Here is a 72089-nt window from a genome sequence, read left to right on the forward strand (position 1 = left end):
TCTGGTCCATGGCGTCAAAGTCCATGCCCACTTGTCTGAAACCCAAATCTATCAATGCTTAACAATATCTGCCAGCACTAAATTCTTGCTGTAAAAAATATATATCCATTGCGGAGTTTACTAGTGAAGATGCCATCACACAGCCTACCGCCGTGGCCGCTTCTCCTCTCTCCTCTCTCTCTCTTCACACCACACACACACCACACACATCACACACCTAAAGCCGCTCGAAATGAAAGACTTGTTTTCGGATACTATAGGATTGTTTATTCGCAATACTGAGTAGGGGAAAATAATTAAGCACAATCACCCCAAGCTAGGTGAGCTCAGCAAACACTATCCCAAAAGCGAAGGTTCTTGAGCTGGTACGATCCAGTGGATAAAATTAACCATCCCAATCATAATAAAAAAACCCTAAATGTTATTAATAATAATTTATAATCTCTAACAGGCTGATTCTAGAACATGGTTCATGTTTTCACTCACAAAACCACCACATTGCCTCCCCTTTCCCCTCCGATTGTGAAACCAATAATAAAATGGTCAAATTTGCTTCCTCTGCGCACATGCAAACTGCCTACCAGAGTTTATTGGGCACTCAGAGTCCTGACTGGTGGCAGCCTATCAGATCTAAGCTGGTAATTAAGCTTAGAGGATTCATGCTGGTACCCATATTTCGGACGCTAAGGTTCAAATTTGGGAATTATACCATGACAACTCCCTCCCTCTATTGCAAATTGCTGGAGAAATAATAAAGTATTTGATTTTGCTGCACCCAAACAAAAAGCGAGAACTGATTTTTTCTCCGACATAACTCTCAAGCCACCTGGTACTATGGTACACAAGAAGCTGGTACAGTTACGCTAGCACGTCAAGCAAACTTCCTTTAATAAAAAAAGAAGAAGAAAATTTGACAATATGAACATTTATTTACAAAAAGGAAGGGGATCATGTTAAAATTGTGTTGTTTCTGCTGTGTGTGTAAAGCTGGTGCATGGCACTAGGATAGACTAGTAAAGAAGCAGGTACAAAACAATCCCACTGGCACTAGAAAGGACAGACCAATCTGAACTGGCTGAATCAGGAGTCCAGCAGGGTGAAGGAGGGAGGAGTCGAGGGTCAGATCCAGGAGATGGTGTTCTCAACAGCCGGACTGCACAGATGGCTGACCCCGGGTGAGATCCTGGCAAACCTGCAGCAGCCTAACAGAGGAGAATCCAGTTGTGATAGGCACCTCTGGGTTTCACGACATCTGAGCATGTAACTTTAAATGCACTACTCTGGTCAGGATGTACGCAACATCCAGTTCTCTTCCCCTGAAGCTCAGGCCATTGAGGAGTTAGTCTCAAAACTGCTGGTGCGTACGAGCTAGCTGCATTTCTCTAGGATTACTCAGTTCTGAAAAGGGTCCTTCCCTCCACAGAGCACGCTGAAGTCAGAGGCCTGATGGCAACAGTTCCAGCTTAGGTTTGTAGAGATTCATTTTCCTAAACCGAATGCCGCTGGTGTCAGACTGTACCAGCTTCGCACTAGTCAACTGGCCATGTTACGGAGATACACAGTGAAGGGAGAAAGGCATCTTCCTCGTTTCCTTGGTACACACACACATACACACACCACGTGATCTTCCCTCACTCAGGGACTTTACGGTGTCTTGAATATTGTGCCGTATTTGACAAGGTACTTGTTAATGCTCACAAAGTGCAGGGTCTCTGTATCACAGGTAGTGGTACAGGGCACCAAACCCTCCAACCCTTCTCCCATTAGCCACTTGTTTGTCTCAGCTGACATTTCACGGGTCACATGCTCCTTGGTCCATTTGTCCACCCAGGCTTGGAACCGCTGGTGCAGCCGCTTACTCACTCTTTCATGGGACTACAGAAACGAGAGACACAAAAAATAAAAGACTACATTCAGAATCACAAAACACTTAAAAAGCGAAAACAAATCCACTTCCCTAGGCCAACAGATTTGGGATGTTTAGCTCTGCTGGGGAACTGGCAATACAAACACTGACCTTGCCGACTGACCAAAGGAAAGCCTCAGTAAATTGGAGGCAGTGTCTGAACAAGCAGGCACACCCATCCTTATTCCCCAACTGAGAATCCCCAAAAGCCTAGTTTTAATGAAAATTAAGTCTGTGAAATCAAGTGCTCAGAAGTCATCAACAAACTTGATGATTTTTGAATTTGGACTCTGAACTATAACGTTAACTCTGCCACAGTGTCTATCCTGTATATTTTATTACATGGATTCAACACTGTGTTAATCATCAGAACAGGGACACACAAAAATACATGTGCATCAGAACAGAATTAAATACTCAATAAAAGTAACTTCCAGGCGTTTCTGACATGACTGCTTGATTATAACCCTAACGCTGCAATAATGCTAAGCTTCTCCTATCTTTTCCCCGATTAATGGCAGTGTCAGTTGATGCAAGACTGTAGTCAGCCTTCAATGCAGGTGTTTATTAAAAAACTATACAGAAACAGTCTCACATGCATGCAAGAATTCCAGCTGGATTAGAAGAGAGGGATGCTGAGATGGGGTATATTTGTTCCCAACCTCTCACAGCACATGCGTGCATGCACATGGCACCCCACTAAAATAAAGTTATTTTGGGATTGAAACAGAGCCTAAGAAATTGCAAACCAAAAAGGAATCTGAGTAAAGTTATGAGTAATTTATAAAGGGTTAGTTGAAGTTTAACACTGACTTAATTACAGTGGTAAGTCCCAGTAACTACTATACATATTCCCATAGCTGTGCTATTCTGTTAGAACCAGAACTTTTGAGTCCTGGGAAAATATGCATTGTGACATTTCCAGGGTGGACTGATTTAAATCAGCTTTTCCATTTGTATTTCAGCTATTTTTTAAAGTAAGATGCACTCACTAGTTGATATAACCATTAAAACTCTTTGACTTACAACTAAATAGACACTTTATGGTAGATTCGGTACATTTGTTTGCTACCTAGAAGTGTACACCATAACTGTATACATTTAAGCAATTATATAGCTTAATATTTTCAGATTCTTATTAACCAAACACTTTTAGAAAATAGTGACTGATATATTGCTTATTTACTAGATATTAACTTTTTGCTCAGATTTTGTGTCAATCTGCTTTAGAATAGTAACCGGAATTTAAACAAACAAGACAGTATATAAAATGTATTTGTATTAGACAAGACAACCTTAAAATGTTTTAGACACAAACTTCTCTAAAAAGATGCTTCACACTGACAAATAATTTATTAAACAGAGGGATTAATTGTAGTCAGTGAATTAAACATTTCGGGTTGGTCTGGGAAAATTTTCAAAATATACCTAAGTGAAAGTAACTGGGGCTTAAATTTCCAGTCTCGCCTATGTCTCTTGAAAAGATGACAATCTCCGAAATTACCTAGGTTAACCAACTGTACCATATTTTTGAAACTTGACCTCAAAAGTTAGATGCTTTTCCTGACTCTTTCTTTATATAGAAAAGAAGCCTTTAATTCAAAGTGGTTTTTCTGTTGTTGTTGGTTTTTTTTTTAAGAGAGGGTCATGGATTCAGCATATTTATTTGTTATTTAAATGTCTTATTATAATCTTCTAAGTTTAGGCCTCAACATATTTTGTATTAAATTCTGATTTCATTTTAAACTAGCTCATTTTTAAAAAGAAAAAATTATAATTAACAAACAATTTTAAAAAGGAATTTTATTTAATTAAAAAAGAAGGGTCTTCCAATTTTGATCCACCCTGGACCTTTCTGTAATTATGACATCACTGTGGCTATCCTAGTCACAGACCCAGTGCTTTCAAGCAGCTGGTACGTTCGTTTGCAGAGCTCCGCTGCCCAGGAGCAACCCTAGACTCCCGCTCTCAGTGACTGCAGGGACAAGGCACAGCTCCTCGATGAGATGAGCTTGGAGGACAACATCAGAACATGTGTCAGCTTTTCAGTACTTTGCTATCTTCCTTTTTAGGCCAACCCTGACAAGGGGGTTAGCAACAAATGTGAGGTGCCCCTAGGCAAGAAATCAACGAGTAAAAGGATACTAACAGCTGCCTACTCTAACAGGAGCGTTTGGGAAATGGAGGAGGAGGAAAGGAAGGGTTACATCTCAGGAGCATTCAGAGGAAGTTTACAGAGTCCAGTGGACGAAACCATGTCGTGTCCCATCCTCAAAGCAATAGGAAGAGTGTTAAATGTTACAGGACAACAACGCCCCTCCCACCCCAGAAACGTTATCTGACTCTCCCCAGACGCCCTTTGGGAGCAAGAGGTTCAGGGAACACCAGCTGCTCATCCCATTCCCTTCACTCAACTCCTACCTGCTGAGCACGCAGCAGAGCCGTCCTCCTGTACATGTAATCCTCCGATTTGATCACGTATACCATCTTATAGGAGTTCAGTTTGAATTTACACTCCAGCTTGTCCAAGCTCTCCACATTCTCCATGGACTTCTTACTGTTTCCCTCCTTCCCTTCCTTCTCCTGCTGCTCCCGACCACGCTGACACTTACGGATCCGCCTCAGGTTCCTGTAAACCAGAGAATCCCTGCTGGGATTAATGCTCATCCTCTGCCCACTAGGCTGGACGTATCTGGTGGCTCCAGGCCAGCCCTTCGGAACCCAAAGTGTTGCGCAGAGTGCAATGGTCACAAATTAAAGTCGTTTAGGCTCATGTGCCTACCATAAGTCCACCCACTGATCTTAGCTGTTTACAGAGAGTGGTTGCTATTTTGCAACCAACTCCCTGCTAGTGAAAAGCACTAGACTCAGCATCTTCCGCAAGCAGCTAGTGGGCTTCTGTAAGCAAAGGCAGAACTGCCAAAAAACTGGGGCTGGTGACTCCCCAAACCTCTGACCTCCCTGCTGCCTGTGGCCTACGCCCTCTCTCAGTCACTGGAGAGCAGGAGCCCAGGGTGGGCTCTTGGAATAAACAGCAGCACATGTACTACTCCCAGGTTAAAGTCTTCTAAAGTGGCAGAGTACTAAAAACAAGAGACTGGAACAGCCAACACTGTGTCGGAGTAAGATCTTTCTCCCTCTGCTAACGTGCACTTCTGGCCTGTGTGTCACTTTTCACAGCCACAGCTTGTTCACTCACCTTGGCAGGAAAACTGGCTTCTGGGCCAGGTGTTCCCGAAGTTCGGGAGAGGTAGAATCAGAGTTGACGTACCGCTCTACGTAGTCTGACCAACGCTGAAATTGGGCACAGAACACAAGGGGTTAACCGACATCTGGCAAATCAAACAATTCAAACCCAACTCTGAAGGGGTTTGGTTGGAAGTGGATGAAAGAAAAGCAATTTTTGGAGACTCCATATATTTCACACAGGTCCCACTCACTCCCCCCCATGGGCAGACATGCACCTGTACTGTCTGGTTTTTGAAATTGTTAATAAGAGATGCCAGCAAGGCTTGTTCAACCCAATTCACGGAGTGCACTGTGTCACATAATGAATGTGCCCTGTAGGACTAGAAGCAGCTCATAAACTATAGCATCTGAAACACTGACAGCTCTGCCATCTTCATCCAGTTATACCCCCATTTAAACTTTACATGCTTAATAGCTGCAGCTGAACTCCGAGGACGACTGGCTCTTACCTCTGCCTCTACAGGGTCATCCGAGTTCTCCTCTTCAGTGTCCAGCAGCTCGATGGTTAATTGGACCTGGGCTCTGCTCTGAATAAACATCAGCTACAAAGCAGAATGCGGAAGGGGACTTAGTAACAAATTATTCAGAAAAATAAATCCCTTTCCACCAGGGAAAAGGGGAGAATCCAATGAACTTCATGCAACTATCCAGCATAATCCTGTGCCTTCCACTTTGTTGGGAACAACAGGGGGACACTAGCCCCAGTTACATAATCTGAACACAGAAGGAGTTTTGACAATGAGTGGAAAGTTCTGGATCACTAAGGAGCTAATCTAACAGAGGGTAAAAGGATAAAGAAATTATTCTATTTAGATGGGCAGAAGAGAATTCCTGGATAGAGAACCATGACATACTTAAAGAGAGGTGGAAGAGAAAAGCATGAACTGCTGCAGTGAACAACTGGTATTTTATTAACAATCAGACAAAATCTCTCTGTTACCCACAAAGTTTGCTCAAAATTGGAATATTTATAAAGGCAAAGCAAGGAGCTGGACACCTTTTAGCAGCATGCTGTTTTCTGATCAATTTGTGCAGTTTCAGTTCTTTGCTTCCCTGCTTATTTTGAGACTCTCAATGGGAACACAGAGATACCCTATAAATATCAAAGCCATTATCAATGAATTTCGCTAGTTAAAGATGGGCCTGGCCGCTTCTGATTTCACAGTGATGAGAAGCATGAATTTGATTTGAACTGAGAGTCAGGTTTATTTAATGCACAGGTGATAAATATTAGTAAGAGACCGTTACAGTCTACAATGGATGAGATAGAGAAAAAGGTGGAAAGCTCGTGACCCACCCCAGGGGAGGGAGGGAGGGAGAGAGATTAAAAGCCTAATGATGGCAATCAATCAATACAGTATTACTCTGGCTTTGGGACATTGAGAAACACAGGGAGAAATTTCAGCTTTACTTCAGGATACGTATTTTTCCATCTTCCTTGCAAATGTCCCATTTCCGAGGAGCTCTTTTTAGAAATATTTATCTGTTTTTTCTGTACATTCTACAGTTCCTGTCTGGATTTATGCCAGCCCCGCCAAGGGCTATATTAAGACCGACAGTCACACAGCAGGTCCTCAGCAGCTCCGCCAGGCTAGAAAGGACAATCAGGTCATCCTGTCAAGCTCTAGGACAGCTGCAGAGTGCACAGGTGTCCAGAGGTCCTTGACATATTTGGATAGTTACATGAAATGAAAAGCTGAGCCCATTCTTTCTCTGCGAGCCTTCGTACTTCCCCTCCTCACTCTGCAAGCTCCTCCACAAGTCCTCCTCCAAGCATCTGTGCAGGCTGATATGGTTCTTACCTTGAAACAGTTCTCGTCTGACATGAGCTGCTCAGCTTTGCGCTGGTATGTGGCCTCCCCAAGGACCCGAGATGACTGTGAGGACAGCAAGCCTCCGGTAGCTCCGTTGCTATTCTCCGACAGGTAAAGGTCGGTCACCTGCACGCAGATCTCATCGCTCACTATGTGCTGAAGCTGGGAGCAGGAAGGACATGGAGGAGAGAACTTAGGGAAGAGGGTTTTAAATGCCTCTGGACTCAGTGTACTGTATACTGCAGTAGCCCCCTTTCCCCAACCCAAGTCAGTCAGAGGACTTTGCACTAGTGTGCAGTACGGACAACCTGCCTTCTGCAGTCAGGACGCAGACAAAACAGAACACTAAGAAAATCTCCAAAATAAACTTCTCCATATGGCATCAAGCAGAGTTTGACATTAATCAAAACAAGCAAGGCTGAGCCTTCATCATTTGCCTACACTTCTAGACTTGCATGTTTGCATGCAAACACTTATGTCAAAACCTATAATTGATGAGAGAGAAACTACTTATCTCCCCTGCATATATACACACTGTGGCAGAATTGGTCAGATTTCCAGTTCTTCTCCACTATGCACCATGCAAATCTTGGAACCAGCTAAAGAATATGTCCATCAATGCAGATTAGAAATGAACATACCCTTAAAAATTTATCCTTCAAACCTCTATCTGGTCAAACCATAGGGGGAAAAAAAAAATTCTAGCCATCTAACTAAAAAAACCAATTATTTAGGTTACGAACATAGTAGCCTCTTCTATTGTGAATTACTACTACATCCGTTGCAAAACATCGTGTCCTTTAAAATAAATAACGATGTTGGCAAAGTACAGTTACACATACAAAGTAACTACGGATTAATAACCATTACGTGAGCATTATGAAGGAAACGCCTGACAGCTGGCAAAGATTTAGACCATCGAAGTACGTGGGAAGGGCTTGTTAGGCAGTTCTCTTGCCATGAAATCACTACACCAAATCCAAAGGTTGATTAGTTGTTTGTTGGTGGAGGGGAAATTAAAAATAATTAAATCCAATTCTAATTATTAATTATATTCCCAAATTTAAATAATGAGCCAGTTGACTGCCAATTTCCTGTCAAAACTAAAGCTAAGAACTTGATTTTAGCCCTGTCTTTAGACTCTAATTTGTGCTTAATAATTCTCCATAGAAATGGGATCATCAAGGTAGCCAGCATATAAGAGTTGACGCTCGGGCTTAGAGAGTTCAAGTGACAACTAGCAGCTGAAATCACCCAATATACCAGCTTCAAGAGCCAGCCAGCGGGTGAGAAATCCTGAAGGAAGTTATTCAAAAGAAATACAGAATCTTTTCCAGGAGTCCTGACAGTTTGGGTTCTTGTGTTTACAGATGCTTCAGGTTTTCGAAGAGCAAGAGAACACTTCAAATGTGGGCCCATCTGATACTAGGCACCTCTTGGATAGCTGAGGTCAGTTTGCACTTGGCCGTCTTTTCATGTGCTGTATATTTACACCTGCTTATTGTATTTTCCAATTCATGCATCTGATGAAATGGGTTATAGCCCACGAAAGCTTATGCCCAAATAAATTGGTTTGTCTCTAAGATGCCACAAGGACTCCAAAGACTTTACTGATACAAACTAACACTGATACTCCTCTGAAACCTGCCTTAAGAATGAGGCTTGAACATACCTGAGGAATGTATTACAGTCACACTCTAGGTGGACCACTTATTACAATACACTGCGAGCGGCACTATCTTTCTGAATGAGGAGCTTTACTATAATCCCCGATTACTGGATCACTTGATGAGGACCTGGTTCTGTTCATTCCCTCTGAAGCACCTGGCATTGGCCACTGTCGGAAGACAGGATAATGGGATCAATGGACCTTTGGTCTGACCCAGTATGGCCATTCTTATGTTCTTATGATTTCAGGCACATGCTACAGTCTGAAAAAAATCCTCTGGGCTCATGTTATTCCTGCCCTCAAGACAGACATGTATTTTAAACAAAATTTGCTCTCTCTCTCTCTCTCTCTCTGAATATTCCATTTTTTTGCTTTTTATAGGTTTACAAATCTTCAAAAACGGGCATTTTAAATAGTGTTAAGCACACTTAATGTAGTAATTTCTTTGTTAAAGCAACATTACTTGGGAAGTGTTGTTATGGCAGATACATGTACCTTTGAAGAAGCTGAAGAGGGAAGACAAAGCACCACAGGTAGCTGGGTAACCTCAATATCTGTACACTCCTTGTTGAGCCTCATCACTTAAATACACTAACACTTATCCTCCCCCATCTCCAGAAATATGTTAGACACACAGGAGGAAACCTCTGCTGTTCTCTCCTCCACTCTGAAATACATCATGCAAATACATTCAATATTCCCAAGCTTCCTTTAAACCTTGGGGAGAGCTCTTTTGTGGGAAAGCATCAGCTACTTCCTCTTTATCATCTGGACACCACCCTTCCCTTCCCCTGGCAGTATGCTGCAAGTTACCTGTCTAACAATGCTCTGGATCAGCTTGTCCATGGTAAAGGCGATGTAGGCATGAATGGTGAACATCTCACGCAGAGAGTCCTCATACTGGGATGAATCCATGTTGCCATCTAGCAGGTTCCGCACCATATCCAGGAAAGCTGGGTAGTAATCCTCCACCTCAATATCCACTAGAGGAAGAGAAGGTGCAACATGAACTACATTGTAGCACCCCTCAAAGGCAGTTCCTACGGGCCCATTATGAGTTCTGGGAGCAAAAGGGCCACATGTTGAAGGTCTCAGACAAACTGATGAATTACCAGAATGGTCTATAAAATGAGAGACAACGCTGTAAGACTTTAAGTGAGAGCTTTTCAAATTAATGCCAGGTCTGTAACCTGTCAGAGACCTCACGGAGGAGGGCAGAGGTGGTAAAATGCTCAGAACTAAAGAGGTTCTTGCTACCAACACACCATTATGCACACCATTACAGTAGAGACCTCACCAAAAAGATATGAATGTAGATATGTCCTATAGGCTCTTAGAAATATACCCATTGCACATTATTCTTAACTTGTATTTCAGTAGCACCCAGAGGTCCCAAACTATATTTGGAACCCCTCTGTGCTTGGCACCATTCAGACACATAACCAATGAGTCCCCGCCTTGAAGAATGTAAAAGAGAGACCAACGGGGTTGGGGGAAGCAACTTGCCCGAGGTCACATAGTAACTAAGTAGCGGAGCTTGGACTAGAACCCAGGTCTCCTGTTTCTCCCGCATCTTATCCAGCAAGCTACATGGGTAGTTACTGCCTTTCCAAACTGAATGTGCCAATGTAGCTTCTAACAGGTTTTGTGGGCTGTAGCAGAAACACAGCAAAATGGGAAGGAAAATAAAAAAGCCATTTAGGGTACACCCAGTTTTGAACTAACACTCATCACTGTGGCACAGGCATCAATAGAAGATGAAAATAAAGTTTTTGAAAATACTGGTTAAGGAACAATGCCATTTTAAAGGGAATTTGAGAAGTTCTGTGTGTTTTCTGGTCTTTGTTTTGTTTTTTAATTGTTATAGGTTCAAACACCTCTACGTTCCTCAAGGCCAACAGAGACTGTCCACACGTCGTCCTTTGCTTTAATCCAAATTAGCTACTTTACTCCGGTTTTAGCTGGCAGGAAACAGGCAGGATAGGCAGTTTAGTACTGTAGCATTATCACCACTAAGGAAACCATCCCTTGGAGAATTCTAAATACATACGTTTCCTGAAACCACTCAGATCACACTAACATTGTAACAGAAAATGGAAGATCAAGGAGGCTCTTTTACTGGTCTACATAGGACTGCCTAGACTTGGGTTTGCCCTGCCCTGCTTTCTTTAGTCAGTAAATCATTTGAACACCATTTTAAGAGGACCCACACTTTTAATACCAGAGCCAAAACTGACTGACTGTCAATTGCCAGGGGCTGACTCCTCCACTGAGACATTTTATAACAAGCTTGAGGCCAGAGAAGATTTTTATCCAACATGTAAATTCATGAGGTAGAAAAAAAGCACAATCCAAAATTAAGAAATTCAGCTGGCAAGGAGTGGTAAAGCAAGACAAAATACCTCGCCTCTCCCCCACAGCCCCATGAAGTAGGATGCTCCAAGTCCCAGGATCAGATCTAGAGATCTCCTCCTGGATAACATGCTGGGCTACATTCAGTGCCCACCAGCAGCCTTACGTTTTGCATTTTGGAAACGACCAAAATGCAGGTACCGGATTTTACAGAGACAAGACCTAAAGGCAGGTGAGGGGGAGGAACACAGATTCCTCAAGACACCAGGAAACAGATCAAGTACCAAATCCACACACTGCAAATTTAAGCACCTGTCACAAATGCCCTCCCCTACTAAGACCAATGTAAGAGAACACTCACTAGGCTCTTTCAGTCGCAGCTGAATTGCTGGGCTGTCACTCTTGTCTCGTTTTATGCCTAGCACTTCCCTCTCCCACTCCCTTTCCCGGTTCTCCTCTTCGATTTGCCGCTCGGCCTGGGTGCAAATCTTCAGCAGCCGCAAGCATAGGATCTGGTGAAGACGCATGAAGATGTACCAGTTGTTGTTGACATAGAAGAGGTTATACACTTCATCCACCCCCCGTAGCTTCTGGGCCGCTGTGTTGCTGAACAGCAGCTTGGCTTTAGGGGGGCTGCCCCCAACTCCGTTGTGCTTTTTTGCAGCCCCAGTGGCTTCATCCACATCCATTTCCTCCTCTTCTTCCTCCTCCACGTCTGAGAGCTCGCCCCGCTGAGCAAACAGCAGGTCCGGAATGAAATGGTACATGATCTGCTTGATTTTGTACTTGTCCTCTTTCTGAATTCCTGTCTGCCGTTTCACGTGGTGAATGATAAGAGAAGCAGCATCCTCCAGGATTTGCTTGTCCTCATAGGCTAGTGACAGGTGTGGGCCTATGGGAACTCCAGCATTATCTTCTGATGCCTGCTCTTGCCTCTGAGGGAGGAAGAACAAATACATAGAGCATGGGTGAGTCTCACATATGCAGCTTACCACGTCTTTAAGACCCTTGTACAAAGCACTGGCAGTGAACTGGATTTCCTCTCTCATTACAACCCCAAGCCCTATGGGGGAAGGACCAGAGTTCACATTATCCATCACAACAACCCAAGTTCTGATGTTAAGGGCCTACACATATTACATACGTGCACTCCACATCTCCTTCTGTCATATCTCTTCCCTTCCTAAACCAGCAGCTCTTACCACAGCAGGATCTCTTTTGCCAAAAGGTAAGTTATCAGTTCCCTCAAGTGCTAACTCAGTCACTCTGTAGCAGCAGCCACCACTACCTACCATGAGTAGGCAAGAAGCCTCCATTCTCTCCTTCCCCCTGAAACTGGTGACCATGAATGGCCTAGAGGGATACAAATGCTACACTATTAATATAGCCCGGCAAACAAGGAGAGGTGGCGGTGAAGAGGAGGTGACAACACATGCTCAGAGCCAGACAGCTGATAAAATGACACTATCAGTGACCACCTTACCTCATCATAGATGCTCTCAATCTCATTGAGGAGGCTCTTTGACCTAAGGACCTTGGTGTCATTCTGTTTGAAGTTGATGCCCTGGTGATCCAGGGATTTCAGGTAATATTTCTCATTCTGCTCCCTCCAGACTTTGTTGAATCCTCTCTGGGCTTCTCGCCATTCTTCCTCTTTCATTTTTAATCTTATCAGCAACAAAAAACAGAAGAGGCACTAAGAGATGCTAAGATACCACACTGATAGGTGTAGGATAAAAACCTAGACCAGGGGTCAGCAACCTTTCAGAAGTGGTGTGCCGAGTCTTCATTTTTCACTCTGATTTAAGGTTTCACGTGCCAGTAATACGTTTTAATGTTTTTAGAAGGTCTCTTTCTGTAAGTCTATAATATATAACTAAACTATTGTTGTATGTAAAGTAAATAAGGTTTTTTAAATGTTTAAGAAGCTTCATTTAAAATTAAAATTAAAATGCAGAGCCCCCTGGACAGGTAGCCAGGACCTAGGCACTGCGAGTGCCACTGAAAATAAGCTGGCGTGCCGCATTCGGCATGTGTGCCATAGGTTGCCTACTCCTGACCTAGACCAGACAAGCTGGAGGCAGTGCCCATCGCCCACTGAAACAGCAGAAAGTTTCAGAAGGAGTTCAAATGAGGTACAACGTGCATAGCAAAATTCTCCAGAAATGGCCATGAATCTTTAGATTGGTTTTGAGGCGATGTTATTTTACAGAAGGTTAAATAGGCCACAAATGCATGGCTATACCCCACCAACCAGGGTGATGAGGGCATTCAACAGAACATAAGCCAAATTTCTGTTTTTCCCCCTCTATACCTCTTACAGAGTCCCAGGACTGGGTCTGGGTTCACTGTCAATATCCCAGAATTCTGCTTGGTAAGGAGATACAAATAACAGAAATCTTAGCTGTTGTAACCAGTTGACCCAAAGAGTCCCTGGTACTTGTGACATCCCATAATTTATTTAATACATGGATTTAACCACTTGCCAGACATTTCAGAGCTCTCTGATACTTGTTAGGGTCCTGTAACTAGATATTCTTTTCACCCCATGCAACACAGGCATACACAAAACTCCGAACCTCTCAGACAGCTTATACCTGGCCTAGAAGAAAGAAGTTGATTCTGTCACTTCACAAAGAGTGCACTGTAACCAACTTGATCATCCCTCCACCTCTCACATCTTGACATAATGGAAAAGCCAGCTCTCTCTCCACTGAGGATTAAGGAATCACAATTTACATCTAGGCAGCCTAGTACTTTTGATGAGACATGGGAACTTTGCAGAGATAAAATTGCTGAACATTCCAGGAGCCTAGAAGCACACAGATCCCAGAAGTACCTCTTACTTGGCAATCCCTTCTCAAAACCGTATCCCTCCTCTAATCTAGTTTTTATACCATGTCCATACCTGGTGTCTAAGACCACATCCTCACAGTCTTACCCCTCTCCTTTCATCTCGTTTCTTTACGTCTAGTTCTCACATTATGTCCTGCCTCAGTAGGGAACCTGCTGGAGACTGCAGAGGTCCTCACCGTGATGCAACATAAAAGCAAGCCCTTCCAGACAGGAATTCTCTTTCTGCATTTGTATAACAGGGCCCCAGTTCTGCCAGGGACATTAGGGAGCCACCATAATAAAGATCTGTGTCATAAATAGATAGCTAAGGGTTAATGTTTCTTTCACCTGTAAAGGGTTAACAAAGAGAACCAAGACCAGAGGACCAGAGGACCAATCAGGAAACTGGATTTTTTCAAAACTCAGGGAGGGAATGTTGGGTCTGTGTCTTTTGTCTGGCTCTCAGCTATGAGAGGGGTCTTTTTATTTTCAAGCTTCTAATTTTCAGTTTCAAAGTTGTGAGTACAAAGGTAGAAATACAATAGGCTGTTATTGTTTTTGTTGTATTTACATGTGTGTAGTTTGCTGGAATGTTTAAATTGTATCTCTTTTTGAATAAGGCTGTTTATTCATTTTTTTTTTAAGCAATTGATTCTGTATTATTGTCATCTTGATACAAAGAATATTTTGATGTCTTTTTTCTTTCTTTTTTTTATATAAACCTTTCTTTTTAAAACCTGTGAGTTTTTCTCTGGTTAAGGCTAAGGAAGAAGGAGGGGGAAATCTCTTTGTGTTAGCTTGACTAGGTTTGAATCTGCATAGCCTCAGGGGGGAAGGTAAATTGCCGTCTCTGTTTTGCATTCAAGGAGTTAAGTACAGTATCGCCAGGATAACCCAGGGAGGGGGAGCTGGGGATGAGATAAAGAGGAGACAAGGGGAGGGGGTTTACTTCCCTTTGTGGTAAGACTCAGGGCTTCTGAGTCTTGGGGTCTCCCAGAGAAGGTTTAGGGAGACCAAAGAGGGAGCCAAGTCCTGGAAATCACTTGGCTGGTGGCAGCGAGATCAGATCTAAGCTGGCAATTAAGCTTAGAAGGGTTCATGCTAGCTTCTCAGTTTATGAACGCTAAGGTTCAAATCTGAGTAAGAAGTTATGACAATCTGACAATCCACAACTACAATGCTAAAGGGAATTACTTTTATTTCTAATTATCCTTTGGTCTACATTGTTAGAGATGTATCTGGAAAGTGGAAATGTATGATGACATGGTTCCATCAAAACACTGTTGTAGCCTCTTGCCAGCCAGGAGGACAGAGAAGTTATAAAGAACACAAAGGTTAGTTTCCATTCATTTATGGACTGTCCCCTTCAGCCAGTTTAGTAGGGGCACATTCTTTGAATAGTTCAATTTCCACCTTCTCTTTACAGCTCATCTGTCCAGCTCACTGGCCATGCTCAACAAGGAACTGGGTGGAAGACAGCACTTAAACTCAGGAGTGACACGTGGTGACCACTAGGGGGCTTGGCTCTTACTCCGCTCTACCATTGCTGCCCTCAAGGGGTAAAAAAAGGAAGAGACAGGGAAGTTGTGAAAGCCTTCTGCTAAGTGTCTAAGGCCTGGTCTACACTACACTGTTAAACCGATTTTAACAGCGTTAAATCGATTTAACGCTGCACGCATCCACACTACACTGCTCTTTATATCGATTTAAAGGGCTCTTTAAATCGATTTCTGTACTCCTACAAAATGAGAGGAGTAACGCTAAAATCAGTATTACTTTATCGGATTAGGGTTAGTGTGGATGCAAATTGATGTTATTGGCCTCATTATTTTACAGTAGCTACCTACAGTGCACCGCTCCAGAAATCGACACTAGCCTCGGACCATGGACGCACACCACCGAATTAATGTGCTTAGTGTGGACGTGCACAATCGACTTTATAATATCTGTTTTATAAAATCGGTTTAAGCTAATTTGAATTTATCCTGTAGTGTAGACGTAGCCTCTGACACAAGAGAAAAAGCCCTACACAGATGGTACTAGGGAAGAGCTCTTCCTTTCATCCATTTCACATTTTTTGCCTTTCATTTTCACATTTCCATATCCCCTTGTCTGTATATGAAAAGGTAAATAGCAGCAGCAAGCAGATTTTGTACGCCTCTGCAAAAACGCCTCTGATACCATCATCTCTCAAATAATCTCATTACCAGCAATCACTTCTCACAATCTTCCCCCCCATGCTCGTTTCCGAGCCCTTTATTACTGAGATATCGTTCTTGGGATAGGTGACCACAACACAGAACTCCAGCTAGGTGGGGGATTTGTTAGTTTTTTCAATATACAGTAATGGCATATTTGCTTCAGTTCATAGCAGAGACTGAGGATGTAGAAGAAGATTCTGTCAACCACCTCTCTTTCTATTCAAGACCACATTGATGACCTGTAGTCTATAGATCAGGAACCTATGCTTTAAAGATTGTAAAACTGTCCAACTTCTCACATAGCTTCCACTTTCCTCAGTCTCATTGCACAGTGCTAATTTCTGGTATAATCCCTTCCACCAAGGATGCTGGACTGTTCTATATTGTGATCGCTACCACTCAATGGTTTGACCATAGTTATTTCTTGATTCAGTATCTGAGTGTTATTCAGGGCTAAGTCAATAACCTCTCCTCTTGGGTAGCTACAGACTAGCTCTTACAAGAAGCAATCATTTAAAATACTGAAAAACTCGTTCTCCTCACCTTCTCCAGAGGTTGACATTTTATATGTGGGGAGTTGAAACTGCCCATTATAACTATTATTCAAGAGAGCAGTCTCTGACCCCCCTCAATGATGTGCACTCACTTCCTTTTTCTGATCAGGAGGCTGGCAGTAGAACGCAGTATTCTTTGAGTTGGAACCCGAATCCAACACAGACTCTATACTTCAAAGCCTTGTCCACTTTCACAGATGGGATTTATAATTGGATCAAACTCAGTTGTGTTCAAAACTGACAGTACAGAACCAACCCCAGCTTGATTTTTGAACTCAAGACTGCCCTATCTTGGGTAGGAAACACAAAAAATCCATACCCTGCCAGCAGGGCAAGTGATGTTTTGGCTTTAATAGACACACTAGTAGCTGGGTACTATGAAACGCAACAACTTATTATAACAAAAGCATCTGCATTTCTCAGACTGTATGCTTTTCTGAACTGAAGCCTTTATGTGTATTATATGTTTGAATAGTGCCTAGCGTACAATGAGTTTTACCCAAACACAATAATGCTGAAACCTGGAAAGTACCTTTTCAGTACAATAGGAACTGCAACAGATGGATTTTTCCTCAGACCGTCTATGATGTCGGCCGCTTTGTCAGCATATATCCTCTGCAGTGCCTTGCGGTGGATCACCTCCGACGTGCCACCCAGAGTGTTGTCCAGCCGGAATTTGGCTTGCTCCTCAGCAGACAAGCGGGAGAGTTTCTTTTGGATTGCCTCTAAGACTCTGATTGTTGCCAGGTTAGTCTCCAAGACCACATCCAGCTGAAAGGGAAGATGCATTATCCATGGTACAATATTACTTTCTGGAAATAAAGGTCGGGACTACACTACAGACCTATATTGGTGTAACTATGTTGCTCAGGGGTGTGAAAAATCCACACTAAGCAATGCAGTTACATCGACCTAATCCCCTGTGTGGACAGTGTCATGTCAACAGGAGAGCTTCTCCCATCGACACAGCTATCATGTCTTGGGGAGGTGGATTAACTAAACTGATGGGAGAAGCTCTCCCATTGGTATAGGAGTTTCTTCACTTAAGCACTGCATCAGCACAGCTGCAGTGTTTTAAGTGTAGACTTCCCCTAATGTTTAAGTGAACCAACACAAGAACTTAACACTTCTGTAATGCTGTACATGTAAAACAGGAGGCACTTGAGAAATGGTTTAATATTTCTACATTTGGTTCTTCTAATCTACCTATATTTCATCTGCTTCGTATACAGTATTGCATCTTTCCACAAGAAGTTACAGGCTACCAAAATGCTTCCTTCAGGAAATAAGAAGATTTTCCATGGGTGGGCAGTACACAATTGACAGCATTACTACAAAAGGAAGTGATAAATCTTAGCATAGGCAAATAATTGCTGTGCTGACTTCCATTTGGAATGTCAATCATTTAACACTCTGTGAATGTCATTTTTCAGACTTTTAACACAGAAATATATTTCACCCTCTATGTACCACTTGGCTAATAAAAGGAAGCATCACTTATGCACCTGCCATTGAACAGTTTCATTTGGAATAACCTAAACATAAGAGAAAGAAAGCTGTGCCAAAGCTACCGACCACGATAAAGTCAGTGGGTTGGAGGGGAAGGAGCTGGTGATCAGAAGCAGTTACTTGGATTTTGCTTCTTGTATTCACAGAGGCTAAACAGTCCTTAGTTAGACACATAACCATGTCCAACAAAGGCAGGACAACTAGTAATGGACTTAATCTGCAGCAAGGGAGATTTAGGTTAGATATTAGGAAAACTTTCTAATTATAAGGGTAGTTAAGCACTGGAATAGGCTTCCAAGGAAGACTGAACTCCCCATCATTGGAGGTTTTTAAGAACAGGTTGGACAAACTTCTGTCAGGGATGGTCTACGTTTACTTGGTCCACTCGATGCAGGGGGCTAGACTTGATGTCATTTCCAGCCCTACATTTTTATTACTATGATCCTATAACCATGTGAGACATGGGTCACCCAGAAAAAAACGATTCTGGGCATCAGTATTTAAGCAGTAGTATACCATGTAGGTAATCAGTTCACAGATTCCCAGGCTTTCTAAGAAATGATATTGGAAGTATTCTACCTCAAAACGCTCGTCCTCACATCTGTAGATGTGTTCTTCGTATTGTGTCTTCTTGGAGCTAACGAAGGTAGAATCCTCAGACCAGGAAGGGAAGGAGACCCAAGTATCATTCAAAACCTTAGGTGAAGGAGAAAAGCAGAAGACTGATGCATCTTTTCTCTAAGCCATCAGAGAAGCGGACACCCAAATTATATCATCATGTGATCCTCTGACAAGGAATCTCAGATTCCCTACATCCATTGCCTCTTTTCCTTGGTGAACATTCTCTCCTGTACGTACCACAGGACCCCTTATAGCCAAAACTCGACCTTTTGGGCATGCTGCAAAAGCCACTGATTTGACATTGTCTGGGGGAAAGCTAGAGGTTTTTCTCCTAGGAAAGTCAAAGGGAAAAGTGAAAGCAGTTTTTCTGCTGCTTTGGATTTATTGGCTGGCTGAGTTAAATCTGTTCTGTGAACATGATTGTTTAATGATGCTGGGTGGTCTCACTGGGTTACTGTAAGCATAAGGTGCCTATGGCTTTTTGTAGGGACTTTATATTGAAATATGGATATAAGCCTAGTCAGGTGCTTAAATCCATTCGCTGGCACCTTGGCCTCATTCTCAAAGGTCCTGAGCAACTGAACTTCGACCGACTTCAGCGGGAACTGGGGTTTCTCAGAACCTCTGAAAAAAGAGGTCAAGGTGCCAAAATACAAATTGGGAGACCAATTTCAGCTAAGCAAGTTTGAAAACTTTGGCCCATTTTCACAGACCCTGAAGTGTGAGAGGCTGAATCACTGAACACCTGCAAGGCAGGGTTTGTTATGGTACCACATAAGGCATCCTTTAGAGACTTGTTACAGTAAGATTTTCAGATGATGCAATTGGTTTTCACCATGTTATTTTAAGCTAGCCTACCATCAGTCCAACTAAATGCTTATCACCGACAACAAAAAAGCACTTCCATTTGCAGGTCACTGGTCAGCTACATCCTGCCTTTTTTTCCTCCATGGCATCATAAGCAAAGCCCTGCCTATCCCCTCAAATGGAATCTTGTGGCAACGATAATGGTGACAAAGACTTTCACAGTCATCTAGGCAAGACATTTAGCTGTGCTCTGGGGCTTCCCTCTTCTCCAGAGAATCCTCTTAATCCCTCTTATAAACCACTGGGAACTTAGCTGACCTCCTGTAGAAGTCCCTGTCCCACCCACATCAGAACCACTAGCCTTCCTCAGCTGATAGGTACACAGTAGTAGCCAGCACCATTTCTGCATTGATCTAAAAAGGGTCACTATAGAGCACAACAAGGACTGGGCACACTCCCTGACTCTGAAGCACCTCCTGCCAGGAGACAGAAAATGAAACTTTAGTTTATAGAGACTTCACAGATCAACAAACAAACAGATTCTTTTTATGTATTCTGAAACTCCCATAAAGTTTTTCTGATGTACATACACACCACAACTGAAACTAAGGAAAACTTCATGGAATTCTCAATTTATGAGGAATCTGTTCACACACACACACACACACAGCTGGTAGTGGCACTACTACTGAATGAGGAGGGGTTCTGCAGAAAAAATAGTATGTGATGACGAAATTAAAGACTGTATCATAACGCATATGCACACAGGGGCAAATTTAAGGTTACACTGGCAAGCTTTAGCATTTCCTAACTTCTGAGTGCATGACTTTACAACTCTTCAGCATACCAGAGTTATGCAGTCAACTCCCCTTATTGCTCCTTTCTACCCCTACCACTCAAGTCCTAGCAGACTGGAAAGGGGCTTCCTCCAGCATGCAATTCCTCTGGCGAGAGTGCCTTACCTCTTTACATAGCGGAGTCCGCCCGGTGCATTTGGGCTGCTGATAACTCTTGGGCAAGGCTCGGTAGCTGGAGCCCAGTCTCTTACAAGAAGCATAGTCTATCTCCATGGCAATCCCCTCTGTAGCCCGTTCTTTTGGAAAGGTCTCCATGTGAACAGACTCTTTGTAACCCAGAAAGTTTTTAAACCAAGTGAACAGTTCTGGGAATTTCCTAAGGGAAAAGAAACATACAAGAAAGCCCTGAAAACTGTAGTACTTAGAAATCAAATACCAGTCTCCAACGTATTGGGGTCAGAGCTGCCACTTGAGAGAGACAGTCCAAGACGGCCCTTGGAAGTCATATCTGGGGACAGAAGACTCTTGGCCACTCAATTCCAGTTTGAGGTGGCCTGGTAAGTGGACGCCAGTGCAGAAAGTCAGTCTGCTTTTCTTTGGATCGCTCCTGCCTCTATTCATCTTGAAGGCTAATTTTTTTGGTGGCAAATGCCTTCCTACCTGGGACCCTGTTGCCATGATGTCCGAGATCAAACCCTTTTCTTCTGCCTCATCCTCACTCATCTCAAAGGCCTTGTTCATATGAGGAACTGGGTCTGCAGCTTCTCCCACAGCAGGCAAGACTTGCCAGGAGCACTCTGACAACATATTCAAACTGAAATCTCTGACCATATAGGTTAGATATGAAAGCCAGTTGGCTGGTTTCTCACCCACCTGGGCACTCAGCCTTAAAATAGATCATTACTGTCCTGATTGGAAAGGGGTAAAGAAGTTGAACATGGATTCTCAGACTCCACTGAAGAAAAATTCCACCTTTGAAGAGTGAGCCTCACACAACCAAAGCTTCAGTTGGTGTTGCATGATTAGGTGGAAGATTTAGAAAATACAAGCTGACATGCAAGCAGATAGATGTTGGTAACTGAAGAGAATTCTGCTTGTGAAAATAATCTTACTCTCTGAAGACTTTATTAGAATCTAAAACCAATACAGGAAGAACTAGAAATACTAGTGAATAATCACAGTTACGACATAACTGGCATCACAGAACCTTGGTGGGATAATTCACATGACTGGACCATTCGTATAGAAAGATAAGCTTGTTCAGAAAGGACAAGCAGGGGAAAAAAACAGAGAACGCCTTGCCTTGTATATTAAAGATGTATGCACTTGCACTGAGGATGAGATAGAAGTGGGAGGCAAACCTGTTCAAAGTCTCTGGGTAAGGATAAAAGGGGTAAGAAAAACAAGGGTGATGTCATGGCAGGTGTCCACTATAGACCATCAAACCAGGAAGAATAGATGGATAAGCCCTTTTTTTTAAAAAGAAAAAAACAGCTAATAAAATTATCCAAAACACAAGACTTGGTAGTGATGGAGGACTTCAACTACCCAACCATCTGTTGAGAAAATAATGAAGCAGGGCACAGATTATCCAGCAAGTTCTTGGAATGCACTGGAGACACCTTTTTATTACAGATGGTGAAGAAAGTGACTAAAGGACAGACTACTCTAGATTTGAGTATAAGAGAGGAACTGATTGAGAATTTGAAGGTGGAATGCAGCTTGTATGCAAGTGATAATGAAACAAGAGTTTATGACAATAGACTTCAATCAGGCAGACTTTAGAAAACTCACAGCATTAGTAGGTAAGATTCTGTTGGAAACAAGTCTCAGGGAGTTCAGGAGAACTGACAGTTTTTTTTAAAGAGATCTTATAAGGGTACAAGAGCAAACTATATCGATGCATAGGAAAGGATGGATGGATAGATGGTAAGAGACCACCCTGGCTTAACCAGGAGATCTTCAACATACTGAAACTCAAAACAAAGCACGCAGAAAGTGAAAACTAAGTCAGATTACAAAGGATAAACATAAAAAAAAAAAAAAAAAAACACAAGTACATAGGGACAAAATTAGAAAGGCCGAGGCACAAAACAAGATTAAACTAGTGAGAGGCATGAAGAGTAACTAGAAAACATTTTACAAAATGCATTAGAAGCAAGAGGAAGACCAAGGACAGGCCCATTAATGAGGAGGGAAATACACTAACAGAAAACACAGCAATGGCCAAAGTGTTAAATGCCTTTTTCATTTTAGTTATCACCGAAAAAGTTGGCAGTGCTTGGACAACTAACACAATGAACATCAGTATAAATGGGCTAGGATCTGAGGCTAAAATAGGAAAAGAAAAGTTTAGAATTACTTAAACAAGTTAGAGGTCTTCAAGTGACCAGGGCCTGATGAAATACTTCCTAGAATACTTAGTCATCTTAACGTCTGTCCCCAGCAAGATAATGGAGCAAATCAAACAATCAATTTGTAAGTATCTAGAAGAAAAGAAGGTAATAAGTAACAGTCAGCATGGGATATGTCAAGAACAAATCATGTCAAACATACCCTGTCAAAGAAGGATATTAAGTAACAAGCCTTGTGGAAGCGGAGGAAGCAGTAGATGTGATGCATCTTGACTTTAGTAAAGCTTTTGATACTGTCACACATGACCTTCTCATAAACACACTAGGGAAACACAGCTTAGATGAACCTAGTAAAAGGTGGGTGCACAACTGGTTGGAAAAGCATACTCAGAGAGCACTCCTTCCTCAGCAGTCCTTTCCCATTTTATATTTGTGCAATTGATTATTTCTTCCAAAGTGTAGTACTTTGCATTTGTCTTTATTAAATTTCATCCTGTTTATTTCTAACCACTTCTTCAGTTTGTCAAGATCATTTTGAAGTCTAATCCTGTCCTCAAAAAAGCTCGCAACCCCTCCCAGTTGGTATCTTCCACAAACTTTATAAGTGCACACTCTCTGCCATTTTCAAAATCATTTATGAAGATACTGAATAGAACCGGACCCAGGACTGATATCTTTGGGACCCCTCTCGATATCTCTTGCAGCTTGATTGTGAACCATTGATAACAAGACTGGGGACTGAATAGATGGGTATGTTCTTTATCATAAAGTTACGACAAAATTACTATATTTACTGGGGGAAATATTTCACAAATTGCAAAGCAAGAGGCTGCTAGGACACCATTGTTTGATCATCTGAAGAAGAGAAAAAAGGGCAAGTAATAACAGCCCCACTTCTGCACTCCTCTCAGCTGCCATTTCATTCTTTGGAGTCTCTAGGAAGCCACAAAGCTGCATCTTCCAGGAATTTCACCAGAAAGGGAAAATGGCAGTCATCAAATCAGGTGACAATGTGCAAGAAGAAACAGAATAAGAATGACTGTTCTTTTGCTTCAATGAAGGACAGCCAAGGAGAAGAATCTAAAATCTAATGCACTTTGAATTTATAAAATACTTATAAAGGATCTTGAAGTACAATTAGTGTTCCTTTTATCTTATAAGCCTGCTAATAGCATGTGGCACCTTGCAACCTACATTCATAATACAAAGTGTTCAGGCAGGGCTGGAGAAGACAGGAACCTTAGAGGTGACACATTTGGATCTCAGAGGTGAACTGGTATTAGCTCACTGCTGTAAGGGCAACTCCCTACCAGTTATTTTGTGAAAAGAATTAAGCAAGCAGCAGGGCACACAGATAAACTAGTCAACACTAATGTTCCATCTCTGATGCACACCCTTTGTGCTGCAGGTAGCTCAGGAAATCAGATGTCCAGTCAAACTATTGAAGCTTTGGAGTGCTGGGCAACAGAACCAATTGAATGTTCTCTTTTTTTAAATAGCCATGCAAGTTAGCATTTCCTTCCCAGAACCCGAACAAAAACAGACTAGATCCCTTACCATCACCCACCTCCAAGCACTGACCACACACAGAAATGGATTTGCCCATCCTCCACTTACCCCAAGAATGGAGAAACCAGCTGCACAAGCTCAGCCCGGGAGATCACCTCCTGATTAAAAATAACCAGGCAGCGAAGAAAATTTTCATATGCCTCCGTGCTACGCAGAGCCTTGCGGACCTTCCGTATATATGGGAGGAAGAAAACAGTCAATACAGAGTTAAGAATGAGTGCAACTTAGACTCAGTAGTGTGCTCTCAAGTGTTATCCTGAACAGATGAGGTTACTCACACAGCCAGAATCAGAAAGACACTCTCTTTCAGACTTGAGAGTTTTATGCAATTGCATTTAAATACATTTCCCCTGCCCATGCACTACTACTGGGAACAGGTAAGGTATAAGAACCTCTTTAGAACAGAACAGAACATAAGTGTTAAACTGGGTCTCTGGTTCTCACTTGCACAGACCATGAGGCAAGAATGACGACTGATCCAAAGATGCCATTCTCCTAGTGGACACCCTCCTGCACCCCAAAGAGGTAAGCAATTAAGATGTTTGTATCCACCCATAAGGAAAAGAGTAAAATATTGGACCACTGAGAAGAGTCTCAGTCAAAACTGGGTCATAGAACACTGCAAGCAGGGACTACAACAGCTGTTTGCTGTTCTGGTTCTAGAACCAGACGCGACACACAGGTAATCCTCTATCCACTAGGGCAAACTGCAAGTCCAAGCAACAGAACAATTCAGTGTAGCCTAACAAACAATAATCCATGCTACAATAGTCACAACTGACTTTTCAGCTTGCATTATCACCACAAAGTGGTGTTTGTAACCCTCCTCTTCTCAGTCAGACACAGCTGGATCAGCTTCTTTAGAACACTATTACCTTCTTACATAAGAACGATTTGCATCTACACATCAAATAGAGCAGTAGCATCATCAGGTTATTCATCGTTGTGATTCAGATTGTATTGCAAGGATTTCTACATTTACTCAAGTTAACACCTCAGTATTTTCCAAGCCACATATAGGCTTTTGGTTATCATTACCTGGGCTGAAAACTGGGCCATGTCCCAGGGGCCAGGATGGTGTCACTACCACATGGATATACAGTTAAAATGATCATTTACCTGGGGTTACATGCTCTGCTCCATCCAATGGAAAAGAGGGAAAATTGTGGACACATCAGGGAAGAGGACAAGGGGCTACTTGGAGACATCTTATACTGCCTACCTGCCTCAGTCTAGTCTGTGTGGCCAGGAGATGTGGCAAGAAATAGGTAACAACTGCACAACATGGTATGTTACCACTCAGGAAAATGTAGCTTACAATGCAACTGACTCATTTAAGCAAAGTTCCCATATTTCATGCAGTTGGACAGGGGAAGGGAATGGAAAGAGTGGCAGTATCAACACAACAAGGTAGGCCAGTCATGTCACCAGTAGCATAGGGGGCTTGGAGTGACAGGAGATAAATGTGAACCATGAACAAAGACGCCTTTTCTTGCAGATTTTTGTCTTCCATGAGAGTTGGCAGCCACAACCCTCAACAGTTATGCTCTGCTGCCAACACTACCTTCCCAGAGGCGACAAAGCTGTGGATCAAAGACGGCTGAAGAGCCAGAGATGGACTTTAGGGGCAGGAACATGCACAGAATTTTTAAAAATTAATATATATCAGATGTAAAGACCAGCTGATGGCACACATAGTTAAAAGATGACAGAAGTGTCATTCTGGAACACCACCAGACTTCACTGTGTATACTCACACTGGAAAACCAATTTGCTCTAAGCATGAATCAGATGCGCAAAACTGTCTATTCAGAATTTCATTACTCACCTTCTCAAAGAATAGAGATTCTGTCCCCACCCCATGTTTGCTGGCTTCTGCCAATGACTGGTCCTTTAAACCAAGCAGCTTTGGTTTCTTCTGCAAAAAGCAAAAGTAAAACCACAAAAAAGAGATTAAAATATGCAGTCACATCTATCATGCCAGGGCATGTGTTTCAACTTCCCTGACACCCCATGTACAGTACCCCGTTGCTATAATACCCTTCATTATTACGAACCTTTGGCTATCACGAACCTGGTTCTTGGAGCCCAAGTGCAGTACAATATCGTACTGTATTTAAAAACAAAACAAAAACATTTTGCATATGCCTGCACAATTTTTATCCAGCCTCATATGTTGAGCCCAAGGGCAGAAACTAAGCAGTGGGCTCCTACCTCACCTCCCCTCTACTGGGTCTGAAATCCAGAGTCTCAGCCCCACCACTTGGGACTGAAAGCCTGGAGCCCCAGCCCCCCATTTGTTTTGATTGTCTTTTTGCTATAACAAACCCCTGGCTAATGAACAAAAGGCTTGGATCCCAACAGGTTTGTTATAGCGAGAATGTACTATAGAATCACACTTTCAAATAGAGCAGTCAACATCAAGTTTTTAGGAGCAGAATTATATTTGAGTTTCTACGGGTATCTCAAAATTAAAATATTCACTTTGCTCCCCTCTTTGTTTCCCCTGAACTTGGAATAATTGTTTTCCCCACATTCCTATTTGATGGAGGGGGGGCTTTGTTTTTCACTAGCAGCAAAACTTCAAATAATGTTTAATCATCAAGTCACTTACAACAGTCATTGAACAGAATATAACTCAATATATTAGTTCTGTACTTAACAACAACAAAGACAAACTCCTTTTGATTTCTGCCAGAATCTGTCTCACTCCAATCCTGCACTTCCCCATAGTTTCTGCATTTCTTTGCTCTCTTCTTTTGTTTGTTCCCAGGGTCTTCAAGGATCCCTCCCTCCCACAGATGCACATCTTATTCTCAGAGGATTGCTGGAAGCTGACCATTATTATTATTTGCTCCGTCATTCTGGAGGCAAGTGAGATTAAATTACTAGAGAGATGGATGCTGTTCCTTTCCTTTACAAAGAAAAATGCAGAGGTCTGGGATCACTGGATAAGACTATCAGCACAGGGAGAAGAGAGGCCAACTTGACCCTTACAACCTCAATACCCAAACACTAGCCCACTTTGCCATTTCTGTTTCATTGCAAAGCCTTATCCACCCAGAAACTCTGGTTTGGCTAACAGAGCATAGACTCATCAGAACTCTCAAATCACCTTTATCATGGGAAGAACAGACAAGAGCCCAATGTACCTGCACTGAGTTTTGATTTAATGCAACCCCTGTGATGCACGGTAACTAGTCCCCTCTTTTACTTCCCCCAAATGCCTTGAGAATAGCATTGCAAGCTTTTTAGACAACCTGTCACTTAGCCAAATTTACTGAGGCTTCTCCCTATCTACTCCCTCCAAATGCTGCTTCATTAAATAAAACAATATAATCAATAAACATATCACTGTGTATTCTCTAGCAACATAGGAGAAGAAACCTAGCACTGTTCCTCTCTCTCCACTGGTAACTACTGCCACGCTCACATATGCTGCATCTAAGTCTCTAGCCCTCTTTGTATGGATACTACTAAATCCTGCACTTAAAGGGTCTAACCAGAAGCCTGGGCAGGTCTTCTTCACCCTCAATCTAGTCATAACATGGACCGCGAGCCTCAATACAAACAAGTACGTAAAGTGCATTCTATTCTGTACCCTCAATTTTTACTCATTACCATTACTTCCTGGAGAAAAGCTGTGAACTATGCATGTTCTTACCTTCACTGGTGGGGTTCCTCCAGTTCCTGAGTGCCGTCTGATTTGACAGCCATTTTGGTTGGGTCTTTGTTGCTTGTTGTTGAGCTGGGGTTTCTTGACTGTTCCACCATGGTCATTTCTCACCGACTCCACTTTCTCTGCAGTTGTCTTGCTTAACAACTTATTTAAAAAAAAATCCACAAGACTATTAGTGATGTGAGCTTCTGGTGCTGGGGCAAAGGTGCATGTGAAACCCCATCACCTTATCTCTAGCTGACCAGTGTATTTTACAGCAGTGATTATAGTCCTAGAACAGGTCTTTGAGGCACAGGAGTCACATTTAAAGATTTGTCAGAGGCTGTATTCCTTGCCCTCTTTTCCACATGTGCAATGAAAGACTGTTTGAAAATACACTTAGCAAATAGGAAAGCAGTGCACTTTTCTGAACTCAGTTTTCTTGCATAGCCAGCTTTCTACCAACTAATTAGCAGGGTTGAACTCACCACAGAGCTGTTAGCATCTGGCAGGAACTGCCCAAACTCAGAGAGTAAATCCTCCTGGTTCTTGAAGAGGCGTGCCACCTGTGCATACACCTCCTGCTCTGTCAAAGCTGGTGTGTAGTTACCACCTGCCTCCTTGGCATTCCGCTGCTCTTTCTGTCACAGGAACAGGGATGTGTGAGAGCAAAGGAAACAAGAACCATTACAGCTGCTTTCCCTCGTTTCTGCTTTTCTTCCTCTAGGGAGCAATACTTAATGCAACTCAAAACATTCATCCCTGAGCTGAGTTTATGTTTGTTGCTCCTGTATTGCTAACTGGAAAATCGCAACCGAAAGAAAAATTGAGGATGGTGGCTGGCAGCTCCTCTGAAAACAAAGAGTCATTCCAAATGCTCAGGGGGCAATCATCAACTGACAGGGTACCGATGCTGCCTAGCTTGTTCTCTCTCCTTCACATTACTGAATGTAGATGCATTATATGCATCACCCTTCTATGTCCCAGGTTCATACAACGTATGTGTTTAGAAATACTGCTCACTATTTCAGATAATTGTAGCTAAAGGCAAATGCTGATTTGGCACTGTTAACTCATGCAAAGTTAAACTGGTTTGAAATTCACAAGTTCCCCCCTGCCCCACCCGAAGCTAAATGTTTACTACTTGAAATCCCCAAGTATGTCAATCTTCTGCGTAGCCCCTTCAAATATACAGTACAGGTGTAAGTTAATTTTCTACGGTAAGACATGACGCACACTTTTATACATACTTAAAAGCACCTGCATGGGTAGTGCATGTATACAGTGTTCCACAAACCTGATACGTGTGGAGGATCTCCAGGAAGGCCTTATAGATGTCTGGCTGTCCCTGGAACCGATTCTTGATCTTGTTGACATAGTTGATGGCATGATTAAACTCAACCGGCTGATTGTTCTGCAGGGACGGTGTGGTTCCAAGAGAGATTGTCACAGGTGTATGAGGCTGCACAGGTGGAGAGCGTGGTGATGCATATGGAGGAATTGGGGGAGTCTGCTGGCTGGCTGGCGTATGTGCCTGCAATTGTGATGGCTGAGAAGAAAAGGGACACTTAGTTTTGTCTCAGATTTGTGTTGCAGTAGTTTATTTCATTCAGATCAAATCTTAGGAAGAGAACAAGTAGTATTACAACTCAACAAAATCAGTCGCACACAATAACCCGGTGGGGGGCAGGGGAGGAGATGTTCCCACAACTGATGCCAACAGCAAAGCATCATGCACAGGGTACTTCTGTGAGATGGAAGCTCTCAGTCTACCCAAGGTATTTTGATTTGACCAATGGAGAGGCTGAGTAGGCTGGACATACCCTGATGATACTAATGCCCAGTGAAACAGCCTCACCCATATGTTTTAGCACTGGGATTTGTGGCATGCTCATTTCTTGGTGTACTTAACTCCACAGCTGGGAGTGTTACAGCAAATTTTTTTTTTTTTACACTGGTGGAAATGGAAGAGGAAAGGGACTAACACTAAAACTAAGTGAACGTTGTCTATCTTAACCATAAGCAGCTCATCCACACAAGAAAATTTCCTAATGGTTGATCCTGGATGGAATTTTATTTTTATTTTCAAAAACTGATTCTGAATATTAATGGATGTACTGAATAAACACATATAACTAAAAACAAAGGATGTGACAATCATCTAAAGAGCTGATACAAAGCATACTTGGTAAACCAGAGAAAGATCTCACCTTTCAAGTAGTGAGGAAGCATATATTGATATTACAGAGCAACTCGATTTTAGCTGAGCCATTTTTGTCTCTTCATATTTCAAATTAACAGGAACTAAACTGCACAGACGTAGATTGCTCCATGGTGGCTAGTTATTGTCTCCATTAGGAAGGTATCCTGTACTCCATAAAGCCAGGCAATTGCATCTGAAGATACTTTCCTTTTCCAATATTCAGTTAGAAGTCACAAAACTGACACTAACAAATATGAAAATCAATTTAGGATTTTAAGATTTGGTTGCTACCCTTTAGTGGGAGGCTCAACAAAATCACAGAAGGGTCTAGTGCCAACTTGGAGCTGGTAATTTTCAATGCAACTGAAAATACTTCACGCTCCACTGCCTTCCAATATGCATCAAAGCTATATTTTGGAGACTAAGGCTGCCCTAAACCTCCCATTATAGCACCTTGTTTTCAGTTGCTTATAACTTTGCCAAACTAACTCTTCAAGCTCAAGTTTCTTATGCCTGGCATCTGCCTCAGGCTAAAGTTTCAGCATAAACAGTTCAGCTAGTTCTGAGGAGATCAAGGAAAAGCATGTTTTGCCCATGCTAAAACAAATGCCTATAACAATTTCATTGAGATGCTCTAGGGCTTCCATGCTTTGGAGCAGGGATTTGAAATCTGAGACTTCCTAACTTTTGAATGCTTGACTTTGCAACCAACCCATGTATTTTGGATGTGTCATTTTTATATAAAGGCAGAAGAGAACTACCATTAGTTCATCACTCTGAGTGTCTATTAATTGTCAGAGAATCCTGCTGCATGCTATCAGTGTTGGAGAAAGGGAAGGTTATGGTCATCTAGTCTGGCTTCCAGCATAACACAGGACATAGGATTTCACCAGTGATTCCGGCATTAAGTCCATAATTTCTGGTTGAGCTAGAATGCGTGTTTAGAAAGACACCCAAACTTGATTAAAAAGACTTCAAGAGAAGAAGAATCCACCATGTCTCTAGGCAAATTGTTCCAGTGGTTTATTACCAACTGTTAAAATTCTACATGACAGATACAAAGGTGAGTGAGGTAATATCTTTTACTGGACCACTTTCTGTTGGTGGAAGGGACAAGCTTTCAAGCTTCACAGAGTTCTCTTCCTTGGGTCATATGAGAGAGTTCTGTGAAGCTGAAAAGCTTGTCCCTTCCATAAGCAGAAGTTGGTCCAATAAAAGATATTATTTCATCCACCTTGTTTCTCTGATATCTGGGGACCAACACAGCTACAACACCGCAAATAACATGGAAAATTCTACATGAGAGTTTCATACAGCTGACAACCCTTCCATCAAGGTTTCTGTTTCTTAGCAGAAAACAAAAAGAATGTAGGGGAATATCAAGAAGTCCTCACTGTTCAATGCTTATCTAATGCTTTATCAGGGCTCCATATCAAGTGCAACTAAGCTAACTCAAAAAGGCACTTATTCTGGGCCTAACAGACCATCCTCGGATAGTGGTCTCTACCACATTTTGTTAGAGACTCTGGGTATCTTTCTTCCCCCAAATAAAGTGCATAACATTGGCTTGCATCTCCTTTAGTAGTCTCCAATGGAAAGGTTTGAAATAATTTATTAAAATAATTTTGGATAGCAAGTTCATTTTTCAATCAAAGCAATATTTCCAAACTAATTAGTGAGTTTTTTCTTTTCTTTTTTTAAAGTAAAAGCTTTTAAGAAAGGAAACTAAGCTGGAGCCAGAGACTATTTAGGCAAGGAGCACAAACTAGGGTTTTGAGATGCTACAGTAACAAAAATGGAGTCACCACCTCATACCTGAATTTGCCTGCTCCAAAATTAAATTAAAAAAAGGAGTTTCTGAAGTTTTGGACCAAATCCATCACTTCAGATTCCATCTAAAATTTACTTTACATCCTAAGACGTCTCCAAAGTAGGTAATTTCCTGAACAATTCTGTTGAAACATTTATATTCACATGTGGTCCTTTTCATTGTGCTGGCAGTTGAGTGATTGTTTTTACACTCATATCATATCACCAGGCAATATGACCGCTCTCCAGAGATAGGATGATCACTCATGGAGACCATCATTCACATGCACACTCACAGCTGCTGCTGCGGAGCCAAACGGGTACATGTTTACTGTAGTTTTCATGGATGTGAAAAAGTTGCAGAAGTGATTTTACAGATATTTCAGTTTTTACATTTCCTTTGACGAAATGTTAAGCCTTTTGCAATCTTTAGTTCCCTACCATTTCTAAAGAGGGACTAGGTGTTTCACTCTGGCTGTGGGATCCAAAGTCTCTCACCTTGCTGATTTTGGCAGGTGGTGGCTGTGGTGCAGGCTGTGCTGGGGTTGGGGTTGACTGTGCTGAAGGCTGGGATTGATGCTGAGGCTGTGGCTGTGGCTGTGGCTGGAGGCCATGAGTGGGGATCTGGTGAACCTGCCCTGGTGTTGTCACATTCACCATATCATTAGTCTGCACCTCAATTTTGTAGCCAGGTGGCAAGAAGGTATTGAAGCCCATGATCAAGTCAGGGTGACCTTTGAAGAGCTGAGACACGCGGCTGATCACCCCTGGAGTGTCAATACTAAAAAGAAACAAGAAGATAGAAAGGTCAGAGATCTTGCAAAGGGTTCTCACTGGCAAATCAGGAACTCCACACAACAGAACTTTACTTTCCACTCAAATTTTTATCTAGCCATCATTAGCCTGCAACAAAGCCAGGAAACCAGACAAAACTGATTATTATTCATGTATTATTTAACTTGGCTGTAACGTAAGAACAATTTTATTTGTCCATATATCACTAACTCAATGTGATTTGGTCACAAGTCTGACCGCTCTGCAGCTACTGGCAAGCAGACAACCAAATGAATCAGCTGTAAGAACTGAACCTGTGAACTCCAACTCTCTAAGCAGAGAGAGATCTGGCACAAATGAAAGGATCCGCTTGGGCTCTAGAATGGAAAATACTGATCAACGCTCCACTTCCCAGGACTTTCCAACCAGCGGCATGGATGGAACAAACAGGAGGAAAAGAACTCTAGAGATTATCAAGAGATGGATAATCTCCAAAGTGGAAAGTGCTAAACATCTCTTGCTCGCATCTCCCACACACACATGCGTGTGCACACGCACACTCTAATATGAGGAAAGCAGAACATAAGTTGTTACCTTTGAGACTTAAATTCCTTCATTATATCCAGGAAATCATTGTAGACCTGAGGCTGACTACCAAACTGCAGCTTCACCTGGTCAAGATAAGACAGCGCATCCTCCACCTGTGAGCAAAATAAAGGAGCTAAAAATATACCTTAGAGAAAAGTGGGTGCCCACTCTTGCGCATGAACACACATTTGAAAAGGCACCTGCCTACAGTAAACCACTAAGAGTAGGTAATCAGGTAGCAGCCGGATCATAACATTGGCTAGTTTATAATCAGTGCTCCCTGACCATTTGACACAGTCACATTCTATTGCTGGGCTCACACTGGAAAGATCTTGGTATTTTTCTGTGATGATGCAATGTATGCATCAGCAGAAATAGTCCCAGTGAACACACTTCAAAGTAACCATTTCATCACTGGCTGGGGTGATTGTTAGTAAAAACTAAGAGCAGGACATGCATTATTTTTCCTACATTTTTTGTGGAAATTATTATTGAAGTCTAAAAATAAACCCGGTGGGAGACTGTAGGGGAAATTCCATGTATTAGTCCTGCCAGGTACATACTTGCACGTTTTTTTTTTGTTTTTTTTTAAAGAAGAGCCAGACATTTCAATTTGGCTCATAAGGATTTGAAAAATGCTAACTGTGGATGTTAACTCTGATGTACCTCAAACAGCAAGAAGACCATGTGGAAACTTAGTTTCTATTTATGAAGGGTCCATGCCCATATGTCTGATTTTCAGGAGGTGCTGTTTGAGCAACCACAGCCCTCAGTGAGAATTCTGGCTGCTTCTTATGTCTGAAAGTCAGGCTACAAATGAATATACTGTAAGAGCCATTCATCCCCCACTTTGCTTATTACCAGATTGTCTGGAGGTATGAAAGCTCTACATGCAATAGAAGCCTTCTGGAATAATATCTGAAACTGCCACTGGACTTGTTCCTGTTCTATTGTATGTGAAATACTGAAGTTAATTAAAAAGCTAATTAAAAGTTTTTAACCCATATTCATCTCAAGTCTGATCCTGAACCATCAGATGTTTTGCCGCTGATTTCAAAAGGAGCAGAATCCCATCGCAGAATATGGGAAAGTAGATCCCCTGGAAAGTAAGCACTCTGTTGCTGTGTTTACTGTTTTAAAATGTGGGAGCAACGAAAGACACTTCAATATGTTTTCCAAAAGAGAGGAGTAAGAAATAGACATAGAATCATATACATGTGTTCTTACTACAGCTGATCTGAATTTAAACACTTCAATGTGTTATTGGGGGGGGGGGGGGATGTTTAAGGGAAATTATTGCAAACAGTGTAAGAACAGAGCCTTGCTCACTCCCAAGCATCTCCTCCACACCCACCCATGCAAAGCAACACATTCAGAAAAGCTTCTAGATGCTGTGGTAGCTTAACCTTTTCACACATGGGCTCTGCATTAAAGCCCCTTGGCCCCACTTCTTTCCTCCCCAAACCTGTTGATTAGAATTCCAGATTTCATGATTTTGCTACAGCATTTGAAAAGAAAATGCATTAACGGAGGCAGGAGAGGGAGTCTTTGGCTTACACAGTCTAAATCCCCTTCTTCATATTGAAATATTAACAGTGTATAGGGCCAGCTTTCAAGTCATGAATTCCAGGCTTCTGTGGCTCATCAGGAAAGCTTTTAACAGGCAGTCCAGCTGGCTCTTTTGGGAGGCTGGTATTACATATGCATCACCAAGGGCCCCAGATTACCCCCAAACTTCTGGCACAGGTCTCAGAAACTGCTGCCTGCTCTGCAGCAGCACAACACAAACAGAAGTCGATAGCTTTAAAGATTTTATTGAATGAATATACAGTACTTCAATACTTACTTTTGACATTCAATAAAATGTGATTTTTCCATTCATTTAGGCTGCTACACAAACCGAAGCTCACCACAGAGTTTACCAGGTCACAGACGTCAGGGGTTTTGCTGATGAACATTGGTAGAGCACAGACTACATGAGACTCTGTATTACCTACGCATAATGCTAATGCCAGACTCCTTGGGTTTGTTCTGAACACCATGCCAAAGGCCAAGTTCCATCATTCACCAAGTCATCCATAAACCTAGTCTAACCACCTTCATTACAAAAACATTATTACAAAATCAGCAACTATTACCTGAGATATCTCATCCAGTTAGATCAGACACCTGTGCAGATGAAACCACCACCAACTAAGCAGATGTTGCCCTTCAAAACACCCATTTTACAGAATGATAAATTGGAGCTTGGTGTTACCTTAAGCCTCTGGAACTGCTGCTGCCCCTGCACTGGTGCTGCTGGAGGGGTCGGGTGAGCATGACTTTGCACCACCTGGCTTCCATGAGGCTGCACTGGTGTGGTGTGATGATGTCCGCTATGGACGGTCGCTATAGCAGGACCATGACTGCCTGAGCTCTGTGGCACAGCCGACACCTGGGGAAGGAAGATAAGAAAGCAGCTGGGGGTTAGGGCTTTTTCTGTTCTTGGAAATTCCCCACTGGAAAAAACTGTGTACACTAACAATTCATGCTTCAATGAGGACATGGACTTACATTGCGCCTTTCATCAGGGCGCAACTCTCACAGTACTGAAATGCATCCACTTCTGTGGTGAAACAACTATTGCTTATTGTGAAGCTAGTTTAAAAGCAACCTCGAATCCTATCCATTCCTGAATGCACAGATGCTGCACGAATTTCATCTGATGACTATCTGTAAAATGGGTATAACCACCTTTACCCAATTCCTTGGGTAGCTGTGCACTGTAGCTATTTATAAATAAATGCTTCAATATCTCTGGATGAAAAAAATACAAAACTACAATTTTGAATTGGCAGAATGTCACCAAGTCTGTACTTTCACCATAGCACCAAGACTAACAGACTTATTCATTAAAGCATTTTGGGCTCTTTAACCATGACCTGCAAAAAGGAAAAAAAAAAAATGGCTGCTTTCTTTCATTTTCTCTGATTTACAAAGGCCTTGAAGATTTTTTTCAGAAGCACAAAAGGTGGGAACCCTCTCTGCGTTTATGATAGAAATTCAGGTCTTGTCCAACCTGGAAAGCTCTCTGGTGACTGGAGGACTAGTGACGTGACACCACCACAAGAGCCCAGAGCAGAAGTAGAAAAGGCGAAGAGATTTTCAGGCTGATTTGGACAAATTTATCAGTGCAATTGTATGATCGGGGTTACTTTTGATGGTAGGGGGTAAGGCTCAACAGTCCCAAGGCTAACATTTGGTTTATGTTTTACATTTCTAAAAAGCTCACACTTCAGGGTTTCAGCCAGCCACTGGCAGGGGACAGGAAGGATTCTCTTCCCCACATGTATTCTGGCAGGTTTTATCATCTCGTTCCTTTGACATATCAGAGATGGTCATGGCTGGAGATGGGACATTTAGGGGGTGGCCAGGGCTCCAAAGGTGGCACTAAGCATTCTCTCAGCTACTTGGCTGGCTGATTCTCGTTCACATGCTCAAGGTCCATCTGATCACTGAATGTGGGGTCAGGAAGGAATTTTCTCCCAGGTCAGAATGGCAGTGACCTTGTGGGGGTTTTCACCTTCCTCTGCAGCGTGTAAGCATGGGTCACTTGCCAGTATTTTCTGGGTCTCTCTCACTTAAGCATTTCCCTGCCATCTTAGGGGCCCACAGGCATCGGTGCACCTAGGTCCCTCCTATTCTCTGTCCATGGCTCACAACGTCTAGTCTCCTGTGGGCTGCAATAACGTTGGTCTCATTTCAGTTGTTGTGTTTAGCGTGGATGCGCTGGGTAGGGCTGACGGTCTGTCAGATACAGAAGGTCAGACTAGATGATCTGGTGGTCCCTTCTGCCCTTAAACTCTGATTCTATGATATAGAAACAAATCCAGAGCTTGACTATTGCCACCTATTTAATGGCACAATGACAAACATTTTGGATACAGAAAACCCTTGTTAAAGATTCAACACCACAGTTCTTCAACTTAGGTGTTAGAACTCTCAATTAATATCCTCTGGACCCCCCAGAGATCCTCCAGCAGAAACGTGGGAAGACCCAAACTTGATGATTATCTTTAGAAAAATCCGGAAAGACAAGCAGAACAAACTCTTTTGAACATGCGCTTTTCAGCCTCCTTTATACATCATAAACAAGCAAAAAGAGTTCAATTTAAAAATTCTTTAATAGTTAGCTTGTTTTTTTAAAAAATTTGATTCAAAAGAATCCAGTTTTTTAATAGAGCACCTGCTTCAAAACAAAACAAAAACAAGCAAGGTTTTTTGGTCCCTCATTCACATTTAGAAGACTCTTAAGAAGGCCTGAGAGCAACATCAAACTTACCTGGGCCAACTCTCCAGACCTCTATCCCCATCTCTGAGTACATGCCTGCCTGCTGTTGCTGTTAGTAGTGAACATCCTTTTGAAGAGCCTGGGGTAGCCTGTGCACATGAGTTGCTCCCCAAGCCAGTGCACGAGATGGGAAGTGCAACTGACCAGCAACAAAACCAAGGCAAGGATGACAGAGTGCTGGCAAAAGCTAAATAAATACTGGGAAAAATAGAGGACAAATATTTCTCTCTAGTGTTTCATTTATAGAAATCTTACATGCTATTAGATTAAGAAGTACAAATTTTTCAGATGACGTGATTTTCAAATTGGCAATGTTCCTTTAATAAGCACAAAGTCAGGAGCTCAAAAGGAAGAATGCCATCTAATCAATCACCCGTATCACTTCCCGCTGCACCTGGATTTTCCCTGGAAGGCTCCCATCCAAGTATTGATCCAATCCAGTCTTGCTGAGTTTATGAGCTGAAAAGATCACAGCAAAAGGTTGACTGGCTGCAGGACAAACTATCCGACTTAAAAGGGGGAAAAAACCCATTTACTGGCCTATTTCTGAATAGGAGATAATTCAGAGATCAGGATACGAGGGTACCCAATTTAGGCCTTAACAAGGTACTTAAGCACATACCTAATTTTGAGCTTGTGATTAGTTGCCACTAAAATCACGGGACTTAAAGCAAGTGCTTAAAATCAGGCACGTGCTTAAATATACTGTTAAATTGGGGTCTTAAATTAAGAGGCGATTGTTGGCAAAATAATAATTGCTGTCACATGTAGAACCCCACCATAGATTATTAAACATGCATCTTGCATTGTATGGTCATTGCTGTTCACACAACGAGACTGAATTATTCTCTGGTTCACACTATGTAACAAGTGAGCATACCTGGTAGCTGGGCGTTACAGAGTACTGAATTCCAGTGGCAGACTGCATGGCCTCCGAAACCGCCTCATATACAGGAGGTGCTGGAGCAAGCACACGGTGCTGGTGTTGGAAAGCTTCTGTGCTGCTGGTGATACGTCTCTGCTGTGACGTGTACACCGGTGATTCCTGCTCATCCAATCGCCGCTTCATTCTGAACTCATGCTCAGGGAAGCACTACAAAACCTGCTAAAACAGTTCAATTAACAAACAAATGATTAATCATTCTCCCTTAACGAATATGATGTTGAGCTCATCAACAGGAGGCACAGCATAAGTAAGGCACGTTTCTGGGCATCCATTTAACTTAATTATTTCTTGGATAATTTTTTGTGAGGGGGGATGTGTGTTTGGAATCAGGATTAATTTTTTCAGGTAAAAGAGTAAAATTGCATTTTTTTAGATACTAGCCTGTTTTAAAATTCAAATATTCAGGCTGAAAGTAGAAGTTGATAATTTCTTCAACTGAAGTACATTTCTAATTTGAACATTGTTAACACATGTAGATTCTGAACAAAGACATGTTTCCATACAACACAGACTGGAGATGGTTGAGGAGTTTCTGGCAACAGAAGTCCAAGTATCTCTTTCACTGTGGCGGTGAATCTTAAAAGGCTGTCAGCTATCCACTGAAGTGCTTACTATGAGTTTTACACATTCAGTGTATGTCAGCTGTGAACCTGCAGCAGCAGCAGCCCAGGTAGGATGCTAGCCAGCCCTGTGGGAAGAGGTTTCAAGAAGCTTTGGGAGAGGTAGGAAATTTCATTCTAAATCATGAAGGGACCAAAAGCAGGTTCTCTCAGATTTTACACACTGAAATAAAGTTAGTAGTAAATCCAGAAGAAAAAGAAAAACCTGCAGACTTGCCAGTAAATTTAGTTTTGATTCCACATCCCTCTCCAGTAAGTTTTACCCAGCCCCCGGTGTCACTTCAGATCACCAGTGTCGCTAAGTGTCAAAAATTGGCCCCAATGTTTCCTCAGAACATCAGAAGACAATGATGAACAACTCACATGCAGCTCCCTCAAGATCTTCCTGCAAAACACATTCAAAAGACATATGCTCCTGTCCTAATCCAAATGGTGTTTCCTTAATTCACTCTAAATTTGTGTCACTATTCTGCCCTCCGACCGCTTCAAATTCTGTAAATTCTTCACTTTAATTGCATGAACTTTCCTTTCTAGCCCGGATATTCAACAACTGCTGCCTTCTAGGTGGTGACAGTTAATGTCACTCCTGAGAAGTTATTTATTCTTCATACAACCACTGAGTGTGTTCGAGCACATTCAGTCTCTCTCTCCAATCCAGCACCACATCCTAAAGAGCGAAACTCTCTTTTCTCTGCAGTCTGGAATACACCTGGGTCTTTCCAAAGCAAATATATAGCCTTGCCAGTTTCAGTGTAATTAATGAACAATTCACTCCTAGCAAGGAACCTAACAGAAGCGGTCCTCCAGCAGATATAACTGGGCTCAACACCCCCCGCACACACACACACACAAAAACACCCATAAACTAACAACCTTCACGCCTCACTTCAATCAGCTTCCAAAAAAATTCTAAGTTGTGAAGTTATACTAACTCTTCAGTCTGAGTGCTTAATTAGCCAACCAGATGACAAACAGTGATCATCAATATATGTATGCATAACAAGTATATGCACAACAAATGGTGAATCAAGAGTCCACACGTAGGTTCTTAGTATTTAAGAAAGCCTTTGGAGGTACAGACTAACTGTACAACTTCTTACTGCTTTTCCTGGATCCTCTTTTCTCCTTCAATTTTTCTTCTATCTCACTTTTTTATTCGTTGAAGTTGTACTGTAAAGCTTGCACCCTCTCTCAGAAGAGAATCCCTCAACAGGAACCTACCATATCTATTGTGAGGGGCCTTCTGATACTGATCAATAAGCTCTGAAATGAGGAGGAGGAAATTATTAAAATCTAATTCACAGGGTACTGAGTCTAGCAGACCACAGTGACATCTGGAGAACAGAAAGGAAAAAACCAAGAGAAACGGAGTTGATTTTCCTGGTTTTATCTCCTGTTTTTAGTCTGACCTCTGCAAATGATTCCAGCATCTGCCCCATGATTTCATTTATTGTTACCCTCCTAGGGTTTAGAAACATTTTAGCTTTGTAAAAAAAATATTTTACAGATAGCATAGCTGGAATCTAAACAAGTAAAACAGCAGAATTTGGTCATGTACCTTTGATAGAAACCCCATCTAGGATTTCACAGCAACATGGTGATAATAAGGGCATGTCTACCCTACAAAATTAAGTCGACATGTTATGTCAACATATAGCCGCTGCAGTAATTAAAGCGGTGGTTTACATCCACACCTTGCTCCTTCTGTCGGTGGTGTGCTTCTGCTGACTTAACCATGTCGGCAGTGACAGCTGGAGTCCCCCTCCTGAGGAGAAGAAGGAGACTCCAGCTGTGAGCCCCTTGCTGAGCTGATAGCCAACAGGCAATGTAAGTAACACAGCGTCTACACGGACAATGTGGCGCCCTAACTACATTGACTTAAGTGCTACGCCTCTCATGGAGGTGGAGTTACTAAGTTGACGTACTGGGCTACTTGTATTGGTAGGAGCTACATTTTAGTGTAGATGCTTACAGAGTTAAGCGGACGTAAGCTGCCTGATGTCAACCTAACGCTGTAGTGTAGACCAGGCCTAAGTCAAGTCAAATCAAAGCCTTGATAGCACTCACTTACAATGTGTGCTCAGGGATATGGAGCAGCTGAGAGAAAAGTCTCTATGTGTCCACCTAATTTTTGTTCTGTCCCCTCCCCTTCTTACATTGTTAGTCTCTCTAGGCTTAGTTCACTCCTTACCCCTTTAACAGAGCAGTAGCATACCATAGTAATGCAACCATCACAAAAGCACTTCCAGCAGTTACAAAGTTAATGTTCTCTCTCCTCCCACTTCTCCCCAACAAACCAGGCATGAAACTTTTCAATCCAAATTCACAGTTTGCAGCCAAGTAGCAAGTGAGCCAGCTATAACAGGCCTGATGTATAACGTGTACAGGGGTATAATTCCAGAATACAGAAACACTGAAGCGAAAGATACAGTTGCAGAGACCATCTAATATAATGTGCACGTCTAACAAAGCTCTGCTGCTTGTGTGTCTTCACTCAAAGAAACACATTCCATTTTTCACTTTTGCTGGGCTAGTCAAGGTTTAAACTAGATGCTGAGCTGCATAAAAGGCTGTGTAAGGCCAAATAACTGCTAGAAGAGTCTTGCACACTTACCTGTTATGAGGATTACAATTCTACCTGGGACTACAAGGTCAGCCTTTTCTTCCAAGGAGCAACAGAAGATCTGATTATAGATTAATTCATTCATGCACCTTTGCGAGACTGTAGTAAACAGCTACAAGTCATCTGCTGGCAAGGTTGGCTTAGTCGTCTAACCATCAAGTCTGGAATTCCTAGACTGCCTGGTAGACCAGTTTAAAATTCTTATGGGGTCAACTCAACCCTTTAGCTTCCCAAGGCAGACAATGAAGTTCCACACAGTAAACTGTATGTGGATGTTTTGGATGTAAACTTAAAACCAGGCCCTGTTTGCTCTTAATTTTCACTAAAGATCCAAGGCCATTTTTGCACAAATTACACACAGAGGCTGCATGCTATAAGCTAGACAGCTGCCTTGCACACCAGAGTAAACAATAATTGTTCGGCACTGTATGTAGGCAGCCCGTCCAACCTGAAAAGGGCTTTTCCTCCTCACTCTCTTAGCCCCGGTCTACACTATGAGTTTAGGTAGAATTTAGCAGCGTTAGATCGATTTAATCCTGCACCCGTCCACATGACGAACCCATTTTTGTTTACTTAAAGGGCTCTTAAAATTGATTTCTGTACTCCTCCCTGAGGGGATTAGCACTGAAATAGACCTTGCTGGGTCGAATTTGGGGTAATGTGGATGCAATTCAATGGTATTGGCCTCCGGGAGCTATCCCAGAGTGCTCCACTGTGACCACTCTGGACAGCACTCTCAACTCAGATGCACTAGCCAGGTAGACAGGAAAAGCCCCGCTAACTTTTGAATTTCATTTTCTGTTTGGCCAGTGTGGCGAGCTGATCAGCACAGGTGACCATGCAGAGCTCATCAGCACAGGTGACCATGGAGTCCCAGAATCGCAAAAGTGCTCCAGCATGGAGCAAACGGGAGGTGCTGGATCTGATCGCTGTTCAGGGAGACGAATCCGTGCCATTAGAACTCCATTCCAAAAGACGAAATGCTGGAATATCCAAAAAAAAATCTCCAAGGGCATGAAGGACAGAGGCTATAACAGGGACCAGCAACAGTGCCGCGTGAAACTTAAGGAGCTCAGGCAAGCCACGTGAAGCCTACCAAAGAACCAGAGAGGCAAACGGCCGCTCCAGGTCAGAGCCCCAGACATGCCGCTTCTATGATGTAGGGGCACCCCCTAGAATGGCATGCAGCTCAACTAACCCACCCCTGTGCTTCCCTCCTCCCCCACCCCTCCTGGGCTACCTTGGCAGTTATCCCCTCATTTGTGTGATGAATTAATAAAGAACGCATGAATCTGAAACAACAATGACTTTATTGCCGCTGCAGGTGGAGATCAAAGTGGGGAGGGGAGGGCAGTTGGCTTACAAGGAAGTAGAGTGAACCAACGGGGCAGGTTTTCATCAAGGAGAAACAAACAGAATATTCACACCGTACCTGGCCAGTCATAAAACTGGTTTTCAAAGCTTCTTTCATGCACAGCGTGCCCTGCTGTGCTCTTCTAACCGCCCTGGTGTCTTGTTATGTGTAATCAGCGGCCAGGCAATTTGCCTCAACCTCCCACCCTGCCATAAACGTCTCTCCCTTACTCTCATAGATATTGTGGAGCACACAACAAGCAGCAATAACAATGGGAATATTGGTTTCACTGAGGTCTAACGGAGTCAGTAAGCTGTGCCAGCGGGCTTTTAAACGTCCAAAGGCACATTCTACCACCATTATGCACTTGCTTAGCCTATAGTCGGACTGCCCCTTACTACAGTCCAGGCTTCATGAGCCATGGGAGCAAGGGGTAGGTGCAACCGTGTGGTGCTGCCGACTGGGAGAGCAGCCTGAGGCAGAAGCCTCCAACTGGCATGATATTCCAGACTGAATCTCCATTAGACGAAACTTAAAGAAGAGAATGACCTGGAGTCATTCCCATTTTTGTTCAGGCACCCCCGACCAACCTAACCGAGGTCAGCCAGGAGCACCAATGGGACGACGGTTAACAGTCGTATTGCACCGCCTGCCATTGGCAAGGCAAGGGGATGCTGCTGTGTAGCACTGCAGTACCGCGTCTGCCAGCAGCATCCAGGAGACATACAGTGATAGTGAGCTGAGCAGGCTCCATGCTTGCCATGGTATGTTGTCTGCACGGGTAACCCAGGAAAAAAGGCAAGAAAATTTTTTGCCGTTGCTTTCCGGGAGGGAGGGAGGGGGGCCTGACGACATGTACCGAGAGCCACCTGTGACCATGTTTTTGCCCCATCAGGCATTGAGAGCGCAACCCAGAATGCCAATGGGCGGCGAAGACTGCGGGAACTGTGGGATAGCTACCACAGTGAAACGTTCCGAAACTCGACGCTAGCCTCAGTACTGTGGACGCACACTGCCGACTTAATGTGCTTAGTGGGGACACAATTGACTGTATCAAATCAATTTCTAAAAAGATTGACTTCTAGTAAATCGACCTAATTTTGTAGCACAGAGGTACCCTTAGTGATAGATAGCAGAGATGAAGCTTTGGCACCTCCACTCCCCTGCAAGCACTGTAGCTGCCTCTGTTCTCCAGCTGAATGCTTACTCATCATCTAACACTAATACACCTCGACCTCGATATAACACTGTCCTTGGGAGCCAAAAAATCTTACCATGTTATAGGTGAAACCATGTTACATTGAACTTGCTTTGATCCATCGGAGTGCACAGACCCCTCTGAGCACTGCTTTACCATGTTATATCCAAATGTGTGTTATATTGGGTGGCATTATATCGAGGTAGCGGTGTATAATGAAGTATGAAAACTGACAATAACCCAATGAACTCAGACTAGGCTGAGCTTCCAGACTGGTGGTACTTTTGTGCAGAAAGTGAGTTTACAAGAGAATACCAAAAGCCTCATTTCTATGATGGGAGGTCCCATATTTTGGATTGGGATGTACCATGCAAGCTCACTACCTGGGAGATTGGGATACCTCATGTCTGAGAGCAGCTCACAGCACTATATCCAAAGGTCACACGCACAGATTCACCATTACAGAGTGAAGGTTAGTGTGTGAGCACGTGGACCAAAAATCAAGATTGCTGCTTGTCAGAGCTCATCCACAAACTTCCTCTTGGCCCAAGAAGTGACTGTGCCTCATGAAATAAACCTTCACTCAAAGGGGAGAGAGGGAGAGAGCAAGGGAATCCATCTGCAAATTAAAGTTTCCTTAATAGAAAAATGAGTATTCACATGCATTAAAGACCTAGAGGCTTTGTTATCTTTTCTAGCCCCTTTGGAAGCCATAAAAAGAATTTCCCCTTTGCACAGATCTTTAGACCTATGCAAAGAGAACTTCAATGCCCTCACCATGTTCAAAAGCAATTATTTATTTATATTTAAATTTAAAAATAATCTGTACGGGACTCTAGGCATAATACAATACAATAAAATCCCAGCTGCATCACAATAATCATTTCAAACAGGAACTCTGCTAGTTAACTGGACAGCTGAGTGTGAGGCAAAAATCTCCTTCAAAGCAAAAACACTGGTATTAAACAATACCCACCAAAGAAAGTGGAGGACAAGATTAAGTTCTCACTCTGGGACAACTGCCTCTTTACTGAGATGAGAGGGAGGAGGAAGGAAGATACAGCAGAAGGCCTGATCCATTTATGGAGAAAAGCTTAAGATTCCTTGATCCAGGTGCATAGTTTTGGAAACTTGTGGTTGCTAACAAGACATTGACAGGGCACTCATCCCAAAGAGGGCAGACTAGATGGAAAGAACCCTGTCCTAAGCAACCAATCCCTCAGATGGAATTTCTGGCAGCTCAGACTAAATGTTGAATGACCATGCCACATGGACCTCTTTAGTGAACAACAAATTGTGTTCTGCCCAATATACAAAAATAACTACAGCCTGAGACAGCTTTCCGCTCCTGGCACCAACCTGCTTCTGGCAATCCAGGCAACACAGATTACTCCTGTCTCTGGTCCTTACAGACCAGCACACACTACTCTCACTGCTCTAAGCTCCAGCCAGTTCACATGCAGAGATCTCTCCCATGTGGGACGAATGGGACTGCAAGGTGGTTCCCCAACCCTTGAGGCTGGCATCAGTCATTACCCCAAATCACAGGTCCTGAAGTGACCTCCAACTTCGAGTTTAGTTACATCTCTCCCATAACTGCAAGGGCTGCCGGAGCTCCAAGGGATGCTGAATCCTCACATGTAGTCCCCACTCCACTGCTTTGGTCACCGCTGAAAGAGCAGCTTGTGAACCAAAATGCTTCCTGATCTACAGAGCTAGATCAATTAAGGAAGACATCTTCTTGGCTCAGATGCTGGAGGATGCTCTGATCTGCTCTGCTAAGTTGTCTTGCCGTTTGTACTCTTTTCTGTGATAGAAGACCCATTCCTACCACCATATTAACTCAGCTGCTGACATGGGATCAGGTTTTGCTCTTTTGTATCTGATCATAAATCCCAGCCACATCAACAGACTTGCTGATTCCTGGACAGCTTCCCTTGTTCCTACCAGAGCAAAGACCTTAACCCGCCAGCCATCCAGATATGGAAGAATATGATGTTTCCTCTGTGACTCCACCACCGCTACACTCTGTGGAGATTGAGCCAATCGCCAGGGAAAAAACTTGTAACATTGCAGAAAGGTACAAAAGTCCACAGAGTAACATGCAGAAATCAGAGAGTACTCAGTGAACCTCTATTCTGCTGAAGTCTGTTTCAGAGAGAGAGGGACAGGCTCAAGGGGCTCTGGTCAGGTACAATCTCTGGAATGTTGGCCTATACCAAGGCTTGGGTGGAGATCTCCATTATGCCAACCAGTCTCTAGTGTGAGAAGACAAATATGGTCTCTTGGGCTCTGGAATTACTTTATTTTCAACACTGAGATCCTGAAGGCTTGATCTAGTGCTTCCCCAAATCACTTTTCCCCATTAAAAGGGAGATGCAATGAGCTCCTGCTTTGTTGAAAATCCTCCCTCCAAGAGCATTACTAGAAGGCTCTCCCACCCATATCCACAAAGTGATTGGTAAGGAAGGAAAGAAGATTGTGTGACCAAGACCAGGGAGGCATCACTGAGGAATCTGTAAATTTCCAAATTTCAGACACACAAGTACTTCAAAGCCACTGACTCTTCCAAGGGGCAGGTACACTTCTTAGTTGAAGACATGAATGCAGAGTCAATAATGGGGCAAAAACCCCAGCACTTGTGCCATCTTTTAGACAGCCTGTAAAATGTATGCATTTGCCTTGGGGAGGGCTTTTCTAGCATCTCTCCATGTCCTTGTGAAAGGGGAAAGCACACATGTTGTTTTGAGGATACATGTGTAATGATTGTGACCCATTTAAGTACCTAGACAGAGTATCAAGGATTCAAAGATCAAGGACAACCCACTGATTCAGGATGCTAAAACATAAATACTATATTATTTTTATTTATATGTCCAATGTACTAAAAAGGCTTTTTTCTAATACTAAGCCTCTACTGTAGACTAAAAGGACAAAGAAACAGATTAACCCAGATTGTGTCTGGACTCTACATCCAGAACATAGCATACTCAAGCACCTGCTTACAGGTAAGAGTTCTAGAAATTCTAAATCCCTATAGTCAGTCAGCTGTGCAACATACCAGTAACTCTAATTTAAAATTGTTGAGTACTCAGTAGGACTCAGCCAGAAGATGGTAGGAACTCTTATTACTTCATTAAAAGAAATTAAGTTACAGTGACTAGGACAGCAGAACAGGTAACTTACTGGTCTTTAAAGGTCACTTGATCCAGTACACATGGCAACCACTAATCAAACAGACTCTTTCTTTCCACAACTCAAAGCCAAAGAGCCTTAATATCTTGAATTTGAGTATGTTGTAGTCTATCTTGCTATGTTCAGGCTTTTACAAGATGATATGAAATCATCCTCCCTTCCACAAACTTTTTAAAATTCCCTATCCAGGAAAAGACCACAAGAAGAGCATACCTCTGTCATTCCTGCCTGCAGCTTCCCCAGCTGATCAGTTTTGCTTACTACTATTGATGGGACATGCAGAGCAGGAGAAGTATGCACAAAGGCAGCATCTTCTGCTGCTGAAGTGAGGGTAGGAACAAAGAAAGTGTCTTTCCTTTCTCTTTAGCAGCACTGTGCCACACCTGGCTTCTCGTCTGTCACACTTTCAACCTTTCACATAGCTCAATAGGACTAGCAAAATGAAACGGAACAGATGCACATTAGTTCCATTCAGATACCAAGGGCATCCCCTGAAGGAACATTATGGGCAAGAGCAGCAACGCTGACACAGAAAGGCAGTGAACAAATCAGGGGGATTGGAACTGAGCTTGCAGAACAGGGGCCTCAGAACTCAACCACTGAAAATTAGGAGTAAAAATAGGAAAAGTGGTTTCTAACTTCAACTCCTCATGGGAATGGAGACAGGAGAGCCCGATCATCATCCTGCTTCTTCACCCACTGCTGAAGACTTCAATGCCAACATTTTACCAGCTGAGATCTCAAAAACCTGCAGAGCTAGAAACTAATATTGGTCATTCCAAGCTTTCAGATGATCTAAGCACTGGTTTCCAGCTCTACAGATTTGAGATAAGTTGTTAAACACAAAATGGAAAAAGAGCAATATGGTAATGAGAATAATGTAATTTTTAAAGGTCTTCTATTTGAACACCTTTCAGGACAAGGAATCTTTTAGCAGATGAGTTCCTTTTTCAAGAACTAATCATGGAACAGTGATCACAGAGAAAGAAGATCTCAATCCCCAAAGATGTAAGAGATTTCTGAGAAAGGCTATGCAAACTGTAAGTTTTAACATATGGTCCTAAAGTATATGGAGGGGATGATATGATGGGATAGTTTAATTTGGGCAATTGATCTTGGATTATCAGCAGATAAGTCTGCTCAATGGTCTGTGAGGGGATGTTGGATGGGACGGGATCTGAGCAACTGCAGAGAATTCTTTCCTGGGTGCTGGCTGGTGAGTCCTGCCCACATGCTCAGGGTTTAGCTGATCGCCATATTTGGGGTCGGGAAGGAATTTTCCTCCAGGGCGGATTGGCAGGGGCCCTGGAGGTTTTTCGCCTTCCTCTGCAGCGTGGGGCATGGGTCGCTTGCTGGTGGATTCTCTGCAGCTTGAGGTATTCAAACCACAATTTTGAGGACTTCAATAACTCAGTCATGTGTTAGGGGTTGTTATAAAAGTGGATGGGTAGGGCTCTGTGGCCTGCTTTGTGCAGGAGGTCAGACTAGATGATCATATTGGTCCCTTCTGACCTACGAGTCTATGAGTCTATAATATGTACAACACTGATACTTCTATTATTACTTTGTTTTTTTAAATGTTAGACACTATACAGAACTGAGGGCAGGTCTACACTACAAACTTGCATCAGCACCGCTCCACTGCTATATAGAGTCTTCACTAGAAGCGCTAAGCTGACCTGAGGGCTTGGCTACACTAGAAATTTCAAAGCGCTGCCGCATGAGTGTAGTCAGAGTGGCAGCGCTGGGAGAGAGCTCTCCCAGTGCTGCACGTAAACCACATCCCTTACGGGTGTAACATGCAGCGCTGGGAGCCGCGCTGCCAGCACTGCCGCCCTGATTACACTGACACTTTACAGTGCTGTATCTTGCAGCGCTCAGGGGGGTGTTTTTTCACACCCCTGAGCGAGAAAGTTGCAGCGCTGTAAAGTGCCAACGTAGCCAAGGCCTGAGAGAGCTCTCCCATTGGCTTAGTAACTCTACCTCCATGAGAAGTGTTAGCTATGTTGGCAGGAGAAGCTCTCCCACCAACATAGCGAGGTCGACTTGGGAGGTTAACTATGTCACTATGGGGTGTGAAAAATCCACATCCCTGAGTGATGCAGTTATACTGAAGTAAGTGCGTAGTATACACTTGACCTGAATGAGGTTGGTAAACCTGATTTAATGAAGGGAGGGGAGGGAGAGAAAAAAGTCTCCAAATGAGGAGTGGATCCAATATGGAGAGAAAACAAGTGGCGCTTAGAAATCTATACGCACACACGAATCCAAAAGACAAATCACCAAACCTCCTTTCTTTTAAAACATTAACAGAAATAAAAGGATTGCGGAACAAGAAATCAAATGGGATTGGGGGTAGAGAGGGGGGAGAACAGGGACAGAAAACTTGGGGGGAGAGGAGCTGAGGGGGTCAGACAGGGACATATTTTACCTGAGAAAGTAAAATAGCCTGAAAAACTAAAAGAGTTTCTTCTCATTTGGACTATGGAAAGAGTGGTGGGTAGAGGGAAGAAAACAAATCTTAGCCAGTGCGTGGGACTCAGAAGACCTGCACTCAAATTTCCTGCTCCACCAGAGACTTCCTATGTGACAGTGGGCTAGTTATTTGCTCTGTGCCTCAGTTCTCCATTTGAATAATGGGAAAAGCAGCACTGACCTACCTCACAGGAGTGTTGCTAAAACAGGCTGGATCCGGCCCCTCGGGGCTTTGGATCTGGCCTGTGGGATTGCCACTCCTGTAGTGCTGCAGGCCCCAGGCTAGAGGGGGAGGAGAGGGGGAAAAGGGAGGGCAGAGGGCTCCATGCGCTGCACGGGCTGCAGGGATGTGGCACCACCCACTTCCGGGAGCGGTGCAGAGCGGTACTTCACAGGGCCAGGACCGGCAGGCAGGGAGCCTGCCCTGGCTCTGGTGTGCGCTGCTGCCACCTCGGAGCTGTTCCAGGTAAGCAGTGCAGGGCCAGAGCCCGAACCCCTCCTGCACCCTGAACTCCAACTAGTTACCCTGAGCCCCCTGTCGCATCCCATCTGAACCCCAACCTCCTGCCCTGAGCCCCTTGCTGCACCTCACACCCCTCTTGCACCCAACCCCCTGCCGCACCCCAACCCCCTGCCCTGAGCCCCCTCATACACCCTGCACCAACCCCTTGCCCTGAGCCTCTTCCTGCACACCGCACCCCCTCCCACACCTCAACCACCTGCCCTGGCCCTGCATGCAATTTCCCCACCCAGATGTGGCCCTCGGGCCAAAAAGTTTGCCCACCCCATGCTAGAACAAATATTTATTGAAGATTGTGAGGCACTCAGATACTGTGGAACTGGGAACCATATACGTACCTAATATGATACTGAAGAGACATTAAATGAACTCCCTAAAACGCTGAGAATTGATAGCAAGGTGAAGTGCTGGCAGCCTATCCATTATGCAGATATGAATCTTAGCTAAGCCTGAGATTAGATGCAGCTAGGGCAATCTTAAACCGCACTCACCTCAACCCAGACACTGAAAGGGAGGATGAGAAAAGTGGTAGTGAGGCATTAATTTACACATTGTCACAGCAGCAGCTATTAATTACATGGCAATAATTTGTAAAAACACAAGGTGAATCAAAACTTCACATAAGAAATAAATTTCCCCACCTTCACGGTGTCCAATTTCTACAAGAACATTTCTTCCATCATTAGGGCTCAGAATACCTAAAAATGCAGCAACAAGGAGGAAAAAGATACAAATGTGCAACCACAAGAACAACCCCATCCAGACAGACAAATACATATGATAGGCCTCCATTTTCTGCTCTGGCTTTAACAACCATAAAAGCTTTCCAATACTGGAGAAGACCAAAACTACAATCTGGACAGAAAACGATTTATAAATCCTGGAAGTTAAACTGGTGTGTGTGCCAATTTCAACACAATATTTCTCATTCCAAGACCTACATGTTCAACAAGGCCTGTACTGATTGCTCCCTGACTGGCCTGACCATGAATGACACATCACAACAGCAGGCAAAGTAAATCTGAAGAGATCTATCCATTGTATATTGTAATCCAGTGTGAAAAACATCCTGTATTTCTCTACTCTTTACTTGCCTTCAAGAATGCCAGTTAGTCTAGTATTTCTTAATCTGAGTTGTCCATAGTTCAGTGTCTCTGGTATTTTGTTATAATGGCACTGTATCCATATGCTGTTCAAGGCAGATGCTGGCAAATGTATAGCTCTACCACCATTTAATAACAATTTCAGTTTCCTTAATATTACTCTTATTTCTTCAATACTTGTCTCCAGTGGTGGCAGTAGACAATAGTCTCCACACTATTTCACTGAAAACCAATATTTTAACTAAACCCAATGATGTTTGGGAAGTCAGGCCTGTACCTCTGTGCCAAGCAGTATGAGATTAGAGACAGCCAGGACTGTTCTTCCAGTTAGCAAAATTATGTCTAATTGTTAGTGAATCTAGATGCCATCTAGGTGTGTATAATCAGTTCCATCACTGAGTGCATGACAATTATCAACAAATTTAGCTTCACAACAGCCCCATTAAATAGTAAAGTATTTATCCCCATTTGTACTGAAAAATTGAGAAAGATTAAGTGACTTGCCCAAAGTCACACAGGAGGTCTGTGGCAGGGCCAAGAATTGAGCTGCAGTCTCCTGAGATCCAATGCAGTGCCTTAATCACAAGATCAATAATACTGAACCCACAAAAGGGCCAATTAAAGTCACTCATGGTAGAAGTGGAAAAAACACACCTTACCAGTGCCACTTTATCCTAAGCCTGCTCTGTGAAAGCTAAGATGGAGTCTGAGGTGCCATCATCCTTGCTGAGGACATCTGGAATTCACAGATTTGCACTGAGATGGTACGCAACTAATGGATGAGCTACCTATATACCACTTCAAGTTTCAGACAATTCCTCAGTTCAACCAGAGGTGATTTTTTGGGCATCTTTGTTACACTAAAATCTTACTACTAGACACTGATTTAAGGTAGTATTCAATTTCCTAAAACATTTTCATTAATAGAGTATTATTTAATAATTTTCTATTTTACTGCATCAGTTTTCTTTTACACTTTACCTTTTAGTGTATTGAAAGTTTCTTTACACTCTTGCACACAGAGTCCACTGAATCCCAATCACACTCTTGAGGATACAATCATTTTCTAACCACACACCTTTCCCCCCTCCATACTGCAGCCCTTATTATTGCAGAAAAACAGCTCTGCTATAGTTAAGGCTGAAAACTCATTTCTGCTGACTTCAAATGCTCTAAAATCCACATGCTTACTCATATTGTTTTGAAATTTAGTATGCCTCAAGGGGATGCAGGGTAGTGTTAGTGATCTAAATTTGGGGTCATCCAAGCAAGAAGTTCTCAAGACATAGAACCCTGGGGGTGGAAAGGAAGAAGAATTTCTTAAAGTTGGCAGATTCTACCAACTTTTTTTTGAGCAGACCTAGGGAATCAAACTGTGGCTCTGATTGTGGCCAGAATGGTCTCCATCACTCAATACTGGTGATATTTAGGTGGGTGGGTAGTGAGCCTTTCAGCCCCACATTCTCACCTGGTATTTGTATGCCAGGATCTGGGGGCATTTGCCCCTCAAACAAGCCAGCACCTGAGGAGGCTTCTTCACTCTGAAAAACTCAGATTCTCCCTGTCCCCCTGGACTCCCTTCCATGTGAGCAGGCATCTGGGGAAACCCTGCCCTCTGGGTGAGGAGCTGAGGACATGAACCCAGAACACACTCCAAGACTGGGATGAGGAGCTGAGGGGCATACTTGATGCATAATCACTGGCTCAAACAATTGGCACAGAGAAGAAGAGTCCCCAAATCAAACCTGGGCCTGGGCCACAGGCACAGCTGTACAGAACACAACCACAAGGCCATCTTAGACATCCGTTCTTTAATTAGATATTAATTCAAAAAGTGCTTCACTGTACACAGTGTTCTTTTAAATAAGTTTGTTCACTTATAGCAGACACTAAACAAGCCATAGCTGAAAACTGTATTTAAATACAGGTAAGTCTATATTTATATTAAATAATTTTTGACCCCTTCCAGTTGGTACTGTGCCCAACACAGCTCTATGAAATAAACCCCACTCACCTAATATACTTAGACTTAGTTCTAGTTCCGGATTGCAGTTTTTCAGAAAAAGATGGTAATCAAAAAGCTCATATTCCTCATGCCGCTTTTGGTCACTCAAGCAGCTTCAATTTAAACAAGTGTTTGTCAGTTTTACACATAGTTTCAGTGGTGCAAACAAAATATATCTTGCTCTGATACAGCAGATGTATCTTAAGCAGATACCAGCTTACACTGGTGCACGTACTGATGTCAAATCTATATAGGTAATACTATAAAAAACACTCTGTAGTCTGTGTTTCATTAGCCCAGATTCAAGGAAGGAATCTGCCATTTGACAAGACAAATACAAAATATATTAATGCTTCTACAGTTTATGAGAATACCTTCCCAGTTACCTACAACCCCAAGTAAAACCCTAATGCAGTTTCTATTGATGTAAGTAAGCAAAAGGGTAAAAAAACCCAAAGATATTGAAACTAAAACACTCAGTGAAGGACACTGGTAAGTTTAAAGACTGAGAAGTGTACATGTAGAGAAGAATGCCAGTTCTTGATTAAAATATTTCAAAAATTAATGCTAGAAGCAGAATACTATAAGAGTAATTCTCAGACTCCTACATGCCTCTGTTATTCTGCACAGGATTCTTATGCGTAGCTTTGCAGTATTTCTATCTAGAAACTGCAACAGTCATTCGATAGGAGTTCTTTCAAAAGCAATCTGGAAATTCTAAAAAATCTATGTGTCCCTTCAGACTGGGTATAAAGAGTAAAAGCAGAACAGACCAGTTACTTATAAGTGATGAGGTGTCCAAAAACAAAAAGGAGCAGCAGAATAAGACAAAGAGGCACTTAACCATGTATATTTATTGTTAGGAACTGTGGCAAATGTAAAATATTGGTTTTAGATTTTAAAATAATACTTTCTACAGAAAATCCTTGAAACAGTTACTGTACACTAGGGGTAATCAATAGATGGACTGCAGGACAAATCCAGAACAGCAGGAGCTTTTGAACAGATCCCCAAATCTTTTTATTTACTTTTTTATTAGTAGTTTCTTCTCCAGAGTCTGGACCTTGACTATACCGTGACAAAAAAATAATTGACTACCCCATTTACACTATTAATATGGTGATGAACAAGGTGGGCTGAAGGAAGAAATCTGAAGATTTTAGTTAAGTTCTATGAAAAATCTGCAGAAACTCCATTGATGTCATCATTTTCAGCTGCTCATCCACACTAGGGCAACTCAGTTCAGTTTATTTCCACACCTCAAACATGTTTTATTTAGCTCTCTATTCCTTAGCATTTGTAAACAATATGCAGTGTACAATGAGGAATCAAGTGAGAGTAAAGTACTAAAAGGCAGCCTGTATTATTTTTTAATCTGTAAAAACCTGAGGTTTCTGATTACCACAGAAATGTACATCATTAACAAGAGATTTAAGTTCTCCAAACTGAAGTATTACACACTGGATATTTTACACCACCCAGGAATACTCTGTAGTAACTCTGTCCATCTTCTGCAGTTCAGCATGCTCACTCTGCCTGATTATCTCCTAGCCAGCTCTGCACATGCATGGAGCGTTTGAGGACAGACTACACAGGCACAAGAGGCTGATGATTAACGCAGAAGCTCCAGCCATACTATACTATGCAAGATGACTGGTTACCCTTCCCCCGTGATCGGGTACTTTGCAGTATAAAGAAGGATCACAGTCTTCACTTCTCTCCTAAAAATGCAAAACAACCCCCCACACCCCAGCCCCGACTTCACCCCGATGCCCTTAAATAACCGAGTGAGCCTGCAGGAGTCCCAGTGGACAACACAGCTCTAACTCGGCTGGAGGTATGGATGTGCTCTAGGCACCCTCCAGACACACATCACGGGCACGTGGAAGACAGGCTGTCCCAAGTCACTGGCCTTTGCTGACCGAGCTTACTTTCGTCAGCCACTTACTAGTGCTTAACGTCCAGTTACCCATCCTGCTAAGAGTTAAGGAAGGAGACCTCTGAACACCGCTGCCTCGCTGCAGGGATCAAATCCAGTCGGCTACCCCGGAGCGTGTGGTATACAACCGAGGAGAACCGCCAGACGAACGCAACCGCTGCATGGGTCAATACTGCTCCGTGCAACCAGCTGAGACTGACCGACCATAAGGAATGGGTCCCCAATAAGGGCGCTGTATGTAATGGACCCGCGGACCACGAGTCTCCAGTAAGGGATCGGAGCGGAGTAGGAGCCTAAATGCAACGCCCCCATAAGCGAAGAGCATAGGGGAGTAGGCTGTGTACAATCCACCCACGACCGGCACGAACGGAGAAGCGGAATGGGCGGAGCTAACTGTGTGCAGTCTACCGGGGAAGGCGGCGTCCCCAGAGGCGGAGCCTGCGCGCAATGCCAGAATTGACTGACGGGCGCGGGGGAGGAGGCTGGGTGCCACCCTCCCAGCACCGGAGTGAGAGCAGAAAAGGGGAGAGGGAGGAGCCTGCGTGGAACGCGTCCAGTACCGAGAGGAAGGGGGTGTCCCGGGGGCGGGGCTCGTGTGCAATGCACTCGGTACCGGGGATGGACCCCAATAAAGGAACGACGGGGGTGGGCTGAGTGCGATACAGCCCGCGGGCTCTCGAAGTACGGCTTATACTCCACGCACTCGGTTCTTAGAGGAAGAGAGTTTGTCGCGGAAAGGGAGGCGGGCCCCTGTCCGCTGCACCGACGCCCTGGGCAAGGAGGCGGCTGCATGTGCAATGCGAGCGATCCGAAGGGAAGGAAAGGACTCGGGAAGCTCATCTCCGCTAATCCCGAGCCCGGGAAGACAACCCGACCGGGACAGAGGGTGGGAGCGGCTACTTGTGCGCTACGCTCGCCGGGGGAGGGGGCTCCCTGTACGTTCTGCACCCGGGGGTGGGGGGCTGCCTGTGTCCAGCGCACGCGGGAGCCCGCTATAGGGAACCGCCCGCTCGCCGGGGCAGGGAACCCCCGGGGAGACGCAACCTGGGAGGCTGGTCTCGCTCCCCTCCCACAGTGGCGCCCAAAGCGCGCGGGCCACCGGCGCGAATCCCCGCCCCATACGGAGAGCGAGAAGGGAAAGGATAGACCCGCCCCCCGCGGCGCCCGGCGGGACTGTCACACCGCCCGACCCCTCGGCGCTCACCTCAAAGCCGCCCCTGTGCCCAGGGGGATCGCGCCCCGCCGGGGCTGTCCGGGCCCCTTCTCCTCACGCGGGGGCGGCCCTCGGGCCCCTCCTCCCGCCGCTGGCGGGGTCGGCGGCGGCTGCTCTCGCCCCGGCTACTCGAAAGGGACGGTCCCTGGTGGTGTCGGGCTGTGGGAGGGCGCCCCGGCCCCGGCGGCTGCTCCGGGCGGGGTGGGGGGTCCCTGGGCCCCTCCTCCTCCCGGCGGGGGCGGCGGCTGCTCAGGTCGGGCACTGGAGGGGGTGAGGGGCGGCTGGGCCTGGGCGGATACGAGGGATGGTCGGCTCCGGTAGGGGGGGTAAAATGGAGTAACCGTCTCGCGGCGGCGGCCGCCGAACGCTGCCCGCTTCTCTGTTCCCCGGGAAATCCCGCCCCTCCCCGACCGGGGGGGGCCCCCGCGCTTCCATTGGGTACACTGCCTGCCACTCACCGCCTCTCCCAATCACAGCGCAGTGCCCACCTCCATCTCCCGCCCCTATTGGACACAACCCCCAGGAAGGGGATGTGAAGGGGGGGACAGAGGAAAAATGTCCGTATAGGAAACAAGCCCCGCCCAGTCCCGCCTCCATTCCCCTCTCATTTAATGCCGCCTACAGGAACCGGTCAACGATTGGATTAGGTGACTGTCGGTCAAACCTACACTCCCCCTATCTCAGGCTCCGCCCCCGGCCACTAGGAAGCTCCGCCCCCTCTCTAGAGAGCCCTTTTGTGGAATGTTTACATCGGCAAGTGGATCCAGATTCGTGCCCCAGCAAATCCGCCCACAATCCCGGCGGTAGTAGCTATTGCCTTGGGTTCACTGCATGCCCTGTGCCTGCACCCATGTTGCTTCAGAGTGGGGCCCCAGCACGTGCACTAACACTGTTCAATGCACGGGTGCAACAAGCTGCAGCAGCACGGGCGCCAGTTCTGTCCAACTCTACACGCTGCAGCGGCGGTACGCCCAGTATCGTTAACACCACGCTGCATGGGTGCAACAAGATTCAGCCGCACGGCTAGTAGCCCAGTTTAATACACGCAGGCACCAAACTTTAGCAGCTATGCGCTCGCTCTAGTAATTCATTAATGCAACAAGTTGCATGAGGTCAATCATACTACCCAGCTTCAAGATGATCTGTGAGGTATTATTCCGCTTGAGTACAATTTAAACTGGGATGAAACCTCTTGGATACTGCCCTCTAGGAAGCAAGGTAATTAGTTTCCTTCTACTCCTATCAACCCTGTTTGAAACTTGCTGCAACTTTACAGGAAGTAACAAGTGAAATCATACACCAAAACAGGCACTATTTAAGAACACCTTTTTTAAACAACACCAAAGCTATACCCGGTGGTGGCATGGCATTAAACCACAAACCCTGGATTTGGAATTCAGCCTCAAAGAACTACCGGTCACCCATTGAGCAATTTGAGCACATTTTGGATCAGAGCTACTCCAAACTGAAGCAGATGGGGAAGGTAGATTTCTATTCCAATATAAAGTTCAGGTATGTTTTTACACTCACATGGAAGAAAAAGCTGCCATAGGATTAAACAGGTGTCATTTTCCCTCTAGTCCAAAAGCTTTTTCCTCAAAGTTTCTGTGAGGAAGCATTACTTTGTTTCAAAGGACAGACAGGCCCATAAGGCAGGCAAACAACAACAAAAAATAAAGCATGCATTTATTTACAAAAAAGCACTCTGAAGTTGCATGACCCCATCGCTAAATAACTGTGATGCAAATCCAAGTCTTAGATCACTTTTAGCCACCACAGTAACTTTGCTTTATTAATTCCACACAGGAATTTCTGTATATTTCCATCACTGCTGACTTCTGGAACACTGACCAACTGCCCTGGAGGCTTCTCCAAGCCAGGAACATGTACATGTACAGTTCTCATCCTCAATACTTCCTTACTACAGAAGTCAGTATCCATTCAATACAAGCCCAGTGCTTCCAAGGGAGGGGAGAATAGTCAAAATAAATCCCTAGCAGTGTAAATCACAATGAATGCTTGGCATTTAATAACTGTCACCATGCAGACAACAAATGAAGGATACCTTCTGGTGGTACCCTAATGAAATTGTACTATTGCCTCCTGCCAACCAAAGGCCAATACCATTCCACACTCTTTCTGTTCCAAGCCTTAAAACTGTACAGAAACTTTATTTGGAAGTATATTTTGTACCTCAGATACAGTCAAAAGTACACAGAGACCTTAACACCTCCCTGACTAGAAGAGCCTACTGTAATAGGCATGGGACAGTCAAGGCAAAGAAGCACACAGGTCTTAAAGATATGGATGATGCTATTTTAAAGATTTGGTTCTATACCTCTGCTCTGTGCTGCCCACGTAACTCCATTCTCTCCCCTGGTGTAAAAAGGGACAATATCTGGATCACTTGGAGATTGTCTCTCACCTTCCACTTATAACCCTGCTAATTATAGTACTGGGTGGCAGGATGCTGCCTGTTGCTGCAGTTTCAAGCAAATGAACTTTCTGATTCATATGTTGAGGCATGATTGTAATTAAAATAAAAGGTGAGCAGGTTGTGCATCACGCTGCCAGCTCAGAAATCCTCAAGTGCCAGCAACCCTCTCTCACACGTTCTCTTTAGTGCATGTACACACACAGTGAGAGCTACTACTAAACCCTCTTTAGCTTCCTCCAACAGACACGCCCCCAGCTAGCTCGCAGCTGCTTTGGAGCAGAGGTACAGGCTTTAGTTTTAAAATATCTTCCAGCATGACCAAACTTGCAGTTCTGAATTAAGAGAGAGATTTCAGTGAGGCTTCACATCTTTTTAGGAGTCTGAGCCTAGTAAAAGCAGTGAGGGAAGGAATCGATTTCTCTGCATTGGACTGTCTCATCTAGAGTGACCAGATATCCCGATTTTATAGGGACAGTCCCGATTTTTTGATCTTTTTCTTATATAAGCTCCTATTACCCACCACCCCCATCCTGATTTTTCACATTTGCTGTCTGGTCACCCTAGTCCCACCATTCTGAACTAGTCATTCGTACCAAAAAACTGGGGTGATTTACTCCTTTGCCTCCCCGCCTTAGTGTCTGGAGTAACCCGGTACCCCTTTTTCTACGTGTTAACTGTCCCTGAAAGCATACGAGCGGTTAAGGCTCCACCCCCATTGTAAAGCAAAGCACAGCACATCACTAGGGTAAAACAGGGTTTAAGGGAAAATGCACGTACTGCACTGCAGATTACACACAATTTCCACGTTTCAGGACATAGAAGTTCATGGTAGTAAAGACAAACAACACGCACGCAGAGCTCCCTCTCTCTGTACTCCTCGCTGACTACACAGTACAGGATTTGCAGCTAGCCGGAGGGCAGATACATTGTAAGACCCACAGCCAAAGAGCTTTACAGCCCCCTAAACTGAAATCAACCCAGCAGTCTGCTTGCGACCGAGGCTCATTTATCCAGGGACTGGGGGAAATCACAGCAAGGGAGGAGCTGGTACGCAGTCAACGAAAGGGGAGGGGGGAGAACACACTGGCAAAATGTTTGGAGAAAGCCATCCTCTTTCCCATACGCTGGGGCCGGTGTGCCAAACTTTGGGCCACACTCTTTACCTTCAGGATAGATTTCAGAGAAGGGGAAAAGTAAAAATATGCCTCCATGGGGCAGTCCAAACATTCTGGCGCCTGGCTGGACTTGGAAGGAGTGAAAAGAAATTGGGAAAAGAGTGGGGGAGGTTCTCTCATTACCAACCACCCCCTCCCGCCAAAAAAAACCCAAACCAAGCTCGATGTATGTTGCGCCTTGCTCTTAACCTCAATTTTTCACCTCCTGGGCGTACTATGCGGCGGGGGGGAAGGAGGGGCTAAAAGACACGCAAGCGAGTGAGCTGTAGTATATTTCAGATACCCAGCCAGGTAGGTTCCGTGCAGTCTCCGAGTTAAATCTCCGGAGTGAACCAAGGCTGGATTTCTGCTGTCTCCCGCTGAAGAAAAGAAAAAAAAGACAACTGTGCGACACGGGGGAGGAAACAGGGCCGCCAAGTGCTTTTGCTGCCAAGCAGTAAGACCAGAGAGCGAAGCTAGGATGACTCTCCCGCCTCCTCTCCCCCGGAAGCTGGAAGAGAAGGGGGAATGGCCTGTGACTCTACAGCGGTGCGCGAGAGAGCTCCCTCCGAAAATATCCTAAGCAGTCACCCCTTCCTTTGCCCTGGGGGAGCGAGGTTATTACGAAAGAGGCACCTTGGCAGGTGGTCCCCTGCCTCAGCGGGAGGGCTTGTCGGGGGTAGGGGATTGCTTCTCTCTATCCCTTTGCCGGAAAGATCTGACTGATCTCCGGGCGACTCCTTTTGTCCCTAAGCCCTCCCAGCACTGACCGCGCAGCTTCACTTCCGGGATGGCTGCGCCCCACGTGGGGCGGATCTATTACACGTGTGGGGGGAAGATGGGGGAAGTCACCGGACCTGCCTTCTCCCTCTTTCCCATTCTCCCTCCCTTGGAAGCAGAAGGGGACGGATCAATGCTTTCATTTCTACCAATCAGCTCCAAGGAGATGAAAACTTTCCTCCTCCCTCTTCCCGGCTGAGTTAGGGAGTCCTTTAGCATTTGGGGCGGGAGACAGCCAGGTCTTCTGATAGGCGGGGCTATTAGGAAACCCTAGCCAATAAAGCACAAGGGGTGGGGCTAATTCTTCTACCCAAGAAGAAGGGCTAATCCCGCCCTATGACTGTACAGAGCGAGGAAGGGGGCGGGGGAGGACTGTGAGTGTGTGTACTGCGTATTCACTCAGTCAGCCTCATGCAGTAGGCACTATGCTGCTTGCATAGCTGAGGTTGCAAACAGCAGTATCCTTCCAGCACGAAAGGGGGAAAGCGACTCAGGCTGGCAGGATTCTGGAGTGGATTGCGCCGGTGGGGTCTCCTCTAGGCTGGAGAAAGAAAAGAGGCAGAATCCCGTCCACCCTCCCTAATCCACGCCTTGTAAATTGTAACGTGAACCCTCCTTCGCTTTCCAGCCTGCTGCTCCCGCCCCCTCCCAGAACCCAGCCTTGCTGGCGGCGCGCGGCCTCACTTTGCTAGCGCTATAACGAGCTCAAGGAAGCCCCTTTCGTCCCTCGGGCAGCGAGTCCACCAGGGAAAGGGCCAGCCCGCCACGGTAGCTAACTCCATGCAGCTCAGTCGAACACCCTAAACCCTTGTCCCTGGCTCCCGCAACTGATGAATACCCCCTCTGCAGTGTTTCCTTTCCCCGGGTCAGAACCATACCAACTCGACCCCCCACTCCGGTCTCCGACCTTCACAGTTCCTTTGCTTCTTTAAACTATTTTTAGCCGCTCTGCAAGAAAGCGGCAAGGACCACCAGCTTGCGGGAGAAAAGGGCCCAGCAGGGCTAGCCCAACCCCGGGACTGTCCATCTTTCCCTCCCACCGGCATAGGAGGCGGGGTGGAGACTAGAGATGCAACTCCATGTTTGCAAAGGGAATCAGGTTCAATCAGTTGGGAGAGGAACGCTCGGTGGCTCGAGATCAGGAGGAAGGCGGCTGCTCCGGTTTGCGTCGCAAAGTGGGCTCAGTGCACGGCAGGTAGCAAGCGTTCCGTAACTGAACATTCCCGTGTCAACAGGGGTTCGGCGCTGGAACGTTCACCCGCTACTTGGCTACTTTGCGTTCGGCAATGGAACGCTACGGCGGCTGCTAGAGGCCCCACTCCATTCAGCGGGGCTCCGGCGAGGATTGTTCTGGTGTGAATTTAGAAACAACCATCTCACAGCTGCCGGTTTAGAGAGAGAGAGAGAGAAACTAGAGCTGCAGTCCGCGCCCCCCTGCCGGCGGCTACCTCTTGGCAGATCCATTCACAGCCTCCGCCCAACAAGTTTCACGTAAAGAAGCACAAATCTACGGGTTCCGATTCCGCCCTCTCTGCTAGTAAGACATCCGGCCTTGGGATATGTAAACTAGATCCACGCTCCGGCAGCGCCTGCAAAACCCTGCACCGAGCCGAGCTGCAAAAGCCATCCCTGCACCCCAAAATCTACTCAAACTCCTAAACCTCCTCTCGGGACCTTGACCCGCAGCGCAGCTTTGTTTTTGCCAAGTAAAATAGGGGGCGGGGGAAGTGAAGTGTCCCTGCTCCTCCTCTTCTCCCCCAAACTGCATGGATCCCAGCGCGACGTTAAACAAACACACCAGCACGCATATCACCCGGCCAAATGCCTGCTCCTCCTCGGATCTCCGTGCAGGGACGGGGAGGGAGAGCGAGGGTAAAGCAAAACCCAGGGAAACACTGCTTTTAATTTCCCCCTTCTTCCTCAACGGACCCGACCGCTCACTCCCTCTCCCACCCTGATTAACAGCAGCTCCGCCTACCACCCCTTTTCTCTCCTCTGGTTCTGGCCCGATTTGAAACGGGTGACCTTAACCACCACCCCCACCCCCCAACGCCCAAAATATTGGGGACTAAATTGAAAGCAGCTGTTACATACCCTCAAAACCCAGGCGAGGAGTCCTGAATGGATGGGAACGCCCCGCAAACGGGATTGGCCTCTAGCTGAAACTCGTCACTTCAATCCCACCCATCAGGGGCGGGACGGCTGGATCCAAACCTGCAACCCAGGACACGCCCTCCCCTCTTCCCCAAAACACGCAGGGCAGGGCTTTGTGGAAAAGTGGAGTTGGGCTGCTGCTCAGCCATTTATGTACATCAAACTCACGCCTGCACGTCGGGGACTGTAGTGAGCTCTCACACGCTGGGGCTTGCGTTAGCTTCAGTTTCCATCTGCCTAGCTGCGCGTGAAGCACTTTCTGAACCTACCTGTTACAGAGTTTGTTTGGAGCACAAAAGCAAAGTTGTGCTGAACGCCACAGAGCTAGTCCTAGGGCCATGGGAGCGATGCGGTTGTGCTAAGACGCCCCCTTTGCCAGGCCAACTCCAGGGCAGGGAACACAGCAGCAGCACCGTAAGTGATTCTTTTCTAATAATAATAATTAACACCCATCCACCCATAAACTCCTGTAGCACCATCATCCTGCTTGTATAGCGTCTTATCTCTAAGGTTCTCAGGACAGTTTACAAATATGCAAGATTAACCCTTGCAACAGGTCTGGGAGGTAGGTATTACCCCCATAGTATAGGCAGGGAAACTGAGGCACAGGAATTAAGTGATTTGCCGGAGGGCTGTGGTAGACTGGGGAGTAGAACTCTGATCTCCTGAGTCTGTCCTCTACTTTAAGCAGTTATACCAGCCACACACACTTTATCAAACAGAGAACATCATATGGGCGAGAAGGGCAAGACCCTTGTCAGTGGATCAAGAGCACAGGAACCTCTTTTGGAAGAGCAGTAGGAACCATTTGGAGAAGGGGTGAGTGCCAGGAAGGAGCACTCTCTCCCCACTATTGTTGTATGTAAATGTGTAGGAATTCTTATTTTTTGTATTATTGTAGCACTTAGCCACCCTAGTCGTAGACCAGGATCCCACTGTGCAAGGTGCTGTACAAACCCAGAACAAAAAGATGGGCCCTATCCCAAAGATTTTACAGTCTATATATAAGACAAGAGACAACAGATGGATATAGGCAGATGGGGGGAGAACAGGGAAACAATGACACACGACTGGCCCTGAACACCAGTAGACACTTGTATCCTGGGACCTGATGCTCTGTTCTTACACTCTAAGGGAAAATCTGGGTGAGATTGAATTATCGCAATTAATCACACTGTTAATAATAGAATACCATTTATTTAAATGTTTTTGGATGTTTTCTACATTTTCAAATATATATATTTCAGTTACAACACAGACTATAAAGTGTACAGTGCTCACTTTATATTTATTTTTTATTAGAAATATTTGCACTGTAAAAAAAACCAAAAGAAATAGTATTTTCAATTCACCTCATACAAATACTGTAGTGCAATCTCTGTATCATGAAAGTTGAATTTACAAATGTCAAATTACATACAAAAAATTAACTGTATTCAAAAATAAAACAACATAAAACTTTAGAACCTACAAGTCCACTCAGTCCTAGTCCAGCAATCACTCAGACAAACAAGTTTGGTTTCATTGGCAGGAGATAATCGTCCCCACTTCTTGTTTTTGTCACCTGAAAGTGAGAACAGGCGTTCGCGTGGCACTGTTGTAACTGGCGTCGCAAGATATTTATGTGCCAGATGTGCAAAAGATTCATATGTCCCTTCATGCCTCAACCACCATTCCAGAGGATATGCATCCATGCTGATGATGGGTTCTGCTCAATAAGGATCCAAAGCAGAGCAGACCAATGCATGTTCATTTTCATCATCTGAGTCAGATGTCACCAGCAGAAGGTTGATTTTCTTTTTTGGTGGTTTGGAATCTGTAGTTTCCGCATCTGAGTGTTGCTGTTTTAAGACTTCTGAAAGCATGCTCCACACCTCGTCCCGCGGAGATTTTGTATGGCACTTCAGATTCTTAAACCTTGGGTCTAGTGCTGTAGCTATTTTTAGAAATCTCACATTGCTATCCTTCTTTGCATTTTGTCAAATCTGCAGTGACAGTGTTCGTAAATCAAACAACATGTGCTGGGTCATCATCCGAGACTGCTATAACATGAAATATATGACAGAATGAAGGTAAAACAGAGCAAGGGACATTCAATTCTCTCCCAAGGAGTTCAGTCACAAATGTAATTAACACACTTTTTTTTTAATAAGCTTCATCAGCATGGAAGCATGTCTTCTGGGATGGTGGCCGAAGCATGAAGGAGGCTATGAGGTCCAGATACTTGCTCTTATCGCGGGAGCCCTGGGCTCGTGGGAGCCCCACAACAAGCCCGTTCTGAGAGCATGTGGAGTTGGTCGATGCTACACCCAGTTCATGAGACAGCTCATGGTGTCCGACACCATCAGGTGATCCAGAGACATTTATACGGAATACATCACAGGACACTGTCAATACCACACTGAGTATTTGAGACCGCCGACCAGAGAAATAACCCACTTCCTTCCGTGACGAACCAAGGGATGCACCCCACCCATGTATTCACTCGCTACACTGATACAGACTTGGTCTCCTTATACAGTCCAGATGTACAGTACCTTCCCTCTTAACTTGTGTATATTTAATTTTAAACATTAACTAATAAAAATTTTAGATCTGGCACATAAATACCTTGCAACGCCGGCAACAAAAGTGCCATGCAGATGCCTGTTCTCACTTTCAGGTGACGTTGTAAATAAAAAGCAGGCAGTAGTATCTCCCGTAAATGTAAACAAACTTGATTGTCTTAGCGATTGGCTGAACAAGAAGTAGGACTGAGTGGACTTGTAGGCTCTAAAGTTTTACACTGTTTGTTTTTGAGTGCAGTTATGTAACAAAAAAAATCTACATTTGTAAGTTACACTTTCACGATAGAGTGCACTACGGTACATGTATGAGGAAAATTGAAAAATACTGTTTCTATTGTTTATCATTTTTACAGTGAAAATATTTGTAATAAAAATAATATAAGGTGAGCACTGTACACTTTGGATTCTGTGTCGTAATATAAATCAATGTATTTGAAAATGTAGAAAAACATCCAAAATATTTTAATAAATTTTAATTGGTATTCTATTGTTTAACAGTGCGATTAACCACAATTAATTTTTTTAATTGTAGTTAATTTGAGTTAATCAGTGAGTTAACTGCAATTAATCGACAGCCATAGTAATATCTTTTATTAGACCAACTTCTGTGGGTGAGAAAAACCAAGCTTTTGGAAGTTTGAAAGCTTGTCTCTCTCACCCACAGAAGTTGGTTCAATAAAAGATATTCCCTCACCCACCTTGTCTCTTTAACATCCTGGGACTGACATGGCTACAACAACACTACATACAAGTATTTACGTTGAGTGAGAAAGATCATCTACCATAATCCTAATGTGACAGCTCACCTATGCAGTTGAAGCCACATCACCATTCACTGGTAAACAGCAGGTCTACTCAGCTAGGACCATTCCTAAGAGAGATTCAAGTACATTTCAATGGCTCTAAGCAATGGGTAAGTGGCCTGCCTGACCGGTTACAAAACTGCAACCTGGTTTTCTGCACCTGTGCTACCACCAGTAACTGCTAGTTTAGATCAGGCATATTAGTGGTGAAAAACAAACAAATCTCCAGACCTGTCAGTGTCCAGTCAAAGTTTGCACTTATACTACTGGTTCCACTGGTGTAGAAAAATGGGTAGCAATGATCTAAACGTAAATGGATCTGTAGCTCACTTAGGGTCTGATCATGTGTGATGCTGAGTAGTCTTAGATCCCATATACATCAATGGGAATTGAGGGTGCTTGGCACCTCCAGGAGTTCAGCACCTTATAGGATGAAGCCCTTAAGTGGCATACCTGGTGGTACCTGTAAATTAGTTGACATGTGTGAGTTAGCATCTGCTAATGTGAATCTATCCTTAGCCAGTTGTTTGTTCATTTCACATTGTTCTCCTGCTGTTTTTTTTGTTTTTTTAAAGTTTTCGAACACTCCTTGTTTGTAAAGGGAGGTAATAAAAGAGAATCTCTCTCATCACTCACTATGTGCTGCTTTGAAACACAGCCAGGACATCTGACTTCTAAAGCTCAGGTTCTGACACAAGGAACGTGGCACTAATGTCTGAAAGTAATTCAGTTTCTCCATCTGTAACATTGGACAATAATGCTTAGTGTCTCACAAGGGTGTAGGGCAGTGGTTCTCAAACTTTTGTATTGGTGACCCCTTTCACACAGCAAGCCTATAAGTGTGACCCCCCCAATAAATTAAAAACATTTTTTTATATTTAACACTATTATAAATGCTGGAGGCGAAGCGGGGCTTGGGATGGAGGCTGACAGCTCGCAACCCCCTCAAGTAATATCCTTGTGACCCCCTGTTTGAGAACCCCTGCTGTAGGGAGTGTTAATGAATTACCAGTTAAAGTGCTTTGAAGATGAGAAGCACATCTGTGTTAATGAATTATTATTTGAGCAGTGTGTATACAGACAAAACTCACTGGTCTGGATCCTGCAGTAAATTTTGCAGAGGTAGACCACATGGAGTTTGTTGCAAGATCGGGGCCAAAGTTTGTATCCAATAGCTGTAGAAATTTTCATACCTTTTTAGGTTTGCTTTTTTCAAACATTACCTAGATTGTAAGCAGTTGGGGCTCAGGCCATCACTTTATTCTGTGTTTGTAGAGCATCTACTGCAGTAAGTCTTGGTCCAAGAGCAGGGCTCCTGAGAACGACATATGCTATTAATAATAGGGTATATAATCAAGATTCATCAGCACGAGCACTCATGGAAACTGTCTCAAGATCGCATGTTCAAACAGTCGCCAAAAGGAAAAGTATGAATGACTTTCTGCAAGCGTTTGCGGATCAGAAGAGCTGCATTCAATCAGAGAACAGAAACATGACCATGTGACTAATGTTACCAATTGCTCCAAGGCAATGCATCAGAAATTTAAATAGCAAGTAACTCAGCAAACAAAATGAATTGAATAACTTTGCGCAGCAGTTACATTTAAGACATTTATGGCCACGTCTACCCTACAGAGCCTTTGGCAGCATAGCTTCCTAGTGTAGACACAGGGTACACTAATCAAAGGAGTTTTTCTGCCAGTGTAGCAACACTATCTTTCTGCACGCCATTAGCAGCCTCCTTTTGCAGCCTAGATGCGTGTCCGCTGAGGGTTTTGTTGGCATAACTGTCTCTGTGGGAGGGTATTTTTTTACATCCCTGATTAATATAGTTATGCCAGGATAAGTTTTAAGTGTAGACCAGACCTGTGACCTTTTTCAAGTGTTCCACATTTAGGAAAAAGGCAAAATTAATCAAGCCAGGGGGGAAATTTTGCAACACCACAAATAGGAACTCCCTTTTTTGCGTTTGCAAATCCTCTTCTAACTGGTTAATTAAGAATTGCTTGTTTAGCTCTAATTACTGTTATGATCTTGGATAGTCAGGACAGTTGCTCACTTGGAATTTTTATATTTTCATCGCCTCGGGGTGACCAGCTCTAGTTTTATGGGGCTGTGCCAGGGACCCAGACAGTTAAACTAGGAGCTTGACCTGGTTTTAGTGTAATGAAATAGGTAAGTGATCAGCCAGCCAACTACCTTCATTCAGAAGAAGCTCCTGCCTCCTTTCTTCCCCCTCCACATTCTGGGCCATGAGTTGTCTCTGTGTTGGGGCGAGTAGTTCACCACGTGCCTGTCTCTCTCTGATGGAAATCTGAGTGGAGCAGTGACCAGGAATTCTAAGGCAATAAGGCTGAACTTGCCCTCTTAAAAATGTGTGTGAAGTTTTTGCACCTGCAACGATTTGCAGTAGTTAAATGATGACTGGTATGATTGCAGGCAAAAGTCAGCCAGTTGGACTCATAGTTAGCCATAATGCCTGAGTTTTGCACTGGCTATTTATTTGCACGGGGAAAACAAACAACAACAAAAATGCAAGCAGCTAGTTTGGAGACACACATTGCAATGGTTAACAAGGAGACTATGCCACGTGGATGTTTTTCTAAAAGACATGCTGTAGGAATTATTTTGGAGAAATTCTCTGGCTTGTGTGAGACAGGAGGTCAGACTAAATCACAGTGGTCCCATCTTGCCTTGGAGTCTATGAATCTATAAACCTACCACCACTGTAAGAACACTCACAACATCGACACCCCATCAACTCAAGAACTGAGCCAGAAAAACGCTGAAACCAACCAAGTAAGCACAGTGTTTATTCTAAAAAGGGAAAGGAGCCAGAGACTCAGAGAAATCAACTAGGGACTTCGCTATTGCTGATTGATTTTGCATGGAAGGTGCTCAGATAATATGGTGCTGGGCAACAGTATAGATCCTTAGACATAGATCCTTAAAGAGCATGTAGTGCCACATGGGATACTGGAAGTCCTGGGGCCCTGCAGATGTGTGACTGAGATGTGCCAGCCTTTCCAGTGACTTACTGCCTTGTATGCTACTCCGAGGCACACACAATTCTGTTGGAGGCTAACAGTGTGCCACCCAGCTGCACCACAGAGGCAGCAGCTGGGCCACAAGTCTCTGTAAACGGGACCTGCAAAGGATTTATTTTTATTGGATTTGTGCCTGTTTTTTGCTTCTTTATGATGGATAAAGAAGGCCTGAAAGTTGTGTGCACCTGAAAGCCAACTTTTTCCCGCTCCTGTTGTTTTTCTCTTAGAAAATCAGGACTGCCCCATCTGGACTCCCCTGGTTTTGCTGGAGGTCTTATTGTGCATGCAGCTACTTTAATGGAAAGGGCAAAAGTGTTGAATCTTGAACCAAAGGCTTAGCTTAGCCAAACTGGCTCATCCGTCATTGAAGTTAAATAGGTGCAATAAATACAAAAGGAAGCGGTGGGACTAGCTCTGCCTTCCCCTCTGTTACTCAGCTTTCACTATCTTGGCACTTGGGATGTCAGCACTTTGCTGGCTCTCCATTCATCCTAGCCTCCCAGGTGAGGCAGCACCGGAATTGTTAACGTAAAGACCAAGCTGAGAAAAGCCCTCCAGCCTCTCTTTGATACATCATGTGCACAATCCCAATTAATTTTCCTTCCCGGCTTACCTCCAAGGGAGGGGAGATGCCTGGTCAGTTGGGATGAATAGCTGGGGGCATGTTGGCCAGCAGAAAGCCTAATTAGGGATTAGCAGAGCCCCCCGTTTTGTTAGACAGCTTGTTATGAACCGTTTCTTCCTTCCCCCTTCCATCTGTTAAACCCTCCCACACTGCCCAGTTCCCTCAGACGTGCCCTCCTCTGCTAGTGGATTGTCAAACCCTGCGTGTGTTCCCAATGCCATGTGCCCTTCCCCACACTCAGATGCCCTAGAACAAGCCCCTCCCCCACCCCAAATTCATCTCCCTCCTCCTCCCAGCTGCTAAACCCTTCCCTGGCCCTCCTAGAATTACATATTGTTAGAGGCCCAAATTATCCCACCAGCTCCCCACAGCCCTCCAACCATCTACACTCCACAGTGATGTGAGAGAAGTTCCAGTGTTCTTCCCCCAAAATAGGGTCTGCCTAGCCTAGCCAATTAAAAAAGATTCTGCTGTGCCAGGATCAGCTGAGACCCTTCCTACTCTTTGCACCAGCCTCCTGGCTAACTCAAAGTGGCCAAATTTAAAACCAGATGCTTAAATGCAAATCCATCTCTGATCAACAGTAAGTCAAGGAGCAGCGGGACTTTGAGGGCCTGATTCTCAGTTAACATATTCCTCTGCTTGGGGAAGGCCTGTGATGGGGTGAACTCACCCTGTACTGGATGGGGAAGAGTTAACGCTTCACTGTGAGTAGAGGAAGCCACGCTCCCACATCCCTACTGGTCATGCTGCAGGTGTAGCAGCAGTATAAGAGGGAGCAGCCCTGCTCAGTCTGGGCCAGGAGCTCTCAAACTGGGGATTGGGACCCCTCAAGTGTCACAAGGCTATTACATGGGCGGGGGGGTCACGAGCTGTCAGCCTCCTCCCCAAACCCCACTTTGCCTCCAACATTTATAATGGTGTTAAATATAGAAAAATGTGTGTTTAATTTATAAGGGGTGGTCGCACTCAGAAGCTTGCTGTGTGAAAGGAGTCACCAGTAAAAAAACTTTGAGAACCACTGGTCTGGGCTGACTGCCGGAAAGGAAGGATGCTTCTTGCTGGCTCCTGTCCAGGAACCACTGGAGCCCTGGACCGTGGAAGCTAGAGGCGCCGAGACCCACATGGACACCCAGCTACCTGTGGACACCCCAGGGAGGTCTGAGCTACAGGGAGTTGCACTGGCTGAAGAACCCACAGACCCTGAGGACACAGAGATCACAGACTGGAGTGACAAGGTGGGAAGTAGGCCGGGGGCACAAGCCATTGTTCTGAGGCCTGTCAGCCTGTTGTGGATGGATCCGTGCTAATTGCCACTGCAAGGGCCCTGAGTTGGACCCAGTGGAGCAGGGAGCCCCCGCAAGTGGCTGCTTGATCATACAGCCCTGTTTGGAGGGCAGCTTTATTGACTCTGGCAGCTAGGCCATACAGCCGCGCCCAGAGGGGTATCGCCACTGACGCTGGCAGCTAGACCATACAACCGCGCTCAGAAGGTGACCCTTTTGGCTCCAGCCACTGGACCATACAGCCCTGCCTGGAGGGCAACTTTATGGAGTCTGGCCATTAGGCCACACAGCCACACCCTGAGGGGTATCTCCATTGACTTGGGCAGCTAGACCTGGCTGCCGGCAAATCCAGTGGATGATTAATGACTCTGCCCATTAGACCTTACTGCCCTGTAGACCCAGGGTATCTCTATTGACTTTGGCCATCAGGTCTTACTGCCTTGCAA

General features: G+C 44.3%; 1 protein-coding gene across 3 annotated transcripts; it reads right to left on the bottom strand.

Annotated features, from left to right (window-relative positions):
• Positions 1 to 871: 871 nt before the first annotated feature.
• Positions 872 to 56867, bottom strand: SIN3A (SIN3 transcription regulator family member A). Of its 3 annotated transcripts, none has more exons than XM_032799752.2 (21): positions 56782 to 56867; positions 38480 to 38704; positions 35527 to 35703; positions 33276 to 33382; positions 32406 to 32688; positions 29193 to 29444; positions 28384 to 28536; positions 27902 to 28060; positions 26066 to 26155; positions 24286 to 24404; positions 20480 to 20690; positions 18669 to 18785; positions 17113 to 17351; positions 12474 to 12657; positions 11352 to 11925; positions 9452 to 9621; positions 6958 to 7131; positions 5605 to 5697; positions 5106 to 5200; positions 4328 to 4535; positions 872 to 1875 (listed from the first exon to the last, which is right to left on the bottom strand). In XM_032799752.2, exons 2-21 carry the CDS (start codon positions 38666 to 38668, stop codon positions 1645 to 1647), a joined length of 3825 nt encoding a protein of 1274 aa, XP_032655643.1. In that variant the 5' UTR covers positions 38669 to 38704; positions 56782 to 56867; the 3' UTR covers positions 872 to 1644. The 3 variants fall into 3 exon arrangements, with proteins under 3 accessions (XP_032655643.1, XP_032655641.1, XP_032655642.1); XM_032799750.2 differs by having other exon boundaries at positions 4328 to 4553; XM_032799751.2 differs by having other exon boundaries at positions 1556 to 1875; positions 4328 to 4553; positions 38480 to 38701; positions 56782 to 56865.
• Positions 56868 to 72089: the final 15222 nt, after the last annotated feature.

This window comes from Chelonoidis abingdonii, chromosome 9 (assembly GCF_003597395.2).
Source record: "Chelonoidis abingdonii isolate Lonesome George chromosome 9, CheloAbing_2.0, whole genome shotgun sequence".
Classification (NCBI taxonomy): domain Eukaryota; kingdom Metazoa; phylum Chordata; order Testudines; family Testudinidae; genus Chelonoidis; species Chelonoidis abingdonii.

Coding starts and splice junctions, on each gene's coding strand:
- SIN3A (XM_032799750.2), bottom strand. CDS start 38,668: ATGAAGCGGCGATTGGATGAGCAGGAATCACCGGTGTACACGTCACAG. Junction 32,689..33,275: donor AAGGAATTTAAGTCTCAAAG/GTAACAACTTAT, acceptor GTTTCTTTTTAG/TATTGACACTCCAGGGGTGA. Junction 26,156..27,901: donor GAGGAACCCCACCAGTGAAG/GTAAGAACATGC, acceptor TGCTTTTTGCAG/AAGAAACCAAAGCTGCTTGG.